This window comes from Sminthopsis crassicaudata, chromosome 3 (assembly GCF_048593235.1).
Source record: "Sminthopsis crassicaudata isolate SCR6 chromosome 3, ASM4859323v1, whole genome shotgun sequence".
In the NCBI taxonomy this organism is placed as follows: domain Eukaryota; kingdom Metazoa; phylum Chordata; class Mammalia; order Dasyuromorphia; family Dasyuridae; genus Sminthopsis; species Sminthopsis crassicaudata.
The window spans coordinates 467,749,300-467,821,388 of record NC_133619.1 but is presented as its reverse complement, the minus strand read 5'-3'; the positions used below and the strand labels follow the sequence as shown (position 1 = coordinate 467,821,388).

The following is a 72,089-nucleotide window of genomic DNA, read 5'->3' as shown; positions in this document are numbered from 1 at the left end:
TGAGTAGAAAGTATTTGATAATTATTTGTTTAATGCAGATAATTAAATAATATAATTATTTTAAGTAACTGGAAGACTGTCAAACCTGTACTTTACTAAAATTGTACAGACCATCTCATATCTATACAGTTCTTTGAGGCGTCCTAAGTTTTACATTTGTGCTTCACAATAGCTTATTGAAGTAGGTTCTATTACTAGTGCCCCCCCCTTTTGCAGAAGAGGAGCCTCAGTCTCAGAGAGATTAAGTGACTTTCTGAGGATCACAAAGCAACAAGTGTTTGAGAAAGGATGCAAACGCCAAACTTCTAAATTTGAAATCTATTGATTATACCAGGTCACTTCTATATTATTTCTGAATTATTTTATTCTTTAAAATCCCTCTTTGAAGATGTATGTAAAATTCACCTCAAAGGGATAGTCCTGTACATTCACAGATTTTTCCTCCAGGAGGTAAAAATATCATTATTATACCAAAATTGGAGAAGAAACATGAAGGCCACACAGGTGAGTGAAAGGACTTTCAGGAAACAAGGAGAAACCGAAACTAATTATGTGGTTGGAATTCTTTCCTCTGTTGAAGAGGGTGATGGAAGGTTCCTGACTCTTCATGTGTGGGAAGATACAAGGATAATCATGTCTTCAACAAAAAGGCATGCTTAAGCCACTCCACAAGTTTCTCCTGAAAACAAGTGGAAGAGCCGGTTTTATTTTCCGGAGGTTACCACTACAGGAAGCAATTGTATTTGTGAAGATGAAAGCCTGTCAGAGTTTCTGGGCATAAGCCAAGGAAGTCTAACATCACTGACAGGATGTGATGGAGGCTAAAAAACATGTGAAGGAAAATGATATAATCTTTGAAAATTCAGTCTTTTGAAAGCAGGTATTTTTAAATTACAAAATTTAAAAAGCCAAAATTTCATAGTGAAATTTTTATTATGTTCATTTTAAGATTCACCTAAAGTAAGGTACTTATGAACAAAAAATCCAAAAATTAAGCCATCTTCAAGGTGTCTTGTTTAAAAATCAGAGATATCACTCTTTAGATATAAGCTTAAACCAGAGAGTATTCTATGTAGACTATACATAAACAAAAACTAAACACTTGGCATGTTGGCTTTTATGCAGCTTTCATGTCTCCTTCTTATTATCTGGAATCTAATTCAGTCCAATTCAGCAAGCATCCATTAAGTGTCTTTTGCATACAAAGCACCAGACTTCCCTGAGATAGAACCTTATGCTCCTGATGATTTCTCCATCAAAATATATTTATCCTGTGTCCCATTCCACATCAGAGTCTCATTCTGTGAAATAACATTACAAACAAATTGTTGCAGTTTAGTTCATTCAGCCTCATCTGATTCTTTTTTACAACCACATTTGGGGCATTCTGACAAAGAATTAAGCTAAGTTGTTAATAGATATATAATAACTGAACATAGTGCTGTGATTCAAGAATTCAATACCATATGTGACATTTGTATATTAAACACCTGTTTAAATTCAAGGTTGTGGCTAATAGAATTTTAGCGACCAGGCAAAGATGGTGAGTGAGAAACTTTATTCAGGAAAGATTCTGATATAGAATACTAAAATGAACTGCCAATACCTCTACTTTTATGTATCACTTTTATATTACATCATACTACATATATGGGGCACATAGGGTTGAGAAGTTTTTGTCTGGCACAGAATGGCTTATGTGCTTTCCACAGAATTAAATGGCCTGGAGGTCATCAAGTCCATCCAAACCTCTCATTTTACAGATGAAAAAACTGAGGCTCAGTAAAGTTAAGTAACTTATCAAGGTCACACACCAGTAAATGTTTGAGTCAGGACTTCAACACAGGATTTCCTGACAGCAAGCCTAGTGCTCTATCTACTGTGTCATTTACATGTCAACATTTTAGGATATGACCATATTGATAAAAAAAATCTATTATTGGATTTTCATTTTAAACATTTGTATAACTATGATTTTCCTAATGACAACTGCTAAAGTTTCCAGGATTTGAAACTAAATTTTCCATAGTCAGATGTCTATTTGGTCAGTTTTTCCATCTTGAGTCATTACCTTAGAATATTTTGATTAAAGGAAGGATGAATGTATCACTTTCCAGATGACTAGATGAAAATTGTCCCAAAGCAAAAATTTTCCCATCCCATTGGAATTTCTTAAAAGATTTCTGAACAAAAATAAAGCACCAATTGTGTTTCAAGTGTGGATTTTGTGTCTTGGTAATATAACAGCATTCCAGGGTGTTGGGTTTCTCTTTCAGCTCTGCTTTTCACACAGTTCTTTTAAAAGTCAAGTCTGGTTCTATGCTCTATGCTCAGTCAGATAAGCTCCATTAGGTGTGGAGTAGGGTGAGAAATTAGTCCATAAGTCACACTGACCTTTTTTATAGTAAAGTCAGCCTGCACTTTTTTCCTAAAGCAAAATATATATTTTCCATAAGAAAAATGTTATAATGAGAGAGATTTTCATTTTCCTGACACAGAATTTAGTATCAAATATATCAAAGAAATGACACGAAAACAAATATAGAAAGAACATAAATGAACCTCTATAATAATTTAAATTAGCAAAATTATGCTATGTCTTATAAAATAAACAAAAATGTGAACTTAATTAAAAGATGCTCAGATTTAATTCTAATTCCTTTATATGACTGATTGTTTTTAATTTAAAAAAATATTCATTTTACAATTTTCAAAAATCGCCTACAAGAGTGATTCACAAATCATATGGGGTTCATGAAAATGATTCCAGGGGTTCATACTAAAACTCCTTTAACGACATATTAAGCAGCACATAATTGCCCAATTATGTTACAAATGCATTTTTCTTCTGTGACTACAAGTATAAGCATGTTTGAAGTTTCATAGTAAACGTTTTTACAGTGATTTGAACCATCATTATAAGGCACTCACTGATTTTGGTATACATAGGGAGATCACATCAAACTCTGATCATTTCTGACTAAGCTCAAAATATTCTTGCAGTTTTTTAACTTACCATCAAATTGATCCCAAACTGCCATAAGGCTTCAATACTTAACGCATTAAGGGAGGTTCTGTGGGTGGTAAGATGCATGCACAAATATATAATCACATGATCATTCTTGGGTTATTATTGCATGTATTAAAATTAATATTAATAGAGTATGGACAAACTTCAAGCATACATAAACAATGTTTTTCCACAGTAAATTACAAGTGTGTTAGATGATGCTGTCAAAATAGTTTTATAAACTTAAGATTTAATTCTCTTTATATGCCATTTTAAGCAGAGATGGGAAGTAGGTACAATACACCTCTAATAGATATTAGTTGGCTTTCTGAAAGCAATTATTACTCATCTATTTGAATTAATAGAATAATTAGTTGTTTTCTTCATTTACCAACTATTCACTTAACCTGAGTGAATTTATAAGTACTATGGGATAGCTACAAAGTTTAGCATATTTAGAATACATCCTATTTTTAATTAATAGATTCATTATGGCATTATAAGGGGAAAAAATCCTAAAAATTTTGAACTGTTAACTGCTCTGTAAAATTACATAATTTTTAATTTTACTTATTTTGCAATAGATTTTGGTTTACATTTATCAAAAAAGTGGAAATGCTTTGCTTAGAGAAAGTTTGGTAAAGATTTAACCCAAACTTTGGAGTCAGGAGACCTGGCTTCAAACCTGAGCTCTTCCATTTGCTGCCTATATGATATTAAATAATTTAACTGCTCTGAGCCTCAGTTTTCTTATTTGTAAAATTATAAGTTTGCAATTGATAAATGATCAAAGGATATGAATAGAGAATTTCAGATGAACAAATTAAAGCTATCCATAGTCATATGAAAAAATGTTCTACATCACTATTGATTAGAGAAATGCAAATTAAAACAATTCTGAGGTAGCACCTCACTCCTATCAAATTGGTTAAAATGACCGAAAAAAGATAATGATAAATATTGAAGGGGAGGTGGGAAAACTGGAACACTTATGCATGTTTGGTGGAATTGCGAACTGATCCAGCCATTCTGAAGAGCAACTTGGAACTATACCCAAAAGGCTATCAAACTGTGCATACCCTTTGAATCCAGAAGTGTCTCTACTGGTCTGTATTCCAGAGAGATCATAAAAGAGGAAAAAGACCCACATGTACAAAAATGTTTGTAGCAACTCTCTTTGTAGTGGCAAAGAAGTGAAAAATAAATGGATGCTAATTAATTGGAAAATGGCAGCTAAAATTCTATTAGCCACAACCTTGAATTTAAACAGATGTTTAATATGCAAATGTTACATATGGGATTGGATTCTTGAACCATAGCACTATGTTCAGTTATTATTATCTATTAATAACTTAGCTTAACTCTTTGCCAGAAAGCCCCAAATGTAGTTGTAAAGAATCAGATGAGGTTGAAAGAATTAAACATATATGTGAAAGTAATTAAATATTAGTGTTCTACAAGAAATAATAAATAGGCTGACATTAAAAAGAAAAACCTGGAAAAATTTACATAAACTGATGCTGAGTGAAGCAAATAGAATCAGGAAAATATTGTACAGAGCACAGCAAGATTGTGTGGCGATCAACTATAACAGACGGCTCTTCTAAGCAAGACAGTGATCCAAGGCAATTCCAATAAGTTTTGGATGAAAAATGCCATGTATATCCAGATAAAGAACTATGAAGACTGAATGCAGATCAAAGAATACTATTTTTTTCTGTTTTTTTCTCATGTTTTTCCCTTTTGTTCTGATTTTTCTCTCCCAATATGGCTCATATGTGGAAATATGTAAAAAAATATATACATGTATAATTTTAATACATTAATAAATTTTTAAAAATATCTTATTTTTAAGGAAGTAGAAAAAAATTTTAAATGTAAGTAAAATGATTCATTTGAAAACAATAAACTGTAGAATATGCAAGAAGGCAAACAGAATTCTGAAGGATCTCAATTTCATGCTTTATGGGAATCTTAGGAGGAATTGATTCTATTTAACTTAAGAAAGAAGATTCAGTGAAGATGTGATACTTATCTTTTAGTATTTGAAATATTGAAGTTCTAGAGGATATCAATAACCACCAAACTATTAACCTACTTTCTTATCTCTATAACAAAATATGCCCTATTCCTCAATTACTCAGCACCTTCTTCACTGCTGTCATCTGCTCAAGTAAGAGACCTGTCCTAATCCACTAAATTGTCACAGCCCCACTTCCATGTCATTTTATATATATTTTGCTTACATCTTGTGCTTATTGTGTTCTATTTTCCAAGTAAAATATAAGTATCTTGAAAGCAAGGACTGTCTCACTTTTTGATATATATATTTCTACACAGTATCTAGTACACAGTAGATGCTTAATAAGAGTAAACAATAGTTGCCCGCCAGCATTCATGTCTTCTCTCACTTACCAAGTATCTCATTTGGTATTTTAAGATAGCTGAAGGTTGGAATTATGTCATAGACAAATAAAGGAAAGAGAGTTAACATTGACTCTCCAAATAGAAACATTCCTCACTGACAGTTTGATTCATTTGTCAAAGAAAAATGAACAGTATCTCCTCTTCAATCTATAGCAACACATCCTAATTTCTGAAAAGTTCACATGTACAAGTTCTATCAAGTTATCCTTCTATGGCTATTTTCCTTTAGACAACACTGTGCCATTGAAAGGGAAAATGTTGTAATGGGAAAGGTTCCGGATTTGGAGGTAGGAGATCTGGGTTTGAGTACTGGCCAAATCTGTCATTAACTTTCTGTATTACCTCAGATACTTGAGATCTGATTCTTTGTAAAAATGGAACAACAAGGCTTGCACTATATCTCTTGTAGAGGTATTTAAAAGAAAGTGCTTATAAATGTTAAAAACAACAACAATAACTATAAAAGTGTAAATTATTATTGTCACATCCATTACATGGGGAAATGAAGTGGGCAGAGTAGAGAATGAGTCATCAATCCGTTAAGCTAGTAGTTTTAGCTCTGTCCCTAATTCACATAAAAATGAACAAGAAATACCAACTACCTTTCATGTTTTATCTAGCTCCCCCCAAAAGGAAAACCATGGATTTCATATTTTTCAACTACAAAACAAGGTCATTGGATTAGATCTACTTCAACTCTGGGATTTAATGATATTTTGTCAGCTGTCAAATGGGGGAAATAATCCACTGTTCTCCTTATATTATTTGAAAATCAACTCAGTATAATGTAGATATAGATATAGATATAGATATAGATATAGATATAGATATAGATATAGATATAGATATAGATGTATATGTGTGTGCGTGTGTATAAAAAGTCACAATTATAGAACATTACACAAGACAATTTCACAAATACTTAATACGTTATTGGTTCAGTGATTTCATCAGTAAAGGTATTCTTTTTTTTTTCTCCTCATTTTTTTATCTTGAGCAACTCTTATCCATGTCTTTTCTTAAGTACTACACAGTGAATTTAGCCAGTGGTCTAAGGACCTTCTTCTGAGTTTGTTAATATTTTACAAGTACAAAAGTATTATCTTGATTCTCAATTGTCTTTCAGTTACATGATTTCTCACCTTCACATGGTCATATGTGTGACATAATGAATAATTAGTAAAATAATAACAATTATTGTAATAATAATAAAATAACTCACATTTATTACAACATCCCCAATAGACCATCTTCAAAATGCATATTGTGAATCTAAAGCTACTATTAAATGGCCAGAAGTGGTGAAATTTTCAGAATAAAATTAGCTGGGAGAGGTCAAAGAAATTCTATAGATTCCCTATATGTATGTTTTATTCTATCTTCTTGTTTTACTCTGTCTCTCTGTCTTTGTGACTCTGTCTTTCTCTGTCTCTGTCTCTCTCTCTCTGTGTCTCTGTCTCTGTCTCTCTCTGCCACAAGTCTGGTGGTAGTGGTGATACCTGGGTTTCAGGTTCCAGTTTTTTTATTTTATTTTGTTTTTATCATAACATCCTGTTGCTAGTAACAGCGTTGTCAAACTAAGAGTACTATACACAATAACCGAGTACCACAAAAAACCCATCCAGTCCCCCACTCCAGGAACAATAATCCAAGTCCCACATTCTCTATTTTCCTGACCTGCCTACTAAAGGGAGCACAGGCAACCTAGATACAATCATTGGCCATGACTATAATCTGGAATAAGCACTTAGTAGGCAGAAGTTCAGGCAGAAAGGTCTAGGAAAGAGAACTCTGGGAGTAGGGATTATAATAAAGGAATGATTGAGTCTGATCTTTATGGAATAACCAAAAAAATCAAAATTCAATTATTTTCTGAGATTATATGGTATATAATAGAAGACAGGTCTGCTGGTTTCATGTAATCTAAAGGAATCTCTATTTGTTATAGTTTGGGAGAATCTTCCTTTTTACAGTATTCATCATTTTAAAATTTAAAATAATAGCTTTAATTTGGCTCTTTTTCAACAATAAAGTGATTCAGGGCAATTTCAGTAGTCATGTTATGAACAGAGCAATCCAAGTACTAAATGTAAATCACAACACCTGTTGCTGTTATTGTTTGCTCATTTTTTTTATTTCTCATTTTTTCTTTTTTTATCTTATTTTTTTTTGTGAAGCATGATAAATGTGGAAATGCATATAGAAGACTTGAACATGTTTGCTACGTATTACTTGTTGTCTAGGGAAAGAGGAGGGAGAAAAATTAGAAACACAAGATTTTGTAAGTGTGAATGTTGAAAACTATCTTTGCATGTGTTTTGAAAAATAAAAAGCTACTATTATTATTATTTTTTAAAAATATAATAAAATATTTGACACACAAAAAAAATTTAAACAATCTTTTTGGGGGAATTTCTGGAAAAGCTAGATTTGTTGGATAGTGATAGATGTTCCTGCATAGAAGGGACAGGAGTTCCCTGGGTATCTCCCACTACCATTTTGCCCTAACTTCATGAAATGTCAGCAATGGCGCACATTAACAGAGGACCAGCATTGTATGTTTTTTAGCCTATTTTCTCATGAGTTTCCTGATTTCTTTTCATAGATAATGTTTGATGTTCAAATGACTCTAAATGATTACATAACCCAGTTGGGCAATAAATGGATAAAAAGACAGGAGCCAAGTGGTTTGTGGGATAGACAAGAAATAGAAATTGGCTTAACTTATTTTCCAGAGAAACAGAATCCCACTTAAAGAAGAGAAAGCTCTCAACAAATGTTTCTGACCACAGAATGAATATAAAAGGTTTCTGGACTCCAACTCTATTTCATTAGTAAACATGCTTTTTATTGAAGAGAATTATTTTTACCTACATGTGTTGATTCAAACATGCTCTGTTCACAAACTATGCCAATGGTAATAAGCTTTGTGTAAAAGCTATTTTAAATCTTTCAGTTATTTTTATTTAGTAACTTACAGAGAAGTAAGAAACAATGACCTGAAATTAAATTAAATTCAAATATTATATATAAAGAGTCCACTGTATTCAAGGCCCTATCTTAAGAAATGGTACAGATGTTTTAAAATGAAAAAATGTGACCTGGTTCTTTAGTTTATGGAGTTGACAAAGGATTATGGCCCAAAGTCAAATAACTGTAATGCAGAATAGAAGACTATAAGTATATAAGAAAAGTTAAAAGTGGTAATTAGGTCTGAGGAAGAAATGATAATTTCCAACTACAATTTAACTGTATTGGAGTTCATCCATGCAACTTCTTTTCTAGCACAGGTAATTTATTTCAAGAATAGTTTACATGCAGTGTAAAAGGATATGTTCCCAGTTAACTCATTATTAATAATACAATATAGGAGTGTAAAGAAAGTTGAGTCTAACTGTAAAGATGTTTTTGCACAAACTGAGGCTTCATTGAGGTAGGGACCTCCTTCTTCCAATTCAAATAAACTTACTATTCTATAACTTATAACTTCTATAACTTTTAGAGAGTTCCCTTGGGGTCAGAAGCTTAGCATCTTTCCTATTATCATATTGCTATTATGCACTTGGAACTGCTTAGGAAAGCTGTTTGCTAAATTTTCAGTATGAGCATTTTCACCCCAGAAATCTACAAAGTCTACAAATTAAATTGTTCTGTTGATTGGAATGTTATCCAGACTATAAAAGAAGTAGATGTCCTGAGGAGAAAGCAACTGCTTAAACCCCAAGGAATGAGAAGGACATACACAACTTCTGAAAGGTAGAGATCATTGGTTAATAGTCAGAACAAAGAAATGAAGTTGTGATCCTCTTCCAAGGTTTTTTTTTTTTTTTTCAAATGAATGACAAGAAATGAGAGATTTCTTGTCTTTCTACATCAGGCATTCAAGATGTAACAAAGAACCTTTCAAGACTTCTAAAACTAGATTAGTAATACTCATGTCTGATGATACATGTAAGCATAAATGATACTGCCAAAAGGAACTTGAAAAAGCAGTGTTATAGATTATGAAGTCTTGGGTAAAAAGCAAACAAACAAAAAACCTCATGGTCATGAGGGCATAGGTAGTATTTCCATTACTGCGGCTCATCTGTGGCAAGAATATAGAAGAAAAGAGCAGATCTGAAAACTGAGCTCGTTAAGGAGATCATATCTTATTTGGCAATAGGATCTGAATTAGAATAGCAGACTCTTGTCCAGGAATGGAGTTTACCTAACAAGGAGATAAGAATGCATTTCCCTAACATTTTGCAAATATGATTTTTTTAAGTTGCTTTAAATTGGAGAGATTAGTTAAAAAGTAAAAAAAAAAAAAAAGAAAAAAAGAAAAAAATTAGTCATAAAGAGTAGTTAAAATGTAGTTAAAATTCATTTAAAACACTCAGTAATTCATAGGAATCAAAATCCAAGAAAAAAGTCAGTAGTAAAAACTCATTAAGGCAAATTTCTGTGTAAAAATACACAAAGTATGGAAAACATGCATTATTAATGCAAGAAAGCAAATTTGATCTCTTAATTATCAATAACTAGATAGCACGAGATCCTTGACTAAAATCAGTCCCTGAATGTGTTTAAATCATTTAAAGAAAATAAGAGAAACTAAGGGGAGTGGCAGAGCTTTGTATATTACTAATGTGAGAAAGCTTGGTAGTATGTGGGTGAAGAGCAAGAGAAAAAAAAAAACAAGTGATTTCTTTCATCTGAGTATACTGCAGTCTTCTGTGACTTAGGTGACGCAATAGATAAGAGTACTAGACCTGAAGTCCAAAAGAAATTAATTCAAATCCAGCCTAAGACACTTAAAGTGACTCTGGGCAAATCAGTTAAACTCTATTTGTCTTAGTTCCTCAAGTGTAAAATGGGGATGTAGTGGAGAAGGAAATATCAAACCATTCCAGTATCATTTCCAAAAAAATCCCATGAATCCCTGGGGTTCACAAAAAGTCAGACACAACTTAACAATACCACAATCTTCTTAGATTTTGTGATAGAAGATGGAAAATCGAAACATATTTTGTTATGCTTTCTCAATCTTAGGATAACAGATTTCAAAGGAGTCATTCGGATAATGAATAGGTAAGATGTCTTATATGAAAAATTATGTAGGCAAAGGTAGCCAAAACTGGATGGAAATCACTCAAGAGTGAAATACTAAAGGCACAAAGACAATTCTGATAAGGAAGAAAAAGATTATAAAAGTCATATACAGAAGATGAAAGAAATTAAGTAATACAAAAGTCACTGCACAATTCTGTGGGAATTGTGTTATAAATACTAAACTCGGAATGCTTTGAAGCTGATAAAAATAAAGAAGTGGAAGGAGAAAGGCTTGATAGGATTTGGGGATAAGGGATTGGACTTTTTATTTCATTAGCATATTGGCTACTCCTGCATGAGGAATTTCCCTCCACCAGTGTAACTCAGCATCTTTGTTACCTGAGGAGTTAGGGGAAGAGAAAAGAATAAACTTATATATAGCACTCACTACGTGCCAGGCACTATACTATGTGCTTTATCTGGCCAGTGAGGAGTTAAGTGATTTGTCAATGTATGTCAGAATCAGGAGTTGAATTCATGTCTTCTCTACTCAGAGGAAAGCTGCTCTAAGGTTTCTATCTGCTCTGCCACATTGCTTTATATTCAGAGATTAAATAACTGGGGCAGGAAAGGGATGATTTTGTTTGACACTCCCCTGTCCTGTTGTATCAGACCTGGAAGATAGGGATGGGAGGATTGCTGCAGTACTTAAATTTTAACATGTGGGTGATGGCACTGAATAAATATTCTTTGATAGTCTTAAGTCTTGGATATGTGGGACCCAACTTTCACCTTTTAAGCAATCAAATTTTTGCTTCTTTGAGGAAAAGATCTTGTTGATTAAAAATCCATTTTTAATATTGCTGTGTTGACCAATCATTTTAATTAGCTTTGACTCTTCATGAGCTTATTTGAGGTTTTCTTGGCAAAGATATTAGGGTAGTTTGTCATTTCCTCTCCAGCTTATTTTATAGATAAGGAAACTAAGGCAAACAGAGTTAAGTGACTTGCCCAAGGTCATGCAGCTAGTAAGTATCTGAGGTCAGATTTGAACTCAGAAAGATGAGTCTTCCTAACTCCAGTCCCAGCACTCTATCTACTGTGCTTCCTAGTCCCATTGTTGCTATATATAATATTTTTCTTAAAATTAGAATGATAGGATTTTGAGCTATGTGTGATTCTGGGCACTTTGGGACTGGAAGAATGACTCATCAAAGAGTACCTGGGAAGAGCTATAGCTAGTGATCTCAACTTATTACTCATCTAGCTTGGGACAAGTTAATAAATGCCCTTAGCCTTATACATGAACCAAAAGCTTAATGCATCTCTCTACCTGGGAACCAGGAATTAAAGGGAGAAAGCACAAGAGAGCTTGCTAAGCTTTAAAATAGAAAGTTAGGGGCAGCTAAGTGGTGCAATGGATACAGCACCAGCCCTGAAGTCAGGAGGACATGAGTTCAAATATGGTCTTAGACACTTAACACTTCCTGGCTGTGTGAGCCTGGGCAAATGCCTCAGCCAAAAAAAGAAATGGGAAGATAAAATAGTTGGTTCTTGAGGATATGAGGAGCCAATTGATCCAGTGATAATGGTACTAGACTTTGGAAGTCATTGCATTACACAATGACTAAGTTTAGATATGAGTCAGAGCAATAAATTGAGAATCCTCAAAAAGATATAACCTGTCTTAAGAGTTGGTTTGTTAATCTGCTTTAGACAAATTGATTGGTACAGAGAGAAATGAATCAGGGATGAAATAGAATTTCCAGGGGCCCAAATCATGGATTCTTCCAGCAAAGGAGAAGGAAGAGACTGTAAGGTCAGTGTTAGATGGCCTGATGTCCAAAAGAAGAATATCTGGGAATACAGAGGAAAGTCCTCTTCTCATCCAAGGATACAAAAGGGAAAGTGGAATTTCCAAAGTCAGGACCATAGAAACCTCCAAAGCCAGACTCTGTTTTCTTCTACTTGAAAATCAGGACTCTTCACATCCTCCCATCAAATCATTGTCACCAATCTTTTATTTCCTATTTTATTTCAAATTTTCCTTCAAAAAAGGATGCAAGCTGCCTACAAGAAGAGTAAAGGAAGTAGGTGAAGTTCTGTATAGAAAAGCATGCCCATGAATGCATGGGGCAGAATTTTAGCAGGCCTGATAAGAAACTACTTTCATCAATCACAAGTATCCACATGCAGAGATAAAACCAGATAACAAAGTTTGAGAATCCCAGCAACACACTGAATCCTGCCATACCACAGCTTACACACTCTATAAATGATTATTGACTGACAAACTGACTTCCACACCTTCTGATCAAACTCTTCCTCAGGAAAAGTAACAGAAAACTTTCTCTAGCATCCAATCCAAGAAAGGTGTAGGACTGACTCTGGGAATAAGAAACTAAAAGACAAATGAGTGAAGGAGAAAAATTAAGGCAAATAAGATCTTTTTCCACATATATTTTAATTGAAGGCAGGTCAGTTTACTCCTTCCTAGATGTTTATAATTCTATAATTTTACCCTTCTGTTTATTACTTCAAATTCCTATCTCCTCCATGATTACTAACAGCAAAAAAAAAAAAAAAAAAAAAAAAAAAAAATTGATAACCTAAGACATGGTTATATTATTATTCCAGAGACAATAAAGTTGGGGAGAAGTTGAAAATCTGCATTCTTTTCTGAAGGAAAATTTGAAATATAGATAAGCAATCAGAAGAAGGATAGTCTCCATGGTTCCAGAAGCCTGTGAGAACTGCAGTTTACCAGGTAGAAGGAGCCTGGAAACTGGCCTGTGTCAGAAGAAATGTCCCCAAGGCTTAAACATGCATTTAAGGGCCTGGTAAGATACCACAGCCTCCTGAATGACAAGAAAGATATCACCAACTCATATTCCCAGCTGCCTCCCAAGTGTAATTTATTATCCTTTTTAAAAAATAGAGCAGCTAGGAACATAGTAGAGAGTACCAGCCCTGGAGTCAGGAGGATCTGAGTTCAAATGTGACCTCAGACACTTCCTACTATGTGACCACAGACAAGTCATTAAACCCAATTTGCCTTTCTCCCCCAAAAAAAATCCAAAGGGGAAAAAAAAAAAGCATTAGTGTAAACTGCACTAGTGTTCAAGCATGGAAAGTGAGAAAAAGTCTTTTTTGAAAAAAGAAAGCAAAGAGTAAATTGATTTTTACTATTCTTTCTCATTTTATTATAGTTCATTCACTAAAATATTTGTATTCTGTGAGTGTAAAAACATTTTTTCATCACTTCCATTACTAAAGCTCATTCTTCCTTTTATTTCCTCTTTGATGATTGAGAGAGTTAAAATTAAAAAATGATGGACTATTCCACTTCATTCTTGAGTCTCATAAATTTTCAGAAATCTCCTAAATGTTGTTTTAATTTCATAATTCAGTTACTATAGCTTATTTCATTTCACACAATTTCAGTATATTTGACTGTAAATTTTATGGAAGAACAAGAGTAAACATATTCATCAGTTATTCACAACAGGATCAGCTATATGTTGCTGTCCTGGGTTTTTCAATTTTGCCATCATTAGGTTATTTTAAATTAAAATATAATTTTTAATCTACCCTCTCTCACTCTCTCTCACAATCTCCTGCTAAATTGGGCATGAAAGAAAAACAAAATTCATGCTATGAAAATATACTTAAGCAAAACAAATTCCCACAATGGTCATGTCTAAAGAAAATACAAGCACATATGTGTTTGAATACTTATATGTATATGTTTCATTTTGTACTCTGAATTTTTGACTTCTTTAACAAGGTATAGATAGCAGATTTCATTATTAATTCTCTAGAACCATGGTTAATCATTATCCTGGGAAGAGTTCCTAAGTCTTTCAGAGTTATTTGTTTTTACAATATTGCTATCATTGTAAAATTTGTTTTCCTGATTCTGTTCACTTCACTTCTGTCATCCTGTGTTTTTGTTTCATCCTGATTCTGTTCACAGGGTCACACAACTAATAAATGTCTGAGGTTGGATTTGAACTCAGAAAAATTAGTCTTCCTAATAACAAGTTTTTCTGAGACCCTTTCTTTCATCATTTCTTATAGCATAATAATATTCCATCACGTTTATATACATTGCCTAACCATTCCCCAAATGACAAGTATCCCTTCAGTTTACAATTCCTTGCCACCTTAAATAGAACTATTTTTTTATCTTTAGATTTTGTTTTGCTTAGGAATAATCCCTCCATTAATGCAGCCACTCTCTTATCATCTCTTTTCCTGATTTGATCTATTTTCCTAATGAACTGAACTTCCCCATGGTCACGGAATTTATGATTAGGTTGTTAATATATTGATGGCTGGTTCTACATCACTGACCTTCTCTCACTCACATTCCTTTCTCCCAGAAGGCTCAAAAACAGACAATAGAAGCAAGTTTTAGAGGTTCCATTATTCATTTTCCCTAACCATAAGAGTAGTATAGTCATATTTCACCTTCTGATTTTACATGGTACAATTCAATGGGGAGGGATAATGTCTTTTTATCATTCTCAAGTTCATTTCCCTCTAAGGGAAGTTAAATACCTTAGGGTAGTACCACAATAATAAGCCTGCATGGGGTCCATGAGGTGAGAGTGGGATTCAGTGGAATAGGAGGGGTAGCCTCTCTAGCAATCTGACAGAGTATCTATAAGTGTAGAACTGAAAGGAATCTCCAACTCTTACTTTGCACATAAAGAAACTATGGCCTATGGCTGGGATATCATTTGCCTAACCTTGTTTGCTTTGGGACTCTCTTCCTCTAAGATGGGACTTGTGAGAGCTATAGGACAATTTAGTGAACAAGATAAAATATAGGCTGAATGTTATCCAATATACATTATTACCTTGATGGCTTGTATAGGAATTGGGCTCCTTTTACCCATATCTGTACTCCCCTAAGAGCTTTAACTTCCCCTAGTTGAAAGAAATTAAATTGGGGTTGAAAGAAGGGCTGCTCTCTTTCCACTGGATTGTACAAAACAGAGGATGACAAAGTAATCTGATTGACTCTAGGATATGAAATAATTCTTGAGATTCCCATGGAAAACTAAGTAGGGGTTAAAAAAAAAAAAGTCATAGTGGGCATCATAGAAAGTTCTAAATTACGACATTTGGGTCCACTTTGACTATCAGAATATGAGACCTTTAACCAGTAACATTCTCTCTGTTCAACCAGTTCATGACTCCTTTGGGGTTCCCTTGGCAAAGACACTGGAGCAGTTTGCCATTTCCTTCTTCAACCCATTTTACTGATGAGGAAACTAAGACACACAGCTAAGAAGTGTCTGAGATTGAATTCAGAAAAAGATTTAGTCTTCCTAACAGCAAGCCCAGCACTATCAACTGTGCCACTTTGGTACCCCTAAGTTTTCTCAGTGAGAGGGTTGAGTTAGATGACTTATGAAGGTCTCCTTAGCTCTAAGTCTATGAGCCTCTATAAGCCAAATGTGAGGTGCTAGTTCATAGATTAGAAATATATATATATGCAAATATAACATATAGTTGAACAATACATAGAAAGGTGACAAATAATACTAAATAAAATCAAATAATTACAGAATTATCTTGGAACATATTTCCTTTGCCTATATTTTTCTTTTAATAAAAAAAAAAAAGTTTGTTTGGGCTATTCTTATGTTTCTTAAAACCCCTACAAAAACTAAGATCTCAGAGAGGAATAAAGGGTTAATCAGAGTGGATAAGAAGTGGTTAAATCATTTTCAGAGTTTGAAAACCTCTTGGTATTTAAAAAGGGCATTTAAAAATCATAATCATTTATCAGTTGCAGGGAATTTTCCCAGAATGACCAGAATAAATGTTTGCTGAAGCAAAGTCAGAATTGGAAAGTAAAAACATACATGCCTAAGGCTGGAGAAAAGCTAATTTTTGTTAAACAAATTAAAGCAGTTGGAGAAGAACAATTCATCAGAGAAAAACATTCCTGAACAACCTAGCTAACACTGCCAAGGTCAGCAGAACTTCAGATGTGCTTTTTCTTTTTTTTCCCCTCTGTGCCAGTGACTGAGGAAAATTCTTTTTTGCAAGATAGCTAATTCAGCCTTGCAACCATCCAGTTATTCAATGCCTCAATGTAGTGAAGGGCACTAATTGAATTTCTTTTCTGATTTTTATGTACCTCCTATAAGGACTGACTATGAACATGTTAGTACACATTTTGCACACCACTTTGCATGACTCTTTCAAAACATTTCAACCATCTACAATCAATAAGTTTAATTTGTCCACTGGCATTTACTTTTCTAGTTTTTTCTTTTCTCTGCATTCTTGAGAAATGTTATTTTTTATCAAATAACTCATGAGTCTCTATACATTGTACCTGAGTAATTTCTAAGTAAGGTCATTTAAAAATTCACAAAACCTATCTTTCATTCAAATGATGGAGGCAATGGTTTGGGGAATGAAAGAATGTAGTGTGGATATTATAATTATTTTGAAAAATATACCATTGTATCACTTTTACATGTATAAACCACTGGACCTTAAAGGTTCAGCTGCCATCCTCTTCAAGCAGAAAATTGACTCCTTAACTAATTATTTTCTGAGAAGTTAAGTTCTTTCCTGCATGCTAAAAGTTTTCTTAACACTTTCAAATCACTTAGTGAGTCCTTGGGTATCATTTCCCTACTTTGCTGAAACAATATGCTGTCTTTAATACCCAAAAATGCTGTTATTTCTCTAGTACATGACACATAATGTATGTAACTCCACCTTTGTTAGATTCCCATGCCCAAGATCACATGCTTATAGCTAGAGTTAGGGAGTAAAGGCCTAGTTGATAAATGAACCTTCTCCTAAGATTAGATCATTTCTTTTTTGAACTAAGAATGCATGCAACTTCCAAATTGTTAACAACTATTCTCAGGATTAAATAACTTGGTGGTTTTTTTTTTCTTCAAGACTTTAAAATGCCTCAATTGTGATAGGATACCAAATATCTACATGTATTATTTTTAAAGGAAAAAATTTAACTCATATGCCAAGAAAGTCCCAAAGCACAGAAGGCCAGGGCATGAAGTTAAGTAAAAGCTTCTATGTGTTATGTATATATGTATTGCATGTATGTATACACACATATATACATATATTTGTAGTACATACATATATATATATATATAATATGTATATATTATATATATATATATATGTGTGTGTGTGTGTGTGTGTTTGTATGTGTGTGTGTGTGTGCACTAGACACATGTTTAGTGGAACTAAAGAGCCAAATCTTTATTAAGTGGTTTAAAAACGACCCAACAAAATTAAGCTAAAACATGGTTACTTTTTTATTTAAAGAAAAAATGATATCTTAATAAATACTGCAGGAACATTAACCAAACAAACATACAAAGTGACTTCGACATTTAAAAAATGTAATGAATGTTCTGTTTTATAACAGTTATAACTTATTTTCTTTGTACAATATTTAAATACAGAAAGCACTTGCCAGCTATTTTTGTAATACTGCCCAAAGCATAATGCTGCATCAATCAAAGCATATTATGTGGGTAAAACATCTGTATTTTGTGGGAAATGACTGGAATGGTATTCTTGCAGAGACAAAACAAAGTGCTTGTAAGACATAGAACCAAGTGTTGTAATTACCTTATTCTCCTATTCTGCCACATTTTAATGGGAACACAGCTTTAACACTTCAAAAATGAAGTATCATCATTGGAAAGAATGCTCGTTTTCAACAAGCGCCAATAACGAACAGGTCAAGTCTATCCTTCTTTGAAAGAAGCTCTAAGAGGAACTGGTGAGAAAACATCTGCAAACTGTTTTAGAGGCTGATTTATTTTCACCTGACATGAGAAATCAGTCCACAAAAGATGGACTTGGCTGAATCTAGTTACCACAAGTTCAGCACTCACTCTACATATGTACATGCTTGTCCTATAGATTGATGCTATATCCAGTTTCCACTTGGGAGCCCTTAAAGTTCTGTTGTACTTTTGGCTCCTTCTCCTATGAATGCTATTGGAAGAAAATGAAATAAGTAATACTCAAGGGTCATCAAATATGGACATTTTGGAAATTATCCATGTACCAATTTAACAACCAGCCATGTTGACTTGAATTTGTACTCATTCAAATTCAGAAAACTTTGCTTATAATCTGTGCTTTTCTGCTATCATTCCTTCACACCATACATAATCTGGTTAAAACTACCTAAGATTTCTTTTTCCCATGGATCCTTCCATAATCACAACTCACAGAATTTTTATATAACTTTGCAGTTTTATCTATGATGGCACAACCCTACAATGTATTTTCTAAACAGGGCACAAAAAGAAAACTCAGTGTATTACCACTTTTCAAATGACAATCACATTGAAGAACAGAAACATAAAACTGAATAATAACTGGCAGACTCTACTTGGTCAATTCCATCTCTCATTGTGCTAGTTTGCAGGCCTTGAAAAACTGCAAAAGATTTTCTTCACAACTATCTTGTTCAGCTATCTCAGGAAGGCAACATTTCAAAGCCTCATACAGCGTTTCCTCTCGATACCCCATGGGTCTTGATATAATTTCCATTTTAATGATGAGCTGGGAGGAAATTAGATCACATCCTCTGGAAAACTAAACTCTAAGGTCACAGTGCCAGTTCCCCAGTGAGGAGGGTGTATTAATATTTTTAAAAGGAGATTAAAACATTTAAAAATTAAATCAATGCAGATAGCCATGAATAGATTAAGAAAAAAAAGCAAGCACCAGACAGGGTGTGATTTTTCTTCTTGGAGGTACTCTTTTCTTCCTCATCTATTTCTAGAACAATTGAACCTCTCCTTTTTTAAAAAAAAAAATTTTTGGCATATCTTCCAAGTCACATTTTCAAGCTCTTCAAAGTCTTCTCTTCCCATCACTTGGTCTACATGCTGAACCCTTAAGTACAGTATCCCACAAAAGATGAAGAATATCCTTTAAAATGGTCGCTAAGCCTCCATCATATGTCACTTTGGCTGCGTACTCCATTCGATCTTCACCTTTTTTCATTGGATTTTCTTGTCCTCATTACAGAAATCCAACACATTCACATTACTGTGCAACTCTTTGCTTTGTCCTTTCGTAAGTCTGTAGCAACTGTGGATAGTTCTGGTCTGCCAGGCATATGTGAAATCCGCTTTGTGGCCCTTTGTGATTTGTTTCGCTTAACATTTTTATTTGTCTTATTTACACATGCCAAGGTGGCAACGTGGAAAATGTCTCTTACACTGTTTTCTGACTGTAAGGCTGAGCATTCGATATAAGTAGCTGCTCCGATTTGTTTGGCCATGTTTGCACCCTGGGAAGAAAAAAAAAAAAAAAAGGACATTTCAGTCAGCAGCAAGACTTTTGTGTAAAGTCATGGTATCTCTTCTGCTGCTTATAAAATCGCAAGATCACAAAATTACTTTCACCAAATATCATAGGGAAAAGTATTATTCTAATTGGAATTAACCTTCTTTAAAGCTTTTAAGAATATCTGCAATCAGTACTTCAACCAATCAACAGGCACAGTGTTTAGAGACCTTTCTTCTCTCCAATTAATCAAACAATATTTACTAAGCATTGTGCTAAGGCATTGGGCTATCAGTGAATTAGGACAGTTAAAACCAAGCTAGTAACTCTAAGGTGATTCAAAGAAGCAAGGGCACTTCTAAGGAAGTGATTCATCATAATTATCAACAGCAAGAGTAAATAGTTATTGAACTAGTGGCAGTTCTCCCAGGTCACAGCAAAACAGAGCAAGCCATATTACGTCACTGCCTGGACAATCCTTATTAAAGAAGACTGGTGATCTGAGTCACAAACACCTGACAAAATTTTCCATTTGACTTTGGAACCTGAGATCTGCTCCCATTCTAAGACCATAATGTTCACTTTCTTTAAATTAATAAATTGTTGGAACTAGAAAGAACTTCAGAAATTATGTAGTCCAATCTCCCAACAGTATGATTGAAAGAGAAGATGAACAAAGAAGTTAATTGCCAAAGGTTAGACAAGGTCATAGTTACTAGCAGACCCAGAATTCAGATTAAGAGGACTTTTCTACCACAACACAAAACCTCCTTTGATCAATTCTGTTTTGCTGAAATAAAAAGAAGAGCAACTGAGTAAATAGATGTCAACCAGAGTGTGAGGTAGAAGTTAATTTTTTAATGTTCTTCCACAATATGGAAGAACATACTAAACATATAAATGTGACAGGAACTTCACATTTATCTCTATTGCCTCTTTTTAAAGTCATGCTTTGAAATGTAAAACAAGGAGTTTCAAAAGGTAGATGACCCCCACCAAAGTGTCCAGATGGCAAGCATATACACATGACCACTACAGCTTATTCAAATGTTCCCAGCTTTGCTAATTTGAAATACAATCTGCTTCCATGAAAATAAAGACCAAGTAGAACATAGAGGGGTTATAGTGTTGAGTGCTAAGTAAAGTTCAAGATACTTCAAAATAAACTTTTTCGTGCTGGGGTTTTCCAAAGAAATAACTGTTAAAACAGCTTCTCCTAGCTCCCTCTCTGGGAGAATGCCTATAAAGATTGTGATCTTCTAAAACATATGAGGTGCTCAGTTTAATAGCAAAGACCTTTTTAGTAGTTTATTATGCCACAAACTATAAAGCAAGATTAGCTCTCTTAAAAGTTATCTTTGCACCTGAAGGGTTACTATCTTAAATCCACAGAACTCATCAACTGCAGAGATACTGTGAGGGCAGAATACAGATGACTATGTTTGCAATGATACAATATCAGATAATCTGTATATAGAATGAAGTTATATGCTATCCTTGAATTACAGTTCATTCTTGCTGCATCATCTCTATGGTGTGTATATACAAACATATAAATAATAAGATATATGAAGGAATTCATTGCAAAAGGGCTCTGGCCTTTTAACATGGCTAATTTTTTTATATAGTGGGAAAAAAAAAATTCCTCCAGGCAGTGCTAAAACTAACTAGAACAAAGGTGTCTCTTTGGAGGAAATAGGCATCTGGGTGGTAAAGAGAATAGAACACTGGATTTGAAATCAGGAAGACCTGATACTTATTAGCTGTGTAACCCTGGATAAATTTCTTAAACTCTCAGCACCTTCATTTCTTCATCTACAAAATGAGATCCCAGGAAATCTTTTGGTCCTAAAAAGAATTGCATTTAAATTTACTCAAGGTCAAAAGACAAAAAGATAAGCAAATATTAATATGTTGCTGTTCAGTCAGTCTTTCTCAGTCATGTGTGACTGACTCTTCTTGATCCCAATTGGGATTTTCTTGGCAAAGATAATAGAGCAGTTTGCCACTTCCTTCTCTAGCTCATTTTACACATGAGAAAACTAAGGCAAACAAGCTTAAGTGACTTGCCCAGGATTACCTAGCTACTATGTTACAAAGTTATTTGGACTCAGGTATTTCTGACTCCAAACTTGGCACTGTGCCATTTAGCAGCCCCTGAGTCTTAATATACTCATCTTCGTATTAACAAAGTTACTTCAGGACATAGCACTCCTTCAAAATTTTGGACTAGAGAGAATTTTTGATTGGAAGTGGTGCCGATCAATGGGAAGCATCTTCTGGCAGTTTTGCATTAATATAAGGAGATATATAGTTCTTTATTTTTAATTAACATTCACAATCAAAGGGATAAAATACATACCTGATCATAAGATACTGGTGTTTGCCTGTGATTTGAAAGTTCTACTAATGTACTAACATCTGTACGAAGATCAGACTTACAGCCAACCAGCAGCATCTTGGTGTTAGGACAAAACTCTTGAATTTCACCTTTCCACTGTAGAAGAAATGGTAGAAACATTAGAAAGCATATTTAAAGAACACCATCACTTGATCAGCAAAACCCTTTTTTATCCTGCTGCTAGAAGAATGTTTTGTTTGGGATAAGGAAGTAAACTGTCTTAAGTTTTTAGATAAACTCTTTAAACTTTATAGTTTTATATATGGTAAGCCCTAAACCATAAAGTCTAACTCTACCTTTTACAGAGGGGAAAGATCCAAGCCATTTGCTCAGGGTAACAAAGGTAGTAAGTTTCTGGGTTAGGATGGAAATTAAGATTTTCAGATTTCAAATTTTTTTGAAAATGGTTGTAATTATATTAAAGAATGCTAACACATATTCTTATTATCTGTTTTTCCTCTCCTTGATTCATTATCTGTTCATATTATAAGAGATATATATTCTTGAGATTTGTTAGATATTAAACAATTTTTTTAAATTATCAAATCACAAATAGATATAGCAGGAAAATGTCTATTAAGAGTACTTATAGAAGGCTCAAATGTCTAAATATTTTGATCCAGTATCTCCAAGGTCAAAAGATAATTTCTAGGAGTTGATTCAAGTACTACAGAATCAACCATGTCACAGAATTCAATCTCTCATCTCTGATATCTATCTTGATGACTCAGATGCTATTAAGATAGTCTCAAGCTTATGGGACCAACTCATTACTCATTCTTAGTCCATGCCTTATAGTGGGGCCTCTGTGAACAAATTCAATTAGGAATAAAACTCTTTAAAGGTGTTGGGAAGAATACTGAATAATTAATAAGCCTTTTAAAGTTTTGATTATGATTTTCTGTGTGACTCTGGGCAAATGAATTTCTTTGGACATTCTGTAAAATGGGAGTCAGAGTGGTTAAGTCTCCCTTCAGCTCTGAATTTATGGTCCTTTTAAAATTTAATTAATGTAATTCAATTTGGGGCTCCTTCTTTTGGCAATACTTCAAGGATATGATTTCATCCACATGGATAACCTGTTAACTGAGGCAAACTGCAAACCTTTCACATCTTAGCAGATGGTTTTCATGAGTTCCTTGGCCAAAAATATTAACCGCCAACCTTCTGGTGATAAGCCTCTTAGAACTTAGCTAGTCCCCAGGTGACAGAGCTACAGTTCATCTTATAGGTTATATTTTCAAGCCTGATGGGATAGGTCAAAGCTGGCACCCAGCTTGTAGAGCCTTCTGCAATCTAGGGTCACCTCCACATCATAGTGAAGCATTACAGTAGTGGCAAGATTAGTCACTGGTTAAAAAACAAAAACAAAAACAAAAAAAACTACAACAACAACAAAACAAAACAAAACAAAACAAAACAAAAAAAACCCTACTTCATAAATCATGCAAAGATGCAAAGCAGAGCTGCCTACATTGGCAGTTGCTTGGCAAAAGTACCTCATTGCTCATTTGTTTGTCTTGGCCAATTCAAAAGTAAACAGGGACAACCCCTAGGGATAAAGTCCTGATGTCTGCAAGGTTTATCTTTTCAGTCCCCATCTCTTCCTTTTTGCATTCTTTTCCCCATTCAGTGGCAGCCCCTCCCTACCACTTCAGACAGCCAGTGCCTTCCATTCCTCTGCCACCTCTTCCCTAATAACAGGAAAAGTTGCTGATTAAATCATGTATGTTTGTACACTGGCTAGTTACATTTTAATTGAACTTCATTCACATTTTTTTTGTTGTTGTTTTAATCTCTAACTGAAAGAGATCTTTCCTCTTTTCTCTAATTGTAGAAGTTTTGCCAGGAGCCACCATAGTTTTGGGCACCCAATAAATGCTTAACAAATTCTTAATTATACAAATAATACAAATTATTAATAAAGGAGCTTCAGATATCATACAAAACAGGGATCAGAAGATTGTGTGTGAGGGAAATTTGAGAGAGGTTCTAAATTAAGTGGGGAGTTTACTTAGTTGCATCTGAAGATACTTTGGGTATTTTCAGGTTAACTATGTTAGAGAGAAGGCTGGGCCATTTTCTCTATAAGATATTTCTCCACAGCTGGATAGCTGGGGAGAATGGGCTATACTGGCTAAAAATCTCTTCCTCATCTTTATCCCTTTATCATGAATTTCTTTCAGGATTGGGAGCCTGATGACTTAACAAGCTCCCAGTTGGAAGTACAACCTGGGCTCATTTTGACCTAACCTATTCATAAAGCTTCCAAATTTGAAGAAGCTTGAGATCAAAGAACTGAAGTGTCCTCATAGGCCAATGTAGTCCTTAACCTTCATTTTACATGTGAAGAAAGAGAGGCATCCCTTCCCCTCCCCCCAAAAAATTTAAGTGCCTTGCCCAACATCACACAGATAAACTGGATTTATATACCCAGGTACCCTTAATCAGAATGAAGCATTTTTTTCATCGTACCAAAGTATTTATAACATTATTGATGGGTTTTGGCACATGACATTTTGTCCATTTTTAAACTAGAATTTACCATTTATTGTTTCTTCTATTATTCTCCTTGGGTTATGAATTGTCTGATAAAAGTGTTGTGTAAGATATTCTTTGTTAATAAAGGTCTTCCTGAAAGCACTATGTTGCCTGAATGTGGGTCAATTTATACACTTAAAAACTAAGGAAAAAATAGCAAACTTACATAATACAATCAATAAGAATTCTTTCCACCAAAGTTTTTTAAAAAGCTTCTAAAAGTATATGCTATTACATAATTCCATGAAAAGTTTTTTTTTTCTGAAGTAAGGAGATTATCTACATTTATAATACATTTATAGTATTTGTAATAAAGAAAGCTCATGATGTTGATGTGACCAATATTCTCTACAATATAATTACCAAATCTAAGCCAGGATCTTAATCTCTGTTAAAATTAATTCTTCAATAAGATTTTTGTTAACAGGTCATAAGGCATTGAAATGTGTCAAATTTTTCAAATACTTGCCTTTTTTAGGACACTGTCAAGAGTCTCTGGTCTACTGATGTCGAAACAGATCAACACAGCATCAGAATCAGGATAGGAAAGGGGCCGGACATTATCATAATAAGGAGATCCTATAAACAAATGAAGATATTTCAGTTTAGACCTTAAGGCATCTCTTTAGAGACATAAGTTTATTTTGCCCATATAAAGCAAATCCCTTGCATGTTTGAACATATTTGCTTCCACTTGATATAACTATCCCTCTCTCTCTCTCTCTCTCTCTCTCTCTCTCTCTCTCTCTCTCTCTCTCTCTCTCTCTCTCTCTCTTTCTCTCTCTCTCACACACACACACACACAAATACACAGAAATTGTATCAATAGCTCATTTTTAAATTTTAAAACATAGGCTCCTGTTTATATGTGATCATTTAAAATAATTAATAACTAGAAGCACTCAGAGGTAAACTAGTCCAAAGTCCTATCCTGCCTCCTGGTTTTACTTTTTTTTTTTTTTTTTTTTTTTTAATTTTTTTTTTTGCCTCCTGATTTTACAATGAAAAACTGACTCTAAATGAAGTTGAGGCACTTTCTAATGGTCACCCAGGTAATAGTAAAATGAAGCCAAATCCATTGTGCTACAGACCAGAACTCAAGGAGAATAGAACCAAAATTCTGTTTAAAAAGACAGATACCTAAAATAATAGTGCAAAAGTATTTTTTGTGGTTATCAAAGTATTTGATATTCATTGTCTTGTGATTTGATCCTTAACAAAAATTCTGTTAAGTAAGTACTCTTATTATTCCCAGTTTTGGAAACTAAGGACAAAAAAAAAGCAGACTTCAAATCCAGGTCTTCTATATACCAAGTCCAATTTCATTTTCCTTATATATCTTCTACTATACCCGAATACTTTCTCCTGTTCTCTAAAAGAGATTTTTTAATATTAAAAATATGGCACAAGTTTTAAATGACTTGGTCTCCTCATTGCCTCTATAGATGGGAAGTACGAAATAAACTTCTCTGAGAGAAGACCAATAAAGAATGGAGATTCTTCTCTAGAACCCAAAAGGAAAAAGATTAAAGAGCATAAAAGTATATAGTAAACTTAGTTGTGGGTAAGTATAAGGTTTAAGTTTAGTTTTTAAATTATTTGAAAAGCCAAAAAAATTTCAGGATGGACAGTACCCATAGTTGTCACCCAGCATACTGTCTTGGATAGTAGTACCATAGACTGATAGACTGATTTGGGTAACTGGTAGAATATTGTTATACTGTTTTAGCAACACCAGGAATATACTATACTCTGAATTAACAATTTATTATTTAATCACTAGAACATTCATACTCCTCAAAAGTCATTTTAATGGAATTTTATGGAAAATTCTATAGGGTCAACATTTCAAATGATTTCTCAGTTTTGACATGCAGATGTTGTAGAAGGATATGTATTTTAAGTCATTTTAATGAGTTTAAAAATTCAACATTAACATATAGGAATTTGACTGTAGCATATAAGAAAAAAATTCAAAGCTCAAAGTATTTATGGCTTTTAAAATCACAAAACTTTTTAAGTTGTAATGTTTCAAAGCAAGCTATATTTCTGACACTACATTTTAATACAGAACAACTAATGTACCCTTCAAAAGCTGAGTAAACTAAAGAGATAATAAAAATGAGGTGAGTTGTTTTTGCAACTTTTAGAAAAGCCAATTTAAAAAAAAATTCAGGGCAAACTTGATTCTATTTAATAATCCAGGGTAGGATTCTACTTAATAACTATCATTAAACAAAGTAGAAAGGTTTGTTTGTTTTTTTTCCCCCCAAAGCACTTTAGATACTTTAGATTTTCATTTATCATACCAAACTTGTGAACTAGATAATTCAAATATTCCTATCCCCATTTTAAAGAAAAGGGCAACTAAGGCAACAATGTGATGAATCAGAGGCAGTATTTGAACCCAGTCTGTCCTGAAACTAACTATGGCATCACAGTGCCAATTTGGAAACTATTAAGGGCATCTGCTATCTGAATACTTTTCTGTGTATAAATCTGCTGAGTCAAGAGGATCACATGGAAAAATTCAGCTATTCCATTTGTTTCACTGAGATAACCTAGAGCCAACTGTGTTCCTGTGAAGCAAGAGGAAAAGGAATGTGTCAAAGATAAAAGAACAAGAGTGTGAACAAGTGAAAAGAGATCAAGCCAGCAGTTTGCACAGTTTACAGTTGCTTCACTCTCTGGCCAGGAACAGGCAACCTGATGTAGCAGGAACTGACAGCTGAGAAATGCTTTGTCTTTGCCCATGTACACATAAAAATAAATCTCCTGAAGGTCAAGGGGGTGAAAAGCCTACTCATAAGGGTTCCTTCACATAATGTATCTGAGTGAGAGCACCTCTGCAACTAGGAGTTAGTTCTATACCTATTAAGATCATGATTGGAAATATTAATCTAATAATGTAATGATACAGTAATGTAGAAAGTTTGAGTAGGAGCTAATAAATAGTTCCTAGCTGGGCCAGTATCAAACCTTTAATGCTTATGGCGTTCCTATTTATTGCCTCATTTTGACTTTCAGGATCAAATTATCCAAGTCATTGTACTTTTACTATTTCTGGGTTTAAGGGTTAATTTTTACAATACTCCCATTATAATTCTCTGTTAATTGTTTTGTAGCATAATCTAAAATTTCAAAATCAATATCAGTATGTCCATTCTCCTTAATACATATAATTCTTTCTTTTTAGACATTCCCCAAAATCAGAAGGCTAATGAAAATCCTAGAGGCCTTTCTCAGCTATTCATAGTTAACTTTTAGAACAGCCTACCAAGAAAATTCTGTAACTCTAACTTTTAAAAAAATCTACTGCATTCTCTTTCTTGGATATGTCTATCATTTAAAAAGTCAGTCCTCTCTGGGAAGGTTTCAGCTTTAACTCTAACCTGAAAGAACAGAATCTCTGAATTCTTTCTAACTCAAGAACTCTAGGCTACTATAACTAGTCTAACTCTATTCTTTCCTTACCCTTTTCTGTCACCACAACAATTCTTTACTAATCCATAAATCAGTATTAATTCAGGGTTAAACAAGAATGAGCATACTAGATCTGGAGCTATCTGTGTTCCTATCACATATACTTTTTTTTCAATTTCAATTCCTCATTTATAATATAAAAGTATTTCCAACTGGATGATGGTGTACATAATGCCACTTAAATGTATTTCTGTGATTAAAACTACTCCCAACCCTTCTGTGTTAAGAACTATGAAAATTGAGTTCTTTTGTGACATTGTTACAGGTTCACTGTTCTTATCTGAATATATTCAGATAGGAAATCTTTGCTGTAAATTTTGTTAAACCCCCAGAGAACTTCCAAGATTTAGGTTTTAGCCCTCTGCAAAGAGAATCTTGAAGGTTACCTGGTTTATTAGAGAACTTTTGTATAAACTTAATTTAAAAAAAAATACTAATTAAGTATCTACTATATATTAGGCATTTGGCTAAACAGTTTTAAAGCTAGAATTCATTTGACATTCTGAGCAACCCACTGAGATAGGTGGTATCATTACCCCTACTTTACAGATTAGAAAACAGGCAGACAGAAAGGTTAAGTGACTTGCTTGGGGAAATATGTCCAGTGCATGAAGTGGGATTTGAACTCAGATCACTATCCCACCTAGCTGCTTTTTAAGTTAAAATAAGAACCCTGTATTTGCTTTAGCACCCTAAGATTAATAAAGTACTAGACAATCATTTATCCCATCTGAGTCTCACAATGACCTTGTGAACTACATGCTGAAGTTATTATTATCCCTATTTTACCGAAGAGGAAATTGAGACTGAGAGAGATTAATGAAAGCCCATGTTTACAAAACTATCTGTTTAGTGGGGTAGAATTTGAATCCAGACCTTTCATAAAAACAATGTTCAAGGAAAGTAAAGAACTTTTTTTCAGGGAAGCAGAGTGAATCTTATCTGAAGTAATGCTAAGTAAAATAATGATATAACACTTTTTTTCCCCTGAGGCAATTGGGGTTAAGTGACTTGTTCTAGGTCACACAGCTAAGAAGGGTTAAGTATCTGAGACCAGATTTGTACTCAGATCCTCCAGTCTTCAGGGTTGGTGTTCTATCTATGGCACCACCTCGCTACCCCTCACTATTGTCTTTTGCTAAGAAAACATGCTTCTTCCTCAATAAAACAGAATAAAAATTGTGGAATGGCCATATTCTTGCTTCTATATTTCTTCATGTTAAAAGATGTAAATGTATGACATAGCTATGACTAATAAAAGCAGCTAGATATAAGGAAATACAGCAATACAAGGAAACCCACCCACAAAATCCATTTAGTTAACTATCCTCCCTTAGAAACTCTGTAGCAAAATTTTCATTTTGTGTTCTCTAAGTTTTCATCATTTTTAAGGTCAGTCTTAAAATTTTCCTTGAAAGCTGGTGCTGTTCCATAAAAGAAGCAAGAAAGCTGTGAGATTGCATGCTTAAATCACTAAACACTTGTTAGATAACTTAGAGTGCAAAGAAAAACTAAGAATTCCAGGAATTCTCTTGCGAAGTGAGAAGTCACATCTGGAAGAGAAAACTTTACCAAACTAGGTATCAAAAGAGCTGCTCCTCAACAGAAGGCATTGAGGAAAAAAACCTCACCACCAGTGTCAAGTCTCATGGGGGAGAGTGGAGTTTGGGGAGGAAGGGTGGTGGTGATTTTTTGCAGATTTTTATGTTGCCTTGCAAAAACATCTAGCATAAATTAAGAGCAGAAGACAGCAGAAAGAAAGTGAAAAAATTCACCATGACTCATGAATTCTGTTTCCTAAACACTTGAAGCAGAAATAAACCCATTTTTATAATTTTAAGTGTCTGTCTTGAGCTACAAAAGTCCATTGAAGTTCTGTTTGTCCCTTTTTTTATTACTTGCTTTCACATGGATTAAAAAGTTCAGCTTTTTCATTCTGTCATTTCTCTTAGGGTAACATACTGAAGTTTTAATTAAATCCCATCCCTAATAACCTTTTCATTTTAACCTATGAGCTTCTTTCAAAGGGAATCCCCCCTTCACATACTAAATGGATCAGTATACCAAAAAATTAATATAAATATTTTTTAAATAAATAAGCTGAAGCGTTTGCCTGGGAGTGATAGGTTCAGTAATGCTTTTTATTTTCTTTCATGGGTCAACTGAGCTACAGTAATTGTAACTTGGCAAATGTAAGTGGCAAAGCCAAAAAGGCCTTTTGAAAGTTCATGTCTGCCCATCTTTGTCTTTAAGATCATTAATTCTGGGTGAGAGCAAAATTTCCAACCCAAGAATAGTCACAAAGTGCCTCACCCTGAAACTAATTCTTCAGACACATACCTGCCTGCTTAAGTCACAGCTTCTCAAAGATAGAACAGACCATATATGTACATAATTAAATGTATATATACAGATTCTAGCCCAAAAGGGAATCTATGTGGATCTACTCACCATACCAGCTAAAACATTTTGAAGCTTTAAAAAAAATTGTTACTAAATGCTCTTCTAATTCAATATTTCTATAATATGAGTCTTAAAGTGGATTTAAAGTAAGAAAACTAAAAATAGGAACCTTGCATATATAGTTTAATTTGGGGTAATTAGCAAGAAAGCATTTGTTTTATATTGTACTAAATAAACAGCTAACATGTGTAACTGTGTGATTTGACCTGTTATAAGATACCGTTTCATCATACCGTCACTAATCTAGATGAAAGCTTCAAATTATCAAGAATCTTAGGAATGTGCATTAAGTCTACCCAGACCTTTTGCATATGGCTCACTAAAAGATTTTGTTCAATTCCTCCCCCTGCCCTCTCTCCTCAGTCCCACCAAGCTGGTCTGTATTTTTGGAAAAGTGCCAAGAAAGAAAGAAGGCAAATATGCAATACCCTCTAAAACTTTCTCAATAAAGCATTTTTGTTCATTTCTCTCCCCCCCCCCCATAAAACCAGAGTGATAGAAATTGTGTGCAGATTTCTCTTGAAACAATTTGGAGAATAACACTATAAAATAGCTTGAACACTATTATTTTTAAAGAATGTTAAATAATGTAATCTTATAGAATTTTTTTAGCTTTATTCAAAATACAAAATTTATTAAATCCTAAATCATTTTGGCTCCTGACAACAAAACTGTCATTTATAGATGAGATGAAATTGTATCATCTTAATAGGAATAAGCTAAACTCATCATATTAATGAGGAACCAGTCTTGTATCACTCTATTCAGTATAAATTTTAGTAGATCACTTTGAAGTCTAGTTTGAGAAATGAATGGCTTTCAAGAACCTGGCTATCCATCCCCAGGGCCTCTTGAGAATTTATAGTCAAGCCCAACTTCCCCACACAGTCCAAGTAATATGTTCATCCCATTGAACAGAGTGCTTTAAGGACGTTTAAGGACCATTTCGATAGAAGAATTGGTTGTTCTATAGGGACTATGAATAAAGTTGCCAATTGGTGGTAGCCAGAGGCATCTGAAGGGCATTACAAACTGGCTTTGGGAAAACTGTTTCATTTTACATAGACCACTATGCAGTCATGAACTAATCTGGGAAGCTATTGGTCCTTGGTGTCACATCTACATGCAAAATTACTGAATTAATGAGCAAACATCTGGTTAATTTAAGTAGAATCAATATAGCCAATCTGGATACCTTATCTGAGCATGCAAATGCTACAAATAGATAGGAAAGGATGCAGTTCTAAGTGGGGTTAAAAATGAATCTGAAAAAAGTCTAAATCTCTAGAGACAGGTGCAGACCAGCAAGTATAATTGAACTTTTCTAGCCAACCATTAGTTTCAGTGGGGAAACGCTCTTATGTGGTCTGATGCATCTGTTAGCATATTTAATTGGGAAGCCAAGTGCTGTCATCCTGTGGAAACTTGTCATCAAGATAGAGATCTGTCCTCTTGCAACCTACTTCACTTATGAAGTCAAGCACAGTGAACCTAAGTCAAGGGTTGAGTTTAATCTTGGGACTAAGGCTTCACATACCATTATTTACCTTTTGACAGATCTAGTTCTTTTCTAGGCATGTGGCTTTAATTTTACATCTAATATTTACCAGGATAAACTCTCATACTTTCTCTTTTATGCTCCCACTACCAGAAAACTAACCTTGCTTTCAAAACTATTTTATTTAAGTGAAAATAATACTTCAGCAGGAGTAATATGAAAAAAAAGGGGGGAGGGGGCAGGGAGAAAGTGCATAAGTCTTTAAGACATTTATCTACTAAATAGACAAGGAACAGCTAGAAAATGCAGTGGATGCTGGACTTGGAATAAGGAAGAGGTGGGCCTGGAATTAGGAAGATTTTTGTTCAAATTTTGTTTCACACGATGTGACCCTAAACAAGTCCCTTGACCCTGCTTATCTGGAAAATGAACTGGAGAAGGAAATGGCAAACTACTCCACTATCTTTGCCAAGAAAACCTCAACTGGGGCCACAAACAGTTGGACATGACTGAACAAATAAACAAAAATGGAGGGAAGAGAAGCTTCTGAAATAATTGTACTATATTAGGATTAGCATTGGAACTTGAAGTCCTTGGTTCTTAGTCCTAACACATTTCTCATCTAGCTATGGGACTTTGAATAGTTCATCCTTTCTAAAACCTGTTTTCTTATCTATAGAATAGAGGAGGAGGAATGACTTCCAACTTTTATTTATATAAGTGCAACATAAAAACATTATTTTATAAGTGGTAAACATTTTGGTTTTTATATAAATGGAAATATGTAGATATTATACTATAATAACAATGATATACAAAAGGATAACTAACATGCTTTGTGTTGCTCCTTAAATAGTTTATCTCATATATCTCAAATAAAACATTCTTACATATTGGTGTGCTTTTAGAATGTTTCCATGGGGAGAAAAGGAGAATCAATCTTTATCATAATATAGTGAAAATTTCACTGGATATGAAGACCAGGGACTTGGGTTCAACTCCTAGCTCTACTATTTATTATTTGCACTGACACTGAATGAATCTCTAACTCTCAAATTCCTTATTTGAAGGGGTTGGAATAGATCTATCAAGATTCCTCCAGTTCAAAATCCTACCAATCTACCAAGTCAAATCCTACCCATTCTTAAGGGCCAGCTCAATCCTTTTTGCTTCATGAAAACTTAGTACATGAATATTCAAAGTGATCTTTCTGTGCTCTGAACTTGACAAATTCACTGTTTTATTATCATTCACATAGCAATTAATGTGAGAGTATCTCAACATTCCCTATAGATATTATTTAACTTTTCAACCACTTATGAAAGGGACTGCAACTTATACTTTCATATCTCCCACAATCCCTCACACAAGAGCCCTGCATATAATAACTGCTCAATAAATATTGGTTGATTTGGTAATCACTGCTACATTTCTGCCCAGATGTTCCACACATTGTGCATATATGTTCAAATCATAGTAAAGTTAATTTGTTTTGAAGCCTCTAAGGCTTTTCTGGATTTAATTATATGCTAATCCCCAGCACTGCTCTAACATTTCTGGCCCTGTTGAGAAATATTTCATTAGAGTGCTTGTCACAAAGTCCATGTTTCAAATTCAGTGCATAAACTACAAATGGGGGCTGTAAATCGACAGGCATATTTTCTGAAGAATATTTTCCTTAAATAAAATGGAAATACATATATATATACTTAAGTGCCTAATTGCCTAATGTGTGGACTTTTAAAGAATGTTTTTTAATATGCTAAAAATTTTCAGAAAATATGCAATAATTGTTAACTCAAGTATCCATAGGCTTGTGTCACATGAATATTTTGAAGGATTTCCAAAAGATAGTTCCCTGTATGTTCCTATATTATACATAATTTTCATTTAAAATTATTATCCTTAACCAAAATATGAATTACTTCACCTAGGTTAAAAACTGACATAAAGTACTTCAGAAAATAACTTCTAATTAATATATAATCATTGTTATAGGTTGCTTAGAAATAGTTACTTGGTGATCTTCTAATTACTATTTTGTATCAGAAAGCCATGAATTAGCTCACTGTAGTAAATGTGAAACCTTCAGAAGCATTGGAAAAGGTAAGCCCAACTCTTGTCTGATTTGATTACACACAAAAAAGTACAATATACTAGTAATAGTTAACAAAGCATTGTTCTGTCCAATGCCAATTGGATCCTTAGAAATTCCTGTGCAAGGATTAACAATACAGTTTTATAGGGGAGAAAAGAGGATATTGGAAGGTATGATTTGCCCAGAGTTACCCAGCTAAGTGAGAGAGCCAAACCAGAGTTAAATATAATGGGATGCTTTCCTTATTATACAAAGCAGATTCATATTTAATAAACAAACCCATGACCTATGGAAATTTAATTGCATTTGGAAATAATTTAGATTGTAGATCAACTATTAATAAGATGGCTCTATCACCAATAGGGAAACACCAGAAATATCTTGTACACTAAAAATCTGAATACCAAGCACTTCAAGAGTTCCTGCTAAAATGCTGCTTCCATGGAATCATGCATCAATCTTTTGGCATGTTCTGCTCATCTGTTGGATTTGCTATTTAAGCATACTAGAAATTGTAAATTCCCTCTTATGGCAAATTCAATTAGAAAACAAATTTTTCCCCTAACCACTGGAAATGGATCCACTGGACAATCCTAGCTTTAAAAAAAGGGAAAAAAGCCAGATAATATTTTTTCAGGGCTCACAAATAAAAATGGAATTACTACAAGTTCAATACTCTAAGTGAAATCCATTATATTTAATAAAGCTCAAAACAGTGGGAGATTTACTTCCTTCTCCCTGATAAGGTCAGACATAATGACTTCAATTCTTTCTGATACAAAAAGTAATCTAAACACTTACATTTTGACCTTCTTTTCTTTCTCATTTTAGATTATCTCTTGCTTTCAAAATAGTATTTGGCCATGGCTGGGAGAAAAATAGCTGAGGGATCTACATAGCTAATTTTGAAAAGTTTTAAAATAACTAAATCTAACTTTCAGACAATCAGAAATCTAAGCTTACTTAAAAAAAAAAAATGAAGTTGACAGCAGTTGACAATAATAAGCAAATATAATCCAGAGGGACCAAAGATGTACAATTATTTTTATAACCTGAAACAAACAAATGTTCTTGGTGGGTAAGAAAATATCAAACATTTGTCACAAAATAATCCTGTTCAAACATTTGTTGTGAAAAGCTTGAAAGGAAATACAAAATACTAAAGTTACTTCAGATGACTGCTTGCTGATGCAATGATTCCAGGCTGAGTGCACTGACCCATAACAGTGTCTTTCTATATGTGAATGACAAACTTGTCATTTTATTTGTGGGATAGCCTATTCTAAGAATTGCAGCACAGTGTGGTGATTTTTATGTCATTAAATACTTTTTAACATATGTTACATTAAAGTTTTAAATAATGATATTTTCCCCTTATGAATAATTTATTTTTTTTCTGTAGATCTAAATTCCACCCAAAACTTCATTACTAACTCTTAAAAAGATATTTTCTTCACCTCAGTTAATTTGGAAGCTAAACACACATGAGCTTTATGCTTCATTGAATAAAAATACAGATCTCATTCCAGGTGATTATCTTTAATTTAATGAAAGGCAATGTTTATAAAGTTGCCAACCTAATGTAGTTTCTTTGTGCACTGATTATTCAGCTTCTGAGTGGCAATAAACCCAGGGAAATCTAATCTGCTTAGTGACTCTATGCATAAATAAATATGAACATTCATAAAATTTGCATGTTTGTCAAAGTCTGTCAAAAGTCTAAAATGTTGAATTCTGAAATTATCCCGCCTAAATTAAATTAATCTTCATATGGAAAGGAATATCAAGATTGTTTACAATAAATTTGTCTTCCCTGCATCCTGGAAATACATCTTAATTTTTTCATTCCTTTTGGAAATAGAGAAGCAAAAAACACCTTTGATTATACAATAGATACAAAAGAAACAACAATGAAAGTTTCTATGGAATAAGATAGACACTTAGATTGACAGTTGCCTTTAAATACAACTCTTTCTCTCTTCTAAGAAATCAAGCTAGTTACATTCCCAAGATTTTCAGAGTCTGGCTCAATTCAAACAACTGATTTTTAAGATTAGAACTTCCAGCATTGATAGATGGCCCACAAAATCTAAAAGCAGAAGCCAGGCAATTGTCCTAGTGAAGAGGTAGCCCTGGTCAACTGGTGTCCCTGGCAAACTATCTTCCACTGATTTCTTATTCTTTTGTCTTATGCTTGGTGACCTTGGAACAAAGGAGGAGGGGAGTATCATAACAGATACTACTCAAATCAATTTGCCCAGGATATAGCATTGGATCTGAAATGAAAACATCTGGAGACAAGTCCATTTTGAGCCTCTTATTAAATATGGGATTTGAGTTGTCACTCCTCTTCTCTGGGCATGTTCCCTAATCTATAAAAATTATGAAGTTGAAGATGATCTGGTATGGTAGGACTTGTAGGACTTGCACACTTTATTTAAGGGCTTAAGAAGAGAAAAGCAAACAAACAAATATATATATATATATATATCTTGATTCAAATTCTACTTCTGATCCTTAATAGTTATGTGAATAGGAGAAAAGTACTTTACTCTCAGGTTGTTTCTTTTAGAAAATGAGGATTATATTTGTAGGGTCTATTTGGCAAGATTACTGTAAGGATCCATTTAAAATAAGTATATTCTCAAAATACTATATAAATATCAGTTACTATAATTATAAGATCCTTTCTTTTGAAACTTTAAAACCTAATGAATAAGATGCCCTCTAAAGACCTTTCTAACACTACAGTTCTATAGGGGCTAGAAGCGAAGGTGTCTCGTCAAGGGTAATTATCATGCATCGAACTGGATCAAACTGGTTTTCCTACACTGTAAGCAGAGCAAAATTCTTGGGGATGGAATGTTTCTTTGATAAAGGTGGCTTAGCATAAGGAAACTCCTACCAAGGCAGGTAGACACCTTTTTTGTAACTTGTAGTTACAACCTTGAGGGAATCCTAGATAAATTAAGGATGTGTAAGAAGCTGGTCTTAAATTCCAGTCCGCTGAGCCCCAGGCCAGCTTTATCCACCATTTCTCTCATTTTCATGGGGATCATAAAAAGACAAGAACACGACTTTTGGGTGAAAGACCAGAAAAGGAATTCTTAGGGAAGATATCCGATATGATAAAAAGGAAAATAAAGAAAAACACCTCTCTCTTAATGGCCGGAAAAGACCACACTTCTCTTGCTGTTTCTCACTTTCTAATCCAGAGGAGAGAGGAATCCCCTGGGAGAAAGGAGGCAGTGTGGTCTCAGCCCCTCCCTCCCTCTGCCGGCCCCCTCAGCACATGGTGAGGCGTTGTGAAGCGCCTGGCTCTCCAAGTGGAAAATGAAAAGCTGCCCATCTGGCTGGGATTGATTGTAGCAAAAGCGGAGTCTGGCATGGACTGCTGCTGAGAGAAGCTTTTAGGGGAAGGGGACCAGCCTTTGCCTCCTCTCCCCCACTGTGCATGCGCGGGCTTTATCCCTGCTGGAAGCCTCGGCTGCCCCTGTTCTAGCCTTCAATATCCTGGTTCTCATTGAGAATCAGGGCTGACCACACTGCAGAGAAGGTCTACAGCTAGACCGCTACCGGCAGGTAGAAGCCGAGAGTCCCCCGCCTACTCTTCCGGGCAGCACAAATGTCCCTCGGGGCAGACCCGACATGCCCACACTTGTCTCCTTGTTAAGTCTTCACCGAAGCTTCCCACCCAGCCCGATCCTCGTGTCAGCTCCAGTTCGTTCCGGACCTCCCATATCCCCACTTCTCCCTGCTTCTCTCATCTCTCAGCGTTTTAGCTTTCTTTTAATCCCTAGTGCAGCTTCGGATGCGCGGTGCAGGTTCTATCCGCACAGAGTCTGGGTAAAATTCGGAGTCTCCCAGAGGGTGGCTGGGGACAGGCTCAGCACTGGGTTAATCACCTACCACTCCCCCCTCCCCCATAAGAAGCTAGGAGACACCTCCCCCAGACAATGCGAGTCCTTTCCGTCCTTTTGCTTATTCCTTTTCGCGAACTGCCCACAAAACTTGGTTATTTGCCCTCCCTGCTCTAAAAGCCGTGACAAGGCTGGGGGACGAGAAGGCAGCAGCCAAGTTCTAAACTCAATGATCCCTTTTAAAAAGAACCCCCCAATAATTGAAGCAGAACGTAAGGATAACAGACGGCCCTGGCAGGAATGATGTTATCAGTATATATCATCGCTCAGTCCAGGGCTCGGAGGGACTTTAGTGGGCCTCAGACTCTACATCTTATTCCAGGTTACAAAGCAGCCCCTAAAAGGAGGGAAGCCCCAGCCAACTCGGAGCGTTCAGTCCCCCTCCCCCTCCACTACCGCGTTCCGGCACCTCGCTGTTGTACAACCGCCTGCACATACTTTCCTGTCATCGTCACGAATACCAGAGATTGCCTGCGCTCATGTTACTTTCTGGTAGGTTAGGATTCCTCACGTAACCGCGCCTGTTTGGGGATTTTCCTCCTCCTCCCACCACCACTACCACCTTTCCCGATTTTCCCTCTCACCCTCCTAGAAAGCCATCAAAGTTATCTAGAGGCGTTCCCAGGTTTATAACTGGATACATAGTGGGAGCGCACACACACACACACACACACACACACACACACACACACACACACACGCCCTAAGGTGTGCTGGGGAAGGGGCCAATAGTTGAATCACCCCTAGCTAGATCACCCAATCTCACGTCTAGAGACTGGATTCAGTCCCTTTCTATGTGCAGTCCAAGAGTGCCTGGGTTACTTCGTGGATAGTTAAAAGCCTACAATCATTTCTTTCGGGTTTCTCCTTTCTGAGCTCGGTCTTCAGTCCCTGACTCTTCCTCCCCCTCCTCCTCCCTTATCTGCCCCACTACAAGGAAATAAAAGGCATTTGTTGCTGAATTGAATTCATTTCGACCGGAACGCGGGGATTACTCCAGGAGGAAAAACTTAAAGGAGGCACTGTGGCTGGCAGGGGGAGGGGGGAGAGGAGGGGATGCCGGAGGGCGCGCTGACCTCAGGGGTCCGTGGCACCGGCCCAACTCTCGCCGAGGGCACTTAATCGCCCGGTCTCAAACCCAGGACTCCCCAGTCCTCCATCTGAAGACAGGTTCTTTTCTTACCCGAAGTGTCCCACAGGCTCAGCTCTATCCTTTGTGTGTCAATTTCAAAACTGGCCGTGTAATTTTCAAATACTGTAGGGACGTAATTCTGAAGACATCCACGGAAAATACAAGGAAACAAACAAACAGACCAAGAAAAAAAAGGTTATCTTAACAGAAATGGCACCAACAAAATCCCTCTCCCCTTAAACCGCACTCAGCCACAAAGGCACAGAATCTCTCCCTCCGAACGGCCCCAGAGCCCCAAGACTGACCCCCCCCCAAAAGCCCCTCCGATCTCAGCGTCTCCCCGCCGGAGGAAAGACAAGTTCTTAACAGCGAGGAGATTAATCGGCAGCCTTCAAGCCCGTTTTCCTGTTCCTTTCCCCTTTCAAGGGGTCTCACAAGGAAGGGTAAAGGAGAGACTGAGGAAGTTTGGGCACTAAGGCAATTAAAAATAATAATAATAAAACACTGGTCTCTAGTCGCTTTGACTCCCTCCTGGACTGTGGCAAGGCAAGCTAGACGTACCTCGGGGAAGCAATCCTTAGCAAACACATGAAGCAGCGCCGTTTTCCCACACTGGCTGTCCCCAACCACCACTATTTTGCATTTCACGTTCTGATTAGGATCCATCATAGATTTACTGTTTAATTTCTGACTGGCTCTTCTCTCCTTCATTGATCTTGCCTTATTTCCTCTTGGAAAAGAAATCTTCTTTTAAGAGAAAAAAATTATAGAAATCTTTGCCAAAAAAAAATAATATACGTATGTCACAAATCACAAATGAAGAGGGTGCTCAGAACCCCCGAAGCGCCCAGGCGGTGCGGAGCAGAAAAGGCTGGTTACTCCCTCGGAAACAAGTTTTATATCCCGGACTCCACACCTCGCCTCCCCAGTGCAATTCCGATCCGAATGCTTTGTTTCACGCTCTCTGCTCGCCTTTATACGCCGCGTCTTCCAATCCTGTTCTTTCTCAATGAGAGAAAGATACCGATCCTCCTCCTCCCCTTTTATGGAGCACGGGAGAGTGCAGTCTCCTCGCCAGGAGAAAAACTGTATATCGTGCGCCCTCTAGGGGAACTGCTCAGAATTCATCTCAAGGCCAGACTCCCGAGGTTTCAGTGAAATCCTTTGTAGTGGGTTATTCCAGTATGAGGCAAACTGTCTACTAATTACAGCAAGTGCTTGCCTCCGGGAACAAACAAGTGGGAAATAGAATCCCTGGATACCGGGTTACTTCCTGAGAAAGTGTCACCACGAATTTCCCCTTTGTTAATAGAAGATAACCTACAGGGTTTTTTTTGTTTATGTTTTTTTTTTGTTTGTTTGTTTTGAGAAGTGGAAATAAAAAGAGAATGCCCTCCCCTCCCCCTTAGTGTTAAAGCTATTATTTCTAAAGCCTACTTCTTGAAAAGGCACGCACACACATATGCGATATATGTGAGATATATACACATATGTTGTAATTAATTGTTGAGTCCTGTCTGACTGCATGACCCACGGACTTTGTGCATGAAATTTTCTTTGCAAAGATACTGAAGGGATTTGCTATTTCCTTCTCTGGTATGTTCCCATTTTACAGATGAGAAATGGAGGCAAATAGAGTTAAGTAACTTTCATGGGTCACATAGCTAGTAAGTTTTTTGAGGTCAAATTTGAACTCAGATCTTCCTGACTCCAGGTCTAGGTTCCCCATATACATGTGTACCTATTATATAGATTTGTGTACACATACATGTCTGTATACAAATGTGTGTGTATATATATATGTACATATCTATTGGAGCAAAGTATGAGTTAAATTTCAACTTTTTTTCTTTTTTTTTTTTTTTTTACAAACAGCAGTACAGGCTGAGAAGGGATTATAAAGGAAGTGTTTCAGTCTCTGGAACAGGCACAAAGTGACTGTGCAAGCTTCTTTGTAGAGGAAATGTTCACAAGTGAAACTTCCCCAGGGCAACAAAGAATCCTATTACCCTATAGGAGACAACCCCATAAAAGTTTCACTGAAGCACCAAGAGTGAGGAAGTTCTAGTCTAGGGTAAGAAGGTGAGAAAGCCTCCTGCCATCTCTTGGCTGTTGGTAGCACCTATGGTCTCCCAGTTCTTTGTTCTCATGTTTGCTACTGGGGACCCTAGCTAGGCAGGGTCATCCTGATTTCCCTCATTTCATGGAGGAGGTGGAGTAAAAACCAATGAGATAGTGTTGCAGTATGTAACTGTATAGAACTGTAAAAATATAAACTATTGTTAATGGTTTCATTTTCATTGAAACTATCTCTTAATCTCTTCCACTATCCCACCATTAGAAAAGTTGTATCCTATTGCCTAATGGTAAATTCCAATAGCCCTGCAGGAGGCTGAAAAATTATTCTTCTCAGGAAGCTTTCACACAAAGTATCTCACCTTCTACCTTGCACGGAGTTTGTGCTTAGTAAATATTTGTTAAATTGTTGAATAGGAGATGCAGAGATATTTCCCTTTGACTCAGAGGTTTTATTTATTTTTTAAAAGTTGTCCAATGTCCTATTGCAATAGGTCTAGGGTCTAATTTAATCATACTTAGAGTCAAATCTATTTTGGCTACTGAAAATCTTTGGAATATCCTACTCTAGAACATGATTCTTTACCTGGGTTAAATTCTAGGGATAAATTCATTCATATTAATATTTTGATGATTTAATTTTAATATAATTGGTTTTCTGATAACATGTATTTTATGGATCTAAAAACACTATTCTGAGAAGGGGTCTGTAGCTTTGCCACACTACCAAGGAGTCCATCACACCCCCCCCACACACACACACACACAGAGGTTAACCAATCTATTAGATCTTTATGAATTTTTTAAAATGTCAAATAAGATTATAGAATTTAGGATTAGAAACGACCTTGTATGTAATCAATCCAATCCTCTCAACGAATAAGGAAAAACTAAGACAAGAAGATAAATTATTTGTCCAAGGTCACACAGAGAGTAGTAGATAGCAGATCTGGGATCCAATTCCAGGGCTTCTCATTCCAAATCCATTTTTCTTTCCAATATGCTTTATTTCTTACTGCCATATCACAGGTATGAGCAACATTATAGGATAAGGAGAAGAACAATGAGTCCAATATAGAAATTTAAAAGTTCAGGTGTAGGTACTGGTGAGACTGGAAGAGGCACTAATAGAAAGAAATAGTATGAAAAAATTAATCATATTTATCTTAGATGTGTAGATGTGCATAGGCTCATAGAATTTGGCCTTTTCTGTCTTATGTTCTATCCATTAAGTCTGAAGACTTTATTACATGCTCAAAAGTCCTCATACACAAATAGAAAGAAAACTCTTCTAGAAGAGAGGAACACTAGTCATTCTATATGCTAGTTATTTTATATCCTGCCTGGGGTATATGGGGTATTCAAGGAGGACTAGTATTTCTGTTATAAGACCTTGCCCAGCTCTTTTCAGGGCTTTTCATCCACCTTTGGAATCTACTTGCTTCCCAGCTCTCATCTGTGGTTCCAAGAAGATATAGCATGTGCAATGACTACATCCCAGTAAAACCATCTAAACAAATGGGCTAAACCCAGGTTGAGGGTAAACAACAAGCCTCAACTCCATTAGTGGGTTAGGGAGATGTTTCTTCCAAGCATCCTAAGCCAAGACTTCCTCTTGGAATAGACAGCTAAGAATAATTTATTCCAATGACCAGGAAGGCAGTTGAAGGAGGTGCTGTGAAGTGCTTAGAGCTTAGTCAAGCATTAAAGATTCCAAGGTCTTGCACTGTATCCTGGACAGTCAGCAGTCATCTAGACTTTTTCCTTGCCATTGGATTGCAATGACTCTGAAAGAGAGGTTGATAACTTTGTGCAGCTCTGTCTTACTTAAATCCAATTCACCCTGTGATATTATTAATCCTCTTTGAAAACAAAGACAATATTCTTCCTTTACTCTATGTACTTTCTGGGACCTGATGTGATCATATGGATTAAGGTAAATTCAATAAATATTTATTAAATACCTATTATGTGTGATGGTCTATGCTTAGCATTGGAGTTTCAAAGACAAAACTAAAAGTTTCCTTTTCTTTCTACTGCTGGGCAGATATAGTATGTACACAGATAAAAACATGAAAAGTAATTTCAGGAAATTTAATATTGAACACTGGAAAATTTAAGGCAAGCCCTTATGTAGGATGTAGCTAGTACTGAGGCTTCATGGGAGATAATGATTCTAAAGAAGAATACATAAAGAAGAAATACATTTCAGGCATAGTCTTGGGGATAGTCTGGATAAAAGCACCAAGAGCAAATGGAACCAAAAAGTGTAAGGAATGGGTAATTAGGTCAGTTTGACTGCAATATAGAATTCATGAAAGGGACTAAGTAATTTGAAGTAAAACTGAAGGCAAATGGGAGTCTGCTCATAGAGGATTTTAAATGTCCAAATTTTAGGCTTGGATTTAATTTTAGGGACAATAGTCCACTAAAGACTTATGATTAGGATTCTGACTTGGTTAGACTTTGATTAAGGAAAATCATTTTGGCTGCTCTTGTGGGAAATGAATGGGAGAAGGGAGCTATTAGAAGCAAGGAGACCTGTTAGGTTATGCTACTGCAGCACAAAGTAAGAACTGATGAAAATCTGAACTTGGATATTGGCTATGTGAGTGAAGAGAAAAGGGTGGATATAAATGATTTTGCAGAGGTAGAATCAATAGCAGAGGAAAGAGTAAAGGATGAGTCTGAGGCACAAACCTAGTTGATTGGAAAGATAATGGCTCCTTCCCCAGAAATGGAGAGATTTGAAGACAGGATAGTTTTGAAAAACAAGTATGTTGTTAAATAAAATATTATTATTAATTTCTTAAATAGAAAACAAACAACCCAGAGTCCTTTCCAGTTTTGTTATTTACTATGTCTCCAAGAAACTATGAATTTCCCTGCAAAATAATCATAGCACAGCACAGCAGAAAGAAAACTGAACTGTGTGTTAGAAAACTGATTCATATATGTGAATGGGGGCCCACGAATAGGCATTTTATTCCAGAAAGTGGTAAATGGCTATATAGAAAAGTCAACTGATATATCCCCTCTAGGAACAGTAGCAGTCTTGATTTGATTGTGGTTCATAGATGTGGAATTGGAAGTGGGAAGTGGTAGAGGGAGAAGGTAGGAGTCTCTAGTATGGATGACAAAGAAATTTCAGAATAATTGGACAGAGAAAAGAGCAAATAGAATAAAAAAATAAATAAAGCACATCTGGAATTTTCTTGTAACACTGTTTCCCAAGATGAAAATTCTGGAATGTAGTCTCTGAGGATAGCTAAAAAAGTAGTTATAATGAAGATTGTAAAGGAAGTGACTGGAGGGGAGGTGTAGGTGGGAGACAACAAGTTGATTTTTAGGAACAATCAGAAACTCAGTTTGTCTGCAATATAATGTATATATCAAAGAGAAAAATGCAATGCAAGTTTATAATGGGAGGCTGGAACTAAATGAAAAATAGTTCATTTGCACCCCCTACTACATTCCAATCAGTATTAATCAATTAAATAGAATCAAAGTTCTGTGTAGAAGAGCCCAGAGCTTTGAGCTATTGATTCTAAGTTCACTTGCTTAATTACAGAAAGTTAACTAGAAGCTCTCCACCTTTGTTTTTCCTTGTCACAGTGACCAAGCCCAGTGTGATGGAGGTGATTCAACTACATCGAAAATCCCTCAAAATATTTTTGTACTTCAGATTAATCTTTTGTCCAATAGGAGCTTAGGTCACAGATTGCGATAGCTTGTACTATTTCCTCCTGCCCAAACTAAGGGAAAGCCTGTCCATCTTATGTGGAGATTTCATTGCTTCACTCAGTTTGTGACTCTGATGATACATCATTTTGGTTATTTTATGTCATGTATAACATGTCAATCAATGAAATTATTTTGCATTTGGTATAGCTGTTCTTGAATGTTTGGGTCTTGGAAGGAGGTAGTATCTCAAATCATGAGAAAGATTTGAGGTCTGCTTCATTGGAAGGAACAATGAACCCTTTAATGAAGTGCCATTGGTTTAGAGCTCTGCCTCATCTCTTTTATTGTAAGTAGGATAATTTTAATCTCGATAATTGTATTGTGGAGGGATTTAAATGCCAGATTTATTTTCAGACCATGTGTGACTGGGACTCTATTCTGTGCAAATACTTTGCTTTACCATTTTATTTTTTCTTAATGGTGACTGCTAACACAATTGATGGCTGCATTGTGGTCTTACACACCTCTTTGGCCAAAAGGAAATTATGTGACTGTCTGTCTATTGAATAACAAGGCATTGAACTGTTGGCCATCTTTTTCACTATTTTAATTCATTGTTTTAATTTTAATTTAATTTAACTTGTCATTCCTGAATAAGTAAATTAGCATGTCAAGAATACGATCTTATATTATGAAAGAGCATGAAATAATGAGGATTATGATAAAAATGACATGATGTTGATAAAGATGATTATTTTGATGGTGATTATTATATTGTGCTATCTAATAAGATTTATTCTGGGTGATAAGTCATTTGGGGGCCCTTGATTTTAAAAAGGCCTTGAAATGTAAAATACAAAAAAAAAAAAATCTTACAGAAAATGATAATTATTAGTGATTAGCCTAGAACAAAACTAATATTATATTAGGAAACTTAATGATTAACTAGTTTTATTAAAGATCCTTTTGTCAGCACATTCTGTTCAAGTCAGTTAAAGGAAGTATTTCAGAGATGAAAGAAAAAAAATTTTAAAAAGGAGTTTTTACAAAAGTGTATGCTTCAGGTACAAGGATACAGCTTTGTTAGTGTTATGAGACAAGAAAAAAGAAAATTGAGAAAACCAAAAGTCTAAGCCAGTTACAATTTTTTTTTCCTTTTTAAGATCAATAGTTTACATTTTCTTTCATCTTTTTAAAAAATTGTTGAAATAGATTTATTTTTACTTTGTTTTATTAGAGCTACCCCTTGGAGAATTCTAGGGGATATTTTTATTGAATTTGATGATTTTTGACTAATAATTTAATCTTTTACTGGGAGCCTTCTCTAACCACTCTTAATTCTAGTGCCTTCTTTCTGAATTATTATTTTCTATTTTTCTTGTATATAGCTTGCTTTGTATGTATTTGTTTACAAACTACCTCTCCCCTTAGATTGTTAGCTCCTTGAGGACAGGGACTGCTTTTTACCTCTGAGAGGCAAGAGAGATAGTATGTGTCTGTACCCTGAATTTATCACCTATTAAATGGTTTATATGTTTCAACAATAGTCTGAAATAGTGTTTGGTCATTGCATTTAACAGACTTCTTAAGGTTTTCAAAATTGTTTTCATAATAGTTTTATTATTAGATGATATATTTTCAATTATCTCTAGGAAATCTTAGATTGTATAATATGATGGTAATAAAGCCGATATTATAAGTACTCCCTTGTGAATGAGTTCACGAATTTATATATATATATATATATATACATACATATATATACATATATGTATATATGTATATATATATAATGTCTTCTAGTCTAACCCCACCCCCCTTATTTTACAAATGAGGAAACTGAGTTCCAGAAAGTTTAAATAAATTGTCCAGGATCATGAAGGTAATAAGTGTCTCAACTCCTCTGATCCAAAATCTATTGATGTTTTCCTTCCACAATGCTATTTTCAATAACAATAGGAAACATTCTAATCCTGTCTAGCTATCTCAGAGATGTTATGGTTGGTTACTTAGAGAGACTGAAGAGATGATAGGGATATCAACACAAATCCTTCTTCATTCCTTAATAAGCAAACTAGTGTGTCAGGAATACCACCTTATATATGAAAGCGCATGAAATAATGAGTATTATGATAAAAAGGACTAGATGATGATAGATTATTTTGATGTTGATTATTATATTGTGCTACCCAATTAGATCTATTCTGGGTGATAAGAAAAATGATAACATTTCTACATTAACTTTAATTCATTTGATTTTTTTTTATTACAGCATTTTTATTTTCAGTGTGACATTATTAGGGTAATAAGGCAATGATTAAATGATTCTTGGTCTCAATTCTCGCTATGGTTCATGTCTTTAATAAATTATTCTTTCTCCATTATTCTAGAAAGAACCAAATTTCTTAACTTATTCTTTTAATCTCAATTCTCATTATTTAAACAAATGAAATGTGAACAAATTTATACCATTATCATTGAAAGGCATAATTATTAACTCAAGCAGAAAGCTGTTGTTATGCCATACAAACAATGCTTATTTAAATGTTACATGCCTATTTTTTTTTTAGTTATAATCAAATGTGATTTTTTTCATCTTTGATAAACTTGATTGGTAAAACAAAGTTAAGAGTAAAAAGGATGTTATCAGAAAAATACTATTTCATGTAGCAAGTTTTTAGTTTTACAAGTCTTTTTAATGTGGGTTCATTGGGCTGCCATGAACTCATTTATCCTTAGTTGTACAGTTCTTTATTATCATCATCAATGACCATGAAATCAAGACATTTGAACTCTTAAGCATTTCTGCATCATGAGTATGGTATATGAATGATGCCCCAAAATGGATGAATAGACATGAGTAACTACTGAGAGACAGACAGACAGACAGACAGACAGAGATAGAGAAAGACAGAGAGTCAAAGACAGAGTCAGTCAGAGACAGAGACAGAGAGGTAGAGAGAGAGAGACAGAGACAGAGAGGCAGAGAGACAGAGACAGAGAGAGAAATATAGATACTTTCTAATTTATTTTAAAAAATGAGAATGTTATACCCACATATTTAAGGCATTCTTAATGAAAATACAATTAGAAAAGTGTTGAGTTTTTGCAATTTCCCACAGTACACCATATTTTTACTTTCACTGAAAATTGTAGAAATTGAAAATCTTTTTACAATTAATCAGAAGGTGTAAATAATACAATATCTTATGTTGATTTCTGAAAAGCATTTCATTTTGTAAAGCAAAATACAGCCTTAAAAACTTCCTTCTGGCAGGATTTATTCCATTCATTTGATTTGAACAAAATATTTTTTGATTATCAGTATCAAACAAGGCCTGAGAGAATTAAGGCACCAGTTTTACAAAAGTTATAAACTATGCCCTTTCTATAATTAAAACAGAAGATGGATTCCTTAATGATGATGAGGTTTTCCATATACTACTGTTTTCCAATTTCATCTTAGATGACTATAGGGCCTCTTCAGTTCCAATTGTTCCCCATATTCAAGTTGCTTTGCCCTTATTAGATGACTATAGTGTTTCCTTAGTGATATTCACAGACTTAAAGTTTCTGATTAAAAACCTATATAGGAAAAACCAAATGGATGAGAAAGAATTCATAATGCCCCAATTATAGCCACAGCACTCACTCTATATTACAGATGCAGTAGGTTTCTAATTGCTCCCCAAACTCAAGTTGCTTCATCCTTCTCCCTCAACTTTATTTAACACTTAAGCTTGGAATAAACACATCCGAATCTTTCCCTTTCAGATTCCTTCTTTTCCTCCATAGCTCAGCTTAAGCTATCTCCTCTGAGAAGTCTTTACTGATCTTCCTGTTGAAGACATACTGTCCTTTCCCTTATGTTGGTAAAGGCAATCCATGGAGTTGGACTTTTTGTATTTAATACTCTGCAATTAAACAATGAGCTAGTTCTAGAATTGTACAGTCAGTTGGGATGGAGAATGTCCTACATATCTGGAGAAAGAACTATAGGGACTGAATGAGTATCAAAGTATGCAATTTTCAATTTTTTGTGGAGTTATTTCTTTTTTTCTCATGATTTTTCCTTTTTGTTCTGATTTTTCTTTTTTAACATGACTAATATGGAAATATGTTTAAAAATGATTGTGTGTCTGTGTGTATGCATGTATATATATATATATATATATATATATATATATATATATATATATATATATATATATATATATGTTTAACATATACCCAATTGCTTGCTATCTTGAAGAAAAGGGAAATTAAGGGAGGGAGGGACAAAAAAAAAGTAGAACTCAAAATGATTATGAAAACTATCTTTACATGTAATTGAAAAAATAAAATACTATTAAAATTTTAAAAAATAAAAACAGAATTGCACAGTCAGAGCAGAATGACTTAGAATGAATTTAGAAACTATGCAGTGCTTGATCCCAAGTTACTCCCTAACAATGAAACCCAGTCTTTTTAAAAATTATATTTGTTGTTACATTTTAAATTCTGGACTGTCTTCCTCTTACCCTTAACTAAAGAAGGATACCATCTGACATATATTAATAAATATACATAAAACCATACTATGCCTACTTCTATTTATTAGTTCTTTGGATATGGGTAGCATATTTTTTCATGGTTCCTTTGTAATTAATTTGAATTTGTATAGTATTCAACTTGTTTGTTCACAATTATTAAAGATAAAATTCTTTAAATATTGTTGTTACTGTATACAAAATTCTCTTTAATTCACTTTACTTTTCTCTATTTCTTGCAAGTATTTCTATGTTTTCCTTCCCCTAAAATCAACCAGCTCATCATTTCTTATAGCACAGTACTATTCCATCACAATTATAGACATAACTTGTTCACCCATTCCCCAATTGATAAGCAACTCAGCATTTTCCAGTTCTTTGTCATCACAAAGAGAGCTGCTACAAATATTTTAAAACATTTTGGTTCTTTCTTGTTTCACCTAATAGTTGTATTTCCCAGTCAAAGAGTAAATATAGTTTTATAATTTTTTGAGCATAATTCCAAATTGCTTTCCAAAATGGTTGGATTAGTTCACACTTTTCCCAGGAGTATTATTGTCCCAACTTTTCCACATTCCTCCAACATTTGTAATTTCCCCCTTCTATCTTTTTAGCCAATCTGATAGATATGAGATGATATTTCAAAGTTGTTTTAATTTGTATTTCCCTAATCAATAATGATTTAGATCATTTTTAAAAATATGACCATATAATTTAGTGACTAAGTCTGGGTAGAAATTGAGACAAAGAATAACTTCTTTCAACAAACAAACAAAGAAAAAACCTAAAAATTCTACCTAGCCTTAAATCACTAAATGGGTATGATATCAGTCAAACTGAGAACTGTTGAAGCCCTTAGCTTAAAAAAAAACCCAAGATCTCCCACTGCCTCCAGGGCCATATCCAGCAATTATCCTGATCTATATCTGGCAAATGGACACATATGGCTCTGAAGGGGAAAGTGAAGAGGTGACCTTGCACAGCTCTCCCTCATTTAAATCCAATTCACTTGCAGATCATGTTATCACCTACTTGATATCAGGTTATTGATATTCCTGAAATATTAAAAACTTAGACTTCCAAAGTCTCTATTTTAAAGAACTTGTAGAACATGGATACTAATAATACTAGCTGAGAAGTTAGGCATAGATCAAAATCTGAGGTAGAGAGACTATCCTCATTCTGTAATCCATCAAAGCATGAGAGTATACATAGATTAATTGATTAAAGCTCTCAGTTTCTGATAATGATTTTTAATTTGTAAACTGGCTGATCTCAAAGAGCCATCATTCAACTATAGGGATATTGTGAGTATAGTTCTATTCTGGGTGAGACATATTTAGTATTTTTAATATAAAGTTTAAAGTTGAAACACATGCAAAATTTATATAAGAAATCAATTTTTGAAGTGTTATTGCATATACTTTATTGCTGAATAAATAACCATGTAAGAACCCAATGATCTCCATAATCAACTTATCAACATTATTGATTGACAAATAATATTCCATTATTCCCTAGTTATAGACTGAAGATCCTGAAGAGATTGGTCAGTATGACATGGATGAGACAATTGCAAGGATGATTTCAGGAAATTGAATTCTTAACACCATACTCTCCTTTTTAGATTCAATTCAATTCAGAATTATCAGAGTACCTGGCACATAGTGAGCACTTTATTAATACTTGTTTAATTGACATGAAAACAAATTGATTGAATCTGAACTAAGTTCAAAGTACTCTTCTAGGCACTGTCAATATAATCTTGAAAATGAAACAATAGGGGCAGCTAGGTGGAGCAGTAGATAAGAGTACCAGCCTTGAAGTCAGGAAGACTTCAGATTTGACCTCAGACACTTAACACTTCCTAGCTGTGTGACCCTGGAAAAGTCACTTAACCCCAATTGCCTCAGGGAAAAAAAAAAAAAAAAGAAATGAAATGAAACAATTTCTGCTTTCTGTCTTGGTCATTTGGGGAAATCAAAAAATTTCATAGAGGTGGTAGCCCTTAAAAGTGGCTCAGTTCAGGGGGCAAGGAGTGTGTTTTTCGCATGAAAATGGCTTGTGAAAATGTGCAGATGAGAAAGCAGAATGTTGAGTATTGAGAACAGACAGCTGTATAGTTTGGCTAAAAAGAAGAGTATATGAAAGAGAGTGATTTGAAATAAGGCCAAAAAAAGTATGTAGGAACTAGGTTATGAAAGACTTTGAATACTATGGTAAGTAATTCCTAATTTGTCCTAGAAAAAATAGAAGGATAATGAAAATTTTTGAGTAAATAATGTGATCAAAACAGTTTGTTAGAAAGATCATTTGTGTAATTTGTTGTGTGAAGGATGAATTGGAGAAGTGAGAGAATAAAAGCAGGAAAACCAAAGACCATTCTAATATTCTAGGTAAGAGAGGATGAGGTCTAGAAAATGGATAGTAGTTTCATATCTATGTGTGTATGTGTACAAATAGTGAGAAGGTGGTGTACAGTGGTACACTGTGATGTGGCAGTAGAATCAATGGGACCTGGGGAATAAGAATATGGAGCATTTATATAAATTTTAATATTTAGAAATGTGTCATTACATATTTTCTTTTAAATTTTTGTATAAATAGCCCTAGCTGTTTAGCTTCTTCTTCATTAACATAGAACCAATCAATCAAAAACGTTTATTAATCACTTACTATGTGCCAAGCAATGATTTTAAGTACTAGGAATACACAAATGCGCGTGTGCGCGCGCACACACACACACACACACAAACACACATACACCCAAAATTCTTTCCTTTTTTTTAAGGACATTGTCTAATGGAATGACAACTCCCTCCTTTGGTTTAACCAAACACTTATGAAATAGTTACAAATTAAGTCTCCTTTTCCTGAAGATTTTTTTTCTCTTCAATCCTTTATTCATATTCAAACTTTAAGCTAGATATGAATTCAGCTATGTGGTACAGTGAATAGAAGGCCAGGCCTAATGTCATGAAAACCTGAATCTGAATTCAGCCTTAATTAACTAGTTATGTCATACTACACCAGTCACATAACCTCTATTTGCCTCCGTTTCCTCATCTGTAAAACAATGGTAACAATAGGTCCTATCTCCCTGCTGTTTACAAGGATGAAATAAGATAATATTTGCAAAAAAAATTATATGTAACTGCTAGTTATTATTATTAGTATTATTATCATTATCATTATGCCTTTTTGTTGAAGGATATTGAAAAATGACTCAGGGTTTGTCTCTTCAATTCAAAAAGAACATTTGAAATAACTGAAAAACAAACCAATGCAAAAAAAAAAAAAAAAAAAAAAAAAAGAATCTTAGCTTCCTGCAGAAAAATTCAAAATAATGCATCTGAAAAATATTTCAAACTTGGCCCTTTCTTCTAACCATATAATTTCTTATTTTTCTATTTCAGTGACATATTCTGTCCTTGACACTTCTACTACTCCAATTCCCCACTAACAAATGACTCCAGACTCATTGGACTGACATATTTTTTATTCTGACCAAGCCTGGTTCAGTATGAATTCAAGTTGAATGCCAAGTCATTCAGCCTGGCAAATAGGTGAAGATAAAATGAGTCATCACAATCTGACCCTGGTTTTTATCCAAGCACCATCCTCCAGTTCAGATAATTGTTTCAAGACAAAGACAAACTAGTTCATTTTGGAACTGGCTTTTTTGTTCATTGAGTATGACTTTAGATGAGTCACTAAACTTTTCCATGCCTCAGTTGCCTCGTTTGCAAAAGGAAGAAGTCAGACCATGGGAGATGGATTCAAAGGCAGTTACTTCTGAGATCTAAAGCTGTTTTTCTCTGAACCATGAATTGGTTGCATGAAGTTTTAAGTATTTCATTCTGTCTGGTGACTGACTAGCCATCCAAATTATCTGGAAACACTGCTCTGTGCTTATAAAGGAATACAGAGGTCTCAGTGCATCAAAAACATTATTCATCTTAATTTTAGCTTGCAGCAAAGAGCTTCCATCAGCACATTGCATGCAGCTATTGATCGTATTAAATATTTACTTGAAGGTTTATGCTGGTACACTTTGTTCATGAGTCTGGTCCCCTTGCTGCCTCTGCAGATACCCTATGGTGCTTTCACAACGTCAGTGCATAAACTCTGAAATCAATCAAAGAACTGCTCTCTAGAGCTCCACATGTCAACATGAGAATAATCATCTTCAGTGCACAGAAGCCAAGTTAATATTAGATGAAGTCACTAAACACCCTTCACATGTTGGTACCAGGTACTTAAAGAGGTAAGGAGAGAAAGAAAAGTATGTAGGAAAGGGAAGAGACCTATATAAAACCAAATTGTGCATTATTTCAGGAATGAGAAATTTGTTAAAGAGAAGCACATGAAATCTGCAATAGAACCAATAAATTACATGACTCAGAAAGGCATAGCTGTTGCAGAAGGATCATAGGATGATTTACAAGAGATCTTAGAAGTTATATTTGATCCAACTACTTCCTACTATGGATGAGAAAACTGAGGACCAATCAAATAAGCACCTGCTATGTGCTAGGCACTGAATTAACTATTTGGGATACAAAGAAAATATCCCCTGCCCTCCAAAAAAAGAAGTCAGTCTTTGCTTCCAAGGAATTCACAGCCTAATAGATGAGACAATATACAAATAACTATGTTTAAACAGCTTTTGTAGAAGATAAATTGGGAATAATCAATAACAGGAAATTATCAAACTTAAGAGAGAATTTACAGAGATTATGTGACTTGCCAGTGGTTCACACAATTAATGACTTAGTATTTGAATCCTGGGCTTCCTAACTTCACTTCCAGATTCTATCCATTACCCCATATTGGGGGGAAAAAACAGTTTATTTATTATAAACCATTATAAAAATTATTAAAATTACTTTCATCTTTATAGAAAAGTTCATGGAAAAAATGTTTCCAAGCTATTATTTGAGCTTTCTGGAGATTTTTTTTTTTTTCTCAGTGAGGATTGACTTCCAGAGAAGTTTTCATTCATTCATCCTTTTAGAAAAGTTTGCGGAAGAAATGTTTCCAAGTTATTATTTGATCTTAATGGACACTTTTCTGAATGAGAATTCACTTCCAGAAAGTTTTCATGTTTGTTTTGCTATACCCTACCCCTTCCAAATCTCCTCCCTTGGCATTTTTGTCAGGTTTACAAAGGATTTTCAGAAATTATTCAACACATAAAAATGCTACTTGACCTGAATAAAAAGGATTGTCTCTATTCACTTTCATCTTGAGGCTGCTAGACATTCCTAGCTGTACCCTTTTCTCCTGAAATTTCTTCTTATCTTACAAAACTAGCCTATGCCAAACACACTGAGATTTCCATTAAGTCAATACAAAATAGAAGCAGAAAAGGGAAGAGCTATCTTTTTCTTATAACATTTACTCTGGAGAGGAGAGACAGTTAAATGTATTCCAATTATCTGGAAGGAGAAGAAAAAACTACTAGGATAGCTCTAGAATGTGCATATATTGTTGATAAGAGGTATACCAAAATCAGATCCTTAGAACAGTCTGAGGAATAGATTATGAAAACAATTATCTCTGCATTGGATATTCTAGTGGGGGTGTCCCATAGGCATCTCTTTCAACATGTCCAAAATAAATTCCATTCTCCTAATCACAGAGGTTTGTCTCCCAATCATCCTGGATTATTCTCTCTCCTTACACCTCTTATCTCTATATCTAATATTACTTTCCAAATATTTTTCACATTTATGCCTTTCAATCCTACTCAAACCACACCCAATCTAATTCAGGCCCTCATCACCTCTTGCCTGGACTATTGCAAATCTCTTCCTCAAGACAGTTTTCTCCGATCCAACTTCTAAATGTCAAATTTCTATTCCTAATTCATGGTCAGGTTTGACCAAATCACTCCTTTGTCCCCCTCCCCCCCAAAAAAGGCTGAATGGTTCATATTTTATTACCACTCAAATGACATATAAATTCTTTTGTTTGGCATTAAAAATCCTTCACAGTTTGGCTTCAGCCTACTTTTTCCCCAGGACTATAAACTATATGTTCTAATACAAATTGGCCTAATTGATGCTCCTCATAAGTCACATGCCATTTCTCATTCTCATGTCTTTATATAGATTTTCTGTTTCTTATGAATGAAATATTCTCTTTCCACAACTCAGTCTTTACCATCCCAGTCAGGATTCTTCTCTCAGCATTTTGGAATTGTGTTCAAAGGGCTATAAAACTTTGCATAATCTTTGAACAAGAATACCACTACTAGGTCTACAACCCAAAGAGATTTTTTTTTAAAAAAGGAAAAGGACCTATTTGTACAAAAACATTTATAGCAGCTCTTTTTGTAGTGACAAAGAATTGGAAATTATGGATGCACATCTATTAAAGAATGATTCAAAAAGCTATGACTGTTAGTGGAATATTTTTGTGCTATAAGAAATGATGCCAAAAGAAAGAATGATTTCAGAAAAACTGGAAAGACTTACATGAACAGATACAGTGTGAGGTGAACAGGAGAGCATTGTAGACAGTAACAGAAATACTATATTATGAATAACTGTGAATGATTTAGCTATTCTCAGCAATACAGTGATTCAAGACACTCCTAAAGGACACCTGATAAAGAATGCCTTCTACCTTTAAAGACAGAACTGATAATGTCTGAATGCAGAACAAAACATTGTTCCTCCCTCCCTTTCTCCTTCCCTTCCTCCCTCCCCTCTCTCCCTCCCTTCTTCCTTTCTCCTTCTTTCTTTCTTTATTTGCCTCTATCCCTCCCTCTTTCCTTCCTTCATTCCATCCCTTCCTCTCTCCCTTCTCTCCCTTCCTTCCTTCCTTTCTCCTTCCTCCTTTCTTTATTTGCCTCTCTCCCTCCCTCTTTCCTTCCTTCATTCCAACCTTTCCTCCTTCCCTCCTTTCCTCCTTCTTTCCTTCCTTCTCTCCCTCCCTTCCTTCCTTCCTTCCTCCCTCCTTCCTTCTTTCCTTATTTCCCTTACTCCCTGCTTCCTTCCTTCCTTGTAGAGAGCAGAACTTTGGACAAGTATACTTGAAACAAAGTGTTAACTCAGTGTAATTGATGAGACAATGGTTATCTAGTTTACATATACTTAGTACTTAGCATGATGATGTAATAATTTTACAGTTGATGTAATTGTAATAGATATTTAAACTGAGGACAAAGTCAGCCACAAACATTCTACCTTTGACCTTCCTCATAGTGGCTCTCCTGCCTCCTGCACCAAAATGAGACAGGCAGACTTGCAGACTGGCAAAGTAGACTGGGTCAGACTATGACAGACACAGACTGTGAATGGGGACAATAAAGACTTTGGACTTAATTCCTGATTATTCTCGTGGTGGTTATTCAGTTGAGACCAAGGCTGGTCCCAAGGTCTTCCAGAAAGCTAGCGGGAACATTACACTTCCTTCCTTTCCTCCCTCTTTTCTTCCCTTCCTCCCTCCCTCCTTCCTTCCTTCTTTCCTTCTTTTCCTCCCTCCCTCTTTCCTTCCTTCCATCCCATTCCTTCCTTCTCTCCCTCTCTTCTTATCTCCCTTCCTCCTTCCCTCCCTCTTTCCTTCCCTCCTTCCTCTCCCTCTTTCCCTCTTTCCATCCTTCCTTTCCCTTCCCTTCCTTCCTTCCTCCCTTCTTTCCTTCTTTCCTCCCTCCCTCCCTCCCTCCCTCCCTCCTTCCTTCCTTCCTTCCTTCCTTCCTTCCTTCCTTCCTTCCTTCCTTCCTTCCTTCCTTCCTCTCTCCCTCCCTCCTTCCTTCCTTCCTTCCTTCCTTCCTTCCTTCCTTCCTTCCTTCCTTCCTTCCTTCCTTCCTTCCTTCCTTCTTTTGTTTCTTTCTTTTTTATTCTATAAAATAACCAATATGGAAATGCTTTACATTTATAATCTATATCAGCTTATCAGCATATGATGGGGGAAGGAGATGGAAGGGCTATAACTTAGAACTCAAATGTTTTAAAAATGAATGGTAAAAATTCTTTTTGCATGTAATTGGAGAAAAATAAATTTTCTAAAATTAGATTTCTCTCTCAAGTGTGAAACCTTTTGTGAACTCTCCAATTCTTATTTCCCCTCTCCTTTCTAACCTCCAAATGATTTAGTATTCATCTTGCATATTTTTAATATTTATCTATCTATTTAAACACAATGCTTTGATAGATTATAAAGTCCTTTAGGAGTAGAGCTCTGGGTCTGGAATCAGGAAGACCTGAGTTTCAATGGGACCTCATACACTTATAACTTTGTGATCCTGGGCAAGTCATTTAACCTTGGTTTACCTCACTTTCCTCACTTGTAAAATGAGAATTGTAATAGCACAGAATCCCAAGGTTTTTGTGAGGAACAACTTCTATATGATTGTTAGTTATTACTGTTATTATTATTGGTGCAGGGAAGATAAGAAATAATTATAATAATGATTAATTAATAAATGCTTCTTTGAAAGAATGAGTGAATATATGAATGAATGAAAAAGTGCCTCAAAATTGGATGGAAAGGCATTCCTTTGTATTAGAAGTCAGAGTTCATGAAAATGACCTAGACATCTCAGAATCTAAGAAATGCCTTTTCCCCTACTTTCCATTCCCCCTTCTCCAGAGTTGTAAAGTGGGAAGAACAGCATCACACTATTTGGATGAGTCACTAACACTAATCCTCCTTATGAGATAGAGGACCACCAAGCCTTGGACTAACATCCTATTCTAAGGTCCTCTGGACCTTATCATTTTCCTTGCCTCCATATCCACCATGCCCCCAGGGTAATGATTCCAGACCTGATTAAGTATCAATTCTAATCCTTCTGGAGAGATAAAGGACCTCCTTCTGGGGAGATAAGGACCTCCAAGCCTAATTCTACTATTGTCTCTTAAAATTCTCTGAACTTAGCTCAAACACATGCCACAGTTGTAAGCACATTCCTCTGACCTACAGATGTATCCCTGTTACTTCCTGGCTTTTCTAATCACCAGCACCTACTTTTCTTTTATTTTCTTCCTCATTAGAATATGAATTCCTTGGCTGCAGAGAGGGTTTCCATTTTTAAATTTGCATCTCCAGAATTTATCATCAAGATTAACACATTAAAAGGCACTTATAAAATGTTTTTCTTTCATTTATCTATCAAGCTGATTTACCTTGCTTATGTTCAATATTTACTTATCTATATAAACACATATAGATATATTCTCTTTCAGCAAATATAAGTACCTTGAATGGCTTTTATTTTTGTTTCATTAGCCCATTACTAGCACCAGGTACATCCAGGTGGGTGTCCCCTAAAGTTAATTCATTGGTTCCCTTCTCTCACTATTAGCTTGGTGAACTTATCAGTCTCTTCATATGACTCTCAGATCTAGTAATCCATCTCTAACCTGTCTAGTAATCCATGTCTAACCTGATCTCCAGCCTTTAACTCTTTGGAAGAACACAAACTGCAGACATTTTAAATTCAATATACTAAAACTGAATTCATTGTCTTGTCTCCTCTAAACCTTTCTCTCTTCCTGATTTCCCTACCTGGAAAAACTCTACTGTATCAATTTATGTCATTTTCATCTCCTCACTTTCTTTTACACCCTCCCCCTTTGCTAATTGTTTGCCAAGTCCTATTGATTCTACCTTTATAATGTTTCTTGAATATGCCCCATTTTTAGCTCTGATACTACCTCTATCCCGGTAAAAATCCCTTATTTTCTTATTCTTAAAACTTTTGCAGTGTTCTTCAGTTTAGTGTCCCTGCCTCAAGTATCTTCTTATTTCATTTGCCAAATTGATTTCCCCAAAGTTCTGGTCTGACCAATCACTCTTGCATTCAATAAACTTCACAGTCTCCTTATTACCTCCAAGGTCAAATAAAAAAAATCTTTTCTTTGCCTTTTAAAACCCTTCATAATCTGGTCCCTTCCTTCTTTTACAATCTTATTGACACTTTCATGTATGTTATTATCCAGTGATTTTAGGCCCCTTGTTGTATCTTGCACAATATACTCTATCACTCAACTCCACATATCCATGTATCATCCGCATTTCTGGAATTCTATCCCTTCTTGTTTCCACTTTCTGGCTTCCTGGAATACCTTCAAATCTCAATTAAAATTCTATCTTCTACAAGCTTTTCACAAACCTCTTACATGCCTAGGATATCATCTGTGAGATGATATCCAACTTATTCTCTGTCTCCTCCCCTTCCCCCTTTGTCCCCTGCTCTCCCCCTCCCATCTCCCCCATCCCCTGCTCCCTCCACCCCCTCCCTCTTCCCTTTCCTCCCCTATCTTCTTTGTATATAGTTATTTGCATGTTGTCTCTTTTCCTTCCTCCAGACTTTGAGCTTCTTGAAAACAAAGCTTGTTTTTGCCTTCCTTTATATATCTAACACTAGCACTGGAAGGAAGGAAGGAAGGAAGGAAGGAAGGAAGGAAGGAAGGAAGGAAGGAAGGAAGGAAGGAAGGAAGGAAGGAAGGAAGGAAGGAAGGAAGGAAGGAAGGAAGGAAGGAAGGAAGGAAGGAAGGAAGGAAGGAAGGAAGGAAGGAAGGAAGGAAGGAAGGAAGGAAGGAAGGAAGGAAGGAAGGAAGGAAGGAAGGAAGGAAGGAAGGAAGGAAGGGAGGGAGGGGACAGAGAGGGGCAAAGGATGAAAGAGAGATTAGAAGGACATTTCATGAGAATGGGGAAGAGTGGCAAGCCAAATCTTCCCTTTGACTAGAAGATAGAGTTAACTATTACAGCTAAAGAAAAACAACTGAGGGTTCCCAGAAGCAGTATGAGCCAAGCTGATCTAAACAGCTGAGAAATTATAAGAAATAATGAGCAGGCCGATTTCAAAAAAACCTGGAAAGATTTAACATGAACCAATACTGAGTGAAGTGAATAGAATCAGGAAGACATTATATACAGTAACAACAACATAGTCTAATGATCGAATATGATAGACTTAGCTTTTCTCACCAATGCAATGATCCAAGAAAATTCCGAAAGGCTCATGATGGAAAAAGCTATCCACATTTAGAGAAAGAACTGATGGATTCTAAATACATATTGAAGAATACTATTTTTACTTTCGTTGTTTTATGTATATGTGTTTGGGTGTTTGTTTTCCTTTTATTCTGTTTCTTCTTTCATAACATGACAACATAATTGCACATATCTATGCTATATCAGATTGCTTGCCATCTTGGAGAGGGGAGAAGGAGAAAATTTAGAAGTCAAAATTTTATAAAAATGAATGCTGAAAGCTATCTTCATATGTAATTGGAAAAATATATTTATACTTAATTAAAAAAAATAAAAACCTGGAAAATGTAATTCTAGTTCTTAATATGCTTCCCTTTATTTCACTATTTAGAGATCACTTTCCTACAAGGAAAAAAACCTTATTAAAGATCATCTAGTCAAGGGCTTCTTAAGCATTCTTTAAGCAATCCCTTTTCACCGGAAAAATTTTTATGTGACCTCAAGTATATAGGCAGAAACATTTACTGATCAAATCACAATTTTATAACCCTCACATTTAGTTACAAGACTCCATGTGCGGTCATGAACTACAGTATAAGAAGTTAAAATCTAATGCAATCCCTTTATTTTATAGATAAGGAATCTGAGTCCCAGAGAGGTTAAGTGAATTTCCTACAAATCCCAGCTGGGATTTGAGAGTATGTTTTTTGACTCCAAAACTAGTCCGCTTTCTACTATCTCAAGCACATACTGTAATGAAACATACCTTAACTCAACATTGTGACTTCTTAATATTGTAGACTAGCCATTGCATAAATGCATTAAGATATGAGAAGGGTGAATGACTAAAATGTAATAAGCCTGAATTGGACCTTTACCAAGTCATAAAAACAGGGAAATTCCAAGCAGGCAAGAAGCCTCTGACACTTAATTACATGAGTTCTTCCCAAACAAGGAAGCATTTTTATACAGGTACAAAATGAATGATTTTCTCTTTGATGGAGAAAATCAGTCACAAAAAGTCAATATGAGCCTGAAACCCATGAGCTTATATAAAGATGGGAAAGAAATAGTTCCAAAAATTGTATATATAAATAATCCCTAAGGTTTTTTTTGTTTGTTTGTTTGTTTGTTTTGTTTTTTTATATCATTTTTTTTTGCTGATATCCTCCCAGAAGATCAGTCCAATGCCTCTTGCATTAGCTGAAGTCCTTCAAGAGATCCAATATTTTATTGGTTTCCTTCATAATCCTTTGCCTTTATTGTATGCATTTAAGAACATTATTCTGAAAAGCCCATAGACTTCACCAGAAGGTCTGGATCATGTTGGTCATTTTCTTTTTTTTTTTTTTTTTTTTTTCTTGCTCAGGCAATAGGGGTTAAGTGACTTGCCCAGGGTCACACAGCTAGGAAGTATTAAGTGTCTGAGACCAAATTTGAACTCGGGTCCTCCTGAATTCAGGGCTGGTGCTCTATCCACTGCACCACCTAGCTGCCCCCCGCCATTTTTATTTTTATTTTCATTTTCTTTTATGAGCTGGATGATGAAATAGGGAGAATGATAACTAAGATGGAACTAAACAAAGGAGAAAACTAACCCAGGGTACAAAAGAAAGGATCAGAGTATAAACGGCTACAGTGAATTCTACTGAAGCAAATAGAAGGGCTTGAAATATGGTATGTCTTGTGATAGTTGAAAACCAAACTGAACTATATCAATGCTGAGAGCAATGGGTAGGAGAGCACCTTGAATTCCCATCCTTATGAATACCAAGTTGTCATTATAAACCCTGTAGTTAAAACACCAGTGCCCCCACATTACCACCAACACCAACACAAAACCAACACACAGAAATGGAAGAACATGTCAGAAAATGTTTATCCTTAGCAATCATCAGGCTCTTCTTCTGGAATACTCGTTCAGTTCTGGGTTACTTAACTACAATGGGATGTGGAGAACTTAGAAGGTAATCAGAGAAACACAAGCCTGATGGACTGATGTCATTTAACAGCTGACAGAGATCTTAGAATCTAAATCAATTTTTTTAAGTTAAGTAGTTTACCTAAAGGTCATATAACTTGCTAATGGTGGAAATGGGACTAGAAGCCCAAATAATTTGATTTTGGAAACAATGATCTTTCCTTTTGTCCAATGCTCTTTTACATTACTAATGACTAACATGGTTGAAATGATGACCTTGAAATTGAGGCAAGATTAAAGGAAATGAAATCATTCATTCTTGGGGAAAAGATTCATGGTTGATTTTAGTAACATTTTTCAAATTTAAGAAAGTCTCCCATATAAATGATACTGACCAGTTGTTATCCATGGAGAAGCATGAAAAACATGTAAAGTGATTTGGAAGGGCATTGGACTTGGAGTCAAAAGCTATAATTGAGTCTCTGTAAGGCAGCATTCAAGTCATTTTCTCTCTTCTGAATTCCAGTTTATTCATCTCTGTGATGGGGATAATAATATTGTACTGCCTGTTTTATAGGGTTGTGAGAAAAGGTATAAAGTATTATCTATTATTTTTATTAATGTATTTTATCCTCTCTACTAATGTCCTACTCTAATACCTCTTGGTTACATAGAAATGACTCTATATTCTTTTTATAAATTAATATATATTATAACTATAACATATATATTATACATATGCATGTATAATATATGTATATGTAGATTATATGTAATACATACATATATATGTAGCTTTGTCATAATTTCACAACATCCAGTTTCAATTTTGTTTTTATTCTTTTCATTCTCATTATATTAGTCATTGAGGTTATTTTTCCTGGTGCTGCTTTTGTTTATTTCGTTTTGCATTAGGCAATCAGGTGATACTGTAAATAGAGCTAAACTTGGAAGCAGAAAGAGCAGAGTTCAAATCTTGACTCAGATATGAATTAACTATGGATTACCTAGTAAGTCAATATTTTCATCCTGGAAAACAAGAGTGGTGAACTCAATGACTTCCAAGAGTCTTTTAAGGTCCAAATCCAGGATCTTGAATATTCTTCACATTCATAGTTTCTTACAGTGTCCTAAAATTCCATTAGATAAATACATCACCATTTAGCCTTGACCTCATTAGAAGTAAATTGGAAGCTAATTAACAATGAGAACCCCAGGAGTCTATGCACAAGTCTATATTGAAAGGGCCATTTGAAAAGGCTTAGAACAGGGTTTCTTAACTAGTCATCTGTGAACTTTGAATCAAACAAAACTATTTTGACAACTGTATTTCAATATGTTTGCTTGTTTGTTGTCCTCCGTATTTTATTTTGAATATTTAAGAACATTATTCTTCTTAAAGGAGTCCATGAGAACAAAAAAAATTAAGAAATCCTGTCTTAGAATATGACCCCAACTTCAGAATGTGTCACTTTTCTGAAGGACTTTTGCCTAGTTCATTTGCATAATCTCATCACCCCCATTATATACCAGACAATAGATTATTTGATGTTATCAGTTCACAAGGACTAAGTAAGGCACCCAGAAGTCCAGTTCTATATCTGTGGAGAGAGAAACTCACACTGGAAAAATCACAAATTCTCAAAATATTGATTTATAATTATTATTCATTTCTACTGGAAATAAATAGAACAAGATGAAACAAACTTATTGTTTAGCTTAAGGAATTTAGATCAACCTTCCTAACACTAAGAGATATTAAATATTAGAATGGATCCTTTGTGGATTTCCCTTCATTAGAGAGTTTTGTTGTTATTTGTTTGTTTTTTAAAGCCGTATTCTAATAGTTTTGGAGTAGTTTAAGTATTACCATGCTTGCAGATGAGTGAAATGGATAAGATAAAATGTTCCAGTTCCCAAGATTCTATAACAGGTATTTTTATTTGGAATAAGGATTGCTCATCTTTGGGGCTCATTCACAATCATTCACAATTTTTAGTCTTTTCTGGTACCATTCTCTCCCTTGAGGCTTTATCAGAGTTTGCTACCTACTTTTATTATAAGCCCCAATGTATTGGTGCTGGTAGATCTATTCCCTAGATTTTTTTTTTGGTTCTGTTCAATATGATTTCAGTAAATAGCAATATCCTAATACTTATGTAGTACTTAGTATGTGCTAAACACTGTACTAAGTTCTTTATAATTATTATCTTATTTGATAATCACAACAACTCTGGGAGATAGGTACTATTACCCTCATTTTTCATGTAAGGAAACAGGTAAAAAGAGGTTAACTGACTTTCCCAGGATGACATAGCTAATAAAGTACCCGAGAACATATTTGAACTCAGGTCTTTCCTAAGTCTATGCTGGCATTCTATCCACTCTTCCACCTAGCTACCTAGATATTTATAAGGTTCCTACTACATATAAGAGGCAGCTAGGTGATGCAGTGGATAGAACTGAGCCTGGAGTCAGGAAGATCTGAGCTCAAATCCTGCCTTGGACACTTTACTAGCTGTATAACTCTGGGCAAGTCACTTAACTCTGTTTGTCTTAGTTTCCTCCTCTGTAAAACGAGCTGGAGAAGGAAATGAGTAACTACTCCAGAACTTTTGTCAAGAAAACCCCAAATGGGGTCACATAGAGTCACCTATGACTGAAGTGATTCAATAACAACACTATATACAAAATGCTGGTGATCGAAAGAACAATACTAACCAGTCCCTACTGTCAAGAAACGTATTAGAGAAATGAAGAGAGGTAAGGAGATACATACACAATTAAATTTAAATGCAAAGTAATACAAAATTTTTTCAAGAGAGAGTGCCAATAGTGAGGGAACCTATGTAGATCTGGTACCTGAACTGTACATTGAAAGAAGCTAAAGATTCTTCTCAGAGGGAACACACCAGATAGAGGGGACAATTGTGCAAAGATCCAGAGATGAGGAATGGGATGTCTTGAATGAAGAAATGCTATCAGACCAGTCTGATGGTAATGGATGGTGCATAATGTAAAACACAGGAAAAGTAGGTAAAGGCTAGATTGGGGAGGGCATTTGATGCCATAATGAGTTTACATTTTTGTTTTTACAAGATGCTCAGATTGCTTCTTGGGGAATTCAGGGTGGTATTGTTTGTTTGTTAATTTTTTTTGGAACTGATCTATCATTTTTGAGCATTACTATGGAAATTTCTAAGATTCCAAATGATCAAGAATTTTTGGGAGGTGGGGGGAATGTGAGCATAGTGTTGTAAAAAATAGTCATTGAATTTTTTTGTCCAAAGTAAATTTTTGTCAGTGATAGAGTATGTAAAACATATCACTTTTTTTTTTTTTTTGGAGAAAACTATAATTACAAATAATGACCTGTGGTGAAGATTTACAATAGAATAAGGATTTGAAAAATGGCAAGAAGTTGCAAATATATTAAACTCTGCATTGCATAGTTTCTAGGTTGCATGAGTTACAAATAGGAGTATTAATCTTGCTAGTATTTTTGGAATTCAAGGTCATTCTTATTGCTTTTTATTGTTACTTTATCTTCCTTCAATAAGATTTCATTAAAAACAAAACAAAATTGCATCTTTGACAGTTGAAAGTAAATTGAAATTGTTATTCAGAAACATTCTTTCTGTCAAGAAAAATAATTACATTTTATTTAGTTCATTTCAAGTTTAATTCTTTTATTTTATGGAAGAATGTTCACAAGTGACTCTGATGAAGGTCATAAGGCTAAGTCATTATTTTTCTTGTAAGAGCTCAGCTATGAGAGGGAGATAAATGGAACTTGAAACCAACCAACTGAAGTAAATAAGTTTGATTATTTCTCTTGAAAGTTTATTGTGAACCATTTGCTCCCCCCTTCTTTTCCCCCTATATCTCAGTTCTTGTAAAGGTAGAAAACAACTATCTTGTAACACCTTAGAATAAATTGTAAATGGCTTTGTGCTTCAAAAAACCTAATGGTTTATCCTGTTTTCTAGTTTGTTAGGTGCCTTATTACCATAATGTCTTCCATAATGATGGTACTCTTTTTACTTTAATTTTTTTTTTTTTTGCTTTAATTCATTTCAGGTTTGATAACTGAGAAGCTACTATTTGTCCAGTTCTACATGCAATTGTATTAAATAGAAGGTAGAATATTTGCCAATAAGGAGCTTGTAATCCAGTTCAGGGAAATAGATCAGATAGACAAGAATTAGCTAAATAACCATACAAGTCAGGATATGATTGAGCACCCAAAAATACAGTGTAGGTAGGTAGAAAGTATAATAGAAGTTAAAAGAAAAGCAGAATTAGTGGTGCTTGATCCCTTGCAAACTGACTTAGATTAACCTGACTATTTGAAATTTGTCACTATGGCTGTGGCAAATAAGAAAAATGAACAATGTGATCAAAGTCCAGGCTGGATGACTCAGAATTGAAAGAATAATCCTGTTATTTCTCTAACAGTATTTTGGGAGCTTTGTTTTGCCAGAAATTTGAGTTATTTCAAGTTTCTATTGTACCTTGTGAAGAACAACCTAAAAGAGTGTTAACTATTCAATTCAGTTCAAGTTATTAAGTACCCACCTTCTCCAAGACACAGTCCTATGTGCCAGAAATTTGGAGATAAAAAAAAACAAACAAAAAAAAACAACTAGTACCTGTTTTCAGGTTTTCAGGGAGCTTATAATCTTCTGGAGGTCACCATCTGTGCAAAGATAAGTAAATATGAAATATAAATAAAATAATTCAAAGTGGATTGAGAAGCTATCCTGGAAGACCTGAATTCAAATCACACTTCAGATATATAACTAACCCCTGGCAAATCACTTTATCTCTGATGACTATAGTTTCCTCATCTGCAAAATGAGAACAATAATAGCATCTATCTTCCAGGGTTGTTGTGAGGATCAAATGACATAATAATTGTAAAGCATTTAGCACTGTGCCTGGCACATACTAAGTGCTATATTTAAGTATTAGCTATATAAGCATTAGATATTAGTAATGTCAAGAAAGAAAGAATAATTGTCACTGGCAGAATCAGAAGCTATATTTGGAAGATAGAGATTTTAGGACCCAAAAGTGAGAGTAACTATCTGAAAAATATTCATAATAGATGCTAAAAGGAAAAAAAAAAAAGAAGCAATATTTTATTAGAGAATAAATGTTCATGATTCAACAGATGAAAATCGTTTGCTGGGATGGTGTTAATTTTTTGAGACTAACCCTGATATTGTCAGGTATTTAGATGAATGCTCTTGTATTAACATTCCACAGTGAAGTAATAAGCTATATCCATCTTACAACTGACCCTTCCTATACTCTGGGCTCTAAAAAGTTGCATCCACAAATGTGAAAAACCTGAGGACTAAGTCTGTAGACTGCCCCAGTGAAAGAAAGAGGTTGTGGAGCCACAAGCAAACATTTGTTGACTGATGACTAATTCCATGAATGATATTGTCTGAGCCCTAGGAACTGGAAAAGTAGCACCTACCTTTGATTTCCCCAGTGATTTTGTTTCCAAAAAGAAGTTGGGACAGGTGATGTCACCCAGGTGACTCAGATAAGATAGATCTGAATGACCACAGCAAATTCTAGGCAGTCAACAGGAAATGACACCCTGGACACAATGCCTCCAGTCATTGGTCCAGGAAAGAACAACCACCAGCTACCTCTATTTTCCATTTCAAGGGAGAAGAGAGTCCTTTTGTATATACAGGAATGTTTTCATTTTAATTTTCAGGTATAAGCTAATCATGTCTTGCCAAACCCCACTTGTGCTTCTCCTAGTATCTACCTCTTCACTGGACATTGAGCAGCACTGGAGGAAGTCATACAATCATGGCAATTGGGTCCACCACTAAATCTGTGCTATTGAACCCAGCTGACTGCTCAATACAGCAAGGTGATCTCACTGCTACTCATTATCTCACTCAGCACCAAGGGTGTATCAAACCTTATCTTCTCTCCTCAAATCTCCCAAACCATCCCCTCAGCTAGCAACCTTGCCCTAATTTAAAGAAAAAATTGAAGTCAATCAGTAGGAGTTTCCTCTTCTCTCTTTCTCCTTCATTATATCATTCTGATATAAAAGAAGCAATTCTCTTTGTCAAGACCAACCATGTTCCCATTCTCTCCAGAGTTCCCTAGTAGATACCCTCTCCCCTAATCTTAGTTTTTACCACTCTACTGGTTTCTATCCAACTACTAACAAATATATGCCAGTCTTCCTTATCTATAAAACCTACCATACCTGATAACTAGCGTCCTATGTTTCTCCTTTCTCAGCTAAACTCATTGAAAATAAACCACTTCCTCTCCTCTTGCCCTTTTCTAAGCTCTCTTCTAACTTCTGACCTCAAAATTTGATTGAAATAGTTTTCACCTAAGTTAAAGATGATTTCATAATTGCCAAATAGAATAACTTTTTTTTCTCAAATCTCACACATTGTCTCTCTTCGATAGTTGAGCCTGTTAATCTAACCTTTCAGAAACTTGTTTCTCTCTGTGTTTTCATGACATTGATCTTTCTTGTTCTCTTCCTACATGTCTGATTGATTTTTCTTTGTCTCCATTATTGACTTTTCATCTGTTAGGATTCACTAACTGTGGATGTTCACCAGGGCTTTGTCCTGGGACCAGTTCTATTTTTTCTTTCTACAAACTCTCATTTGATGATCTTATCAATTTCCATGGGTTCACTCAACATTTCTATGTATGTGACAACCAAATCTAGCTAACCAACCTTAGTGTTTCATCCCAGCTCTGTCCTGCATTGCCAATTGTCAACTAGACTTTTAAAATGAGATTCTGTAGACCTCCACAAACTCAATATGCCCCAAATGAAACTTATGTTTCCTTCTATCCTATCCCAAATTTCCTATTATTATCAAAGGTACAACCATCCTTCTTGTTACCCAAGAACCTTGAAATGTTGAACCTTGGTGCATTCTTGACTCCTCACATATCAAATCGATTTCTAAATGTTATTTCTATTTTCACAATACCCATGTGTTCCACCATTTGTGGCTATCACTCCTTGCTTACATATTGCACATTTTTTTCCATTCATTTTCATTCATTCCTCAGAATTGGCATAGTTTGGGGCATGAGTCTTTGTTTGGGAGCATCTGGCAGGCATCTATCCTAGCAAAATGTAGATATGTCAGCTGGAACATTGTTGAGAAAATGTGAGAAAATGAAGAACAACTTTTTTTTTTTCCCCTGGGGCAATTGAGGTTAAGTGTTTGCCCAGGGTCACACAGCCAAGGATGTATTAAGTGTCTGTGTCTGAAACCAGATTTAGACTCAGGACCACCTGACTTCAGGGCTGGTGCTCTGTCCACTGCTGCCCCAAGGAACAACTCCTAACTGATTTCCAGTTAGTAAGGCTGCCCCTAAGGTAATTGGCTAGAATTATGGGTAAAAAAAAAAAAAAAAACAAAAACAAAAAATAAATTAAAAAAAAAAACCTCTTTGAGCACCTACCTCCTTTGTCTTGGTTTATAAAAGTGAGAGATTTGTTCAGCCCATTTAATTTCTTGTCCAGAGGACAAACTGGAGCACAGCAGAAAGATCTTTGTTTTAGACCTAGTCTCAAAAAGCTCTCCTTAAGCACCATTATTGGTGACCTTGGGGTGGAAGGATATGTGCTCTGCTATATGTACTCCTTTATAGTTTTCTGAACCTAAGTTAGAGGACTGGAAATCCTAGAGTAGATCTGAGTCCATGAAACGGAGCTAAAGCAATGAGCAAGTTTCTTCAGGGACACAGGAGCAGAGGTGATTGATTAATCAAGAGGAATTCCTGAGTTTCCCAATCTATGAATAGTTAGGGCAATAGTAAAAGTTCCTATACAAACTCAGGGTTCTCTCCCAAGTGGACCTCTGGCACCTTCTCTGGTCTATGCTGATTGGTGAAAACTTACCACACATAGCCAGCTCCAATTATCCACTGGGCCAACCAGTTTCTACTTCTATTATACCATCCACATCTTCCTATCACACTTAAGCAATTACCTTTTGAAACACAACATTCCCAGGCCCATTTTTCACCCCCTGCTCTGGGAATAATAAGTGAATCAATTTTAAAAAGACATCAAAATTCAAATGCCCATGACTTCTTGCCCCCATTGCTGTAACTTTATCCTTTTCTGGCTACCACTACCATTGTTATCTCCTATGACTAGAATGTAAATTATTTAAAGTCAAGGGACTGTCTTAATTTGGGGTTTGTATTCCCATCACTTAACATGGTATCTAACACCTAATAATCTACTTAATAAATTAACAATTTATTAAGGGAAGGAAATCAATGGACCAATATCCCCATACAAAAACTGCCTGGTGTGGGGATGGGCAGGAAGAACAGGAAATGAGTGAGAAGGAAGATTTGGAGTACTTAAGGAAAATTATCCACAAATCTAGCCTTAATAGATAGTGAAGGAAATTTTTCTAGATAGCATTAGGCTTTTTAGTTACCCCCAGTAAATCAATCAATTGATAAGTATTTTAAAAATTATTTATTATTTGCCACCTCCTCCCAATATCCACTTTTATAATGAGTTATTTAGACAATGTATTTTCAATGGGAAGGAAATTACTTGTTTATAAACTCCAAAGTATATTTGCCTTTTCAGAAAAGTTCCCATCCAAGTTCATAGACCCCCAGAAATTTATCCATATATCTCCAGTTAAAAAACCTTGATATAGGCCAACTCTTTCTTCTTTTAAATAATGAAATCTAGGCTGTAAGAATTTGATTGATATAATTAAGGTCATTTATGGTTAGTGGTAGATTTGGCACTCACTTATCCAGTTTTGTTATTCTTAGATCAGCTCTCTATTAAAAAAAAAAAAATCCCAACATTCATTTCCCTCTTCTTTTCCCAGAGAACTAGTACAATTAGAAAATAATATTTTAAAGGAAAAAAAAAGAAAGATGAGAAAAAATACCAGCAAAACTATTCAATACATCAAAAAATATGAAAATATATGTAATATATCACACTACTCAACTTCTACAAAGGGGAAGGATCAGGCCATCTTTTCATTTCTCTTCTTTGGAGTCATGGCAGGTCTTTATAATTTTGTAACATTTATGTTTCATTATTTTGTAGTTGCTTTCCCTATTTGCATTGTTATAGCCATGCATTGAGGCAGTTAGGTGGATCAGTGAATAAAGTGCTGAGCATGGAGTCAGGGAGACCTCAGACACTCAGCAAATCACTTAATCCCCTGGTGAAGGAAATGGCAGACTACTCCAGTATGTTTGCAAAAAAAATCTCATGGCTAATATTGGTGTGCTATAGTCCACAGGGTCAAACATGACTAAACAACAGTCATTATGTATATTGTTTACTTAACCCTGCTTACTTCACTTTGCATCAGATTGTCTTTCCATGCTCCTCTAAACTGGTCATAGTCATAGTTTCTGATGAAGTTGCTATGAACAAAAGCATTTTAAAAAATCATAAAGAGCTATCTAAATATGAGTAGTTATCACAGTAGTTATTCTGATAGCCTTAGTACTACTCCTAGATTATCAAACACATTGTATAAGTCACATCCTCCTCCTCCTCATCATCATGATTCTCTCTCCCCCTCCA

At 35.1% G+C, this 72,089-nt stretch overlaps 1 protein-coding gene across 1 annotated transcript; it reads right to left on the bottom strand.

The window, feature by feature from the left end:
* Positions 1-17,769: 17,769 nt before the first annotated feature.
* Positions 17,770-40,370, bottom strand: RND3 (Rho family GTPase 3). Its single transcript, XM_074303476.1, has 5 exons — positions 39,890-40,370; positions 39,380-39,467; positions 25,204-25,313; positions 22,155-22,289; positions 17,770-19,796 (listed from the first exon to the last, which is right to left on the bottom strand). Exons 1-5 carry the CDS (start codon positions 40,037-40,039, stop codon positions 19,545-19,547), a joined length of 735 nt encoding a protein of 244 aa, XP_074159577.1. The 5' UTR covers positions 40,040-40,370; the 3' UTR covers positions 17,770-19,544.
* Positions 40,371-72,089: the final 31,719 nt, after the last annotated feature.

Coding starts and splice junctions, on each gene's coding strand:
- RND3 (XM_074303476.1), bottom strand. CDS start 40,039: ATGAAGGAGAGAAGAGCCAGTCAGAAATTAAACAGTAAATCTATGATG. Junction 39,468..39,889: donor CTAAGGATTGCTTCCCCGAG/GTACGTCTAGCT, acceptor GGATGTCTTCAG/AATTACGTCCCTACAGTATT. Junction 19,797..22,154: donor CACCAGTATCTTATGATCAG/GTATGTATTTTA, acceptor TTTTCTTCCCAG/GGTGCAAACATGGCCAAACA.